General features: G+C 49.7%; 2 protein-coding genes and 1 long non-coding RNA gene across 4 annotated transcripts; 1 reads left to right on the top strand and 2 right to left on the bottom strand.

Moving 5' to 3' along the window:
• Positions 1-9,232: 9,232 nt before the first annotated feature.
• On the top strand, positions 9,233-10,735 carry CCL8 (chemokine (C-C motif) ligand 8). The gene is given in 3 exon segments (NM_001164515.1): positions 9,233-9,330; positions 10,120-10,237; positions 10,605-10,735. Coding segments are annotated over 3 exon segments (300 nt in total). The 5' UTR covers positions 9,233-9,254; the 3' UTR covers positions 10,711-10,735.
• Positions 10,736-19,662: 8,927 nt separating this feature from the next.
• On the bottom strand, positions 19,663-67,768 carry CCL1 (C-C motif chemokine ligand 1). 2 transcript variants are annotated; one of them, XM_084982583.1, is made up of 12 exons: positions 67,735-67,768; positions 67,125-67,322; positions 37,318-37,437; positions 35,688-35,905; positions 34,269-34,801; positions 33,994-34,037; positions 32,514-32,650; positions 32,097-32,286; positions 25,660-25,799; positions 23,034-24,431; positions 21,235-21,349; positions 19,663-20,070 (listed from the first exon to the last, which is right to left on the bottom strand). In XM_084982583.1, the coding sequence occupies exons 10-12, from the start codon at positions 23,107-23,109 to the stop codon at positions 19,977-19,979; spliced, it is 285 nt and encodes a 94-aa protein (XP_084838709.1). In that variant the 5' UTR covers positions 23,110-24,431; positions 25,660-25,799; positions 32,097-32,286; positions 32,514-32,650; positions 33,994-34,037; positions 34,269-34,801; positions 35,688-35,905; positions 37,318-37,437; positions 67,125-67,322; positions 67,735-67,768; the 3' UTR covers positions 19,663-19,976.
• Positions 49,345-52,783, bottom strand: LOC106505468 (uncharacterized). Its single transcript, XR_001299919.3, has 3 exons — positions 52,677-52,783; positions 52,388-52,525; positions 49,345-52,116 (listed from the first exon to the last, which is right to left on the bottom strand). It is a non-coding gene; the product is annotated as an uncharacterized LOC106505468 (long non-coding RNA).
• Positions 67,769-70,702: the final 2,934 nt, after the last annotated feature.

Here is a 70,702-nt window from a genome sequence, read left to right as displayed (position 1 = left end):
CTGCTGCTGCTGCTGATAAAGGTGAGAGGATGCCAGGTGCACTGCGCAGAGGAGACACCTACACCTCGGTGCCCTGGTTGCTAAGCACCTCTGTTCGCAGATGCTTCCGTGCCTTGAGAGAGGTGTTCTGCATTTTTTAATTCGTTCCTGTGACAGAATGCATTACTATTGATGACACCCACTCAAAGTGTCTACAATTGGCTTAATGTTATGCACGCTTATCTTTAAAAATGTGGAATAAAAACCAGCTGTTTTTTTGACATAAAAATAATAAAACATGTTTGGTTCAGAATGTTATGGACTATAACACAAACGGTGGAATCGGCTAGACGACTTTGCCTCAATTTTTTAAAAACGCGGAGGGAAACAAAACAGTGACTCGCTGGTATGTGACCTGGCAAATCTCACAGCACAATGACTCCTTCCTGCTACTTACCAGGTCCTACCTAGAGGCTCTTGGCCCCCATAAACCTAATCGTGATCTTCATAAGTAATGAAATCCAAGTATCACTCCAAGGACCAATTGACACTTGCGTCCAGTGAGGGCTTTATAATGACTCCCCACTTTCCTGAGTTGAGGTGGCTCCCTGGATGTGGCAGTCATTTAGTGCAGTTCCCTGACATTTAGATAAAAGTCAATTGGGGGACGGGGAGCAAAAACAATACCCCGTCTTTGATCTAGAAGGCTGAATATGAAACCATTTAGAGTCACCACTCTGCCTCAAGTAAAATTTTTTTTTTTTTGTCTTTTTGCCTTTTTTAGGGCTGCACCTGTGGCATATGGAGGTTCCCAGGCTAGGGGTCGAATCGGAGCTGTAGGCACCAGCAATGTGGGATCCGAGCCGTGTCTGCAACCTACACCACAGCTCACGGCAACGCCAGATCCTTAACCCACAGAGCAAGGCCAGAGATCGAACCGCAACCTCATGGTTTCTAGTTGGATTCGTTAACCACGGCACCACGATGGGAACTCCCTCAAGTTCAATTTTTTAAAAAATTGTTTAAAGAGTGGACTGTTTGTGAAATATTAGAAATGGTTTAACCTAGGAATGTCACGTAGCAGGGTCACTTCTGTACAATGTTTAAGTTACTAAGCTATTAATGCGGGTAACAGAGAATGTGTGATGGTGACTAGGAGTCTTTACTGGTATTTTCAGTGCTTGTTTTTCTGTCACATGGTCGGATTACCATGCCCTCTTGAAGACAGGCAAGTGGTACGGCCCACCTTGTGTCACTCCAGGCAGGGGCCTTTACGAGCTAATATAAGAATCACCATGTAGGGAGTTCCCCATAATGAACCCAGCTAGTATCCACGAAAATGCAGGTTCAATCCCTGGCCTTGCTCACTGGGTTAAGGATCTGGTGTTGCTGGGGCTGTGGCATAGGCCAGCAGCTGCAGCTTCAGTTCTACTCCTAGCCTGGGCACTTCCATGTGCTGCAACTGCAGCCCTAAAAAGACAAAAAAAAAAAAAAAAAAAAAAAGTCAAAAAAAAAAAAAAAAGACAGAAAAAGAAAAAAGGAAAGAATCTCCATGTCTTTTCAACTTGCCGCAGTGACCAGAGATAGTCCTGATTGATAAAGACCACACAATCCAAGTGAAGAAAGAATACAGCAGAACCAGAACCTCCGCACTCGGTTATCCATAAGGAAACTATTGGAAGCAGTATGAGAGGCAACCCACGTCATGCGGTTCCATGCTATAACACACGGTTCCATGCATGACACTTGACACTTGAAACCAGGGGCCCTGGGAAGAGCCTGGTCTGGATAGCCAGAGACCTGGGTCTCTGTTTCGTGACACACAGGACATATCTATACTTTGCCCTGTTCCCTGTTCTCTCAATAAAGTTGAGAGAACGTGTGCATTTAGGAAGTGCGACAGATGAAGTGCATTTTGCCTCTTGTTCATGAAGCCCTGTCTCTCAGATCAAATTGCCTTGGCCACCAGCACAGACAGGGTAGCATGAGGCAGTGCCTGTGTTCATAGAGACAGCAATGAGTGATGGCTGGACGTGAAATCTCACTTCTCAGCCCAGGCATTGAACCTGGGCCACCTGCTTCAAAACCAGGAATCCAAGCCTCTAAACCAGCTAGAGGCTAGAAGCAGAATTGCCCTGATTCATGCCCCCTGCTGCAAACAAGAATGAATGTTTCAGGGCAGCAAAGCCTGTAAAAGCGGGTACAACGTTTATTGTTAGAAACACAGCCCAAGCTGTGGGAGAGCACACGGAGAGGTCATCTCTTTATCTAAGGTGGCAGCAAAGCAGTAATACACACCCAGAGGAGGAGTGTGGGCACGGGCAACCTCCTGAATGAGAAGGGTGCCAGGGAGGATTTAAATCCCTTATATGCAGCAGTTGTACTGGCTTTTTTTTTTTTTTTTTTTTTTTCCTTTGGCCAATTATCTTGCTCTGTTTTTGACATCCGACTGGACCCAGGGCCATCTGACGCACCAGGGCCCTCCCTGACATGTGTGGAGCAAAGGGTTATGGGATGATTATTAGAACTTATCACGGCCTGGCACCCCCTCCCTTTTTGAACCCCAGGAGTCTTTCTGTACAGAAGTCTTTCAATGGAGTTGGGGGTCTCCGTGACCCCAAAGATAGGGAGTATGTGACCTCTTGATCTTTGGCCCAAGCCAGGCCTAGCCCCCCGCCGCCCCTGCCTTTGTCATTATTGAACATGTCCACAGAAAACAAATTCCATAGTTATTTGCCTCATGCCTGTTGTTATTTTTTAATCTTAAAGCATAGGTCGGTGGCTGGTTGTAAATATCTATCCTGGAGCTCATCTGTCTCCTGCCTCACCTGGAATCCGCGCTTCCACACCAGCCAGGAGCTTGGGGTCAGGGCGACTCCTATCCAGAGCCGATAGCCCCAGGAGCAACGGGATGCCCCACCATCGAAATTCCAATTGACCCCATAGATTTATTATACAGGACAAAATGGACATTCTAGATAGTTTATTGAGTCTCAAAACGTCCTCTGTGCTGAGCAGGAGTGGTGATGCGAGGGCTGCTGGGATAAAATACCGAGTCCCACATCCACGTAGAATCTATTCATGCTCCGCTTGAGAAGACCTATCAAGTAATCCTCCTTGAAGTCACCTACCTTCCAACCCAGCCCACAACTCTTGATCCCTGTGACGTGAGCCTACAGACACCAGACATTGGCAATTCTGGGGCCTTTGGTTAGAATGAACACCCTGCCTGTGCCAGGGACCAAAGAAGCAGGTCCAGTGTGTCACTGGATGTGGTGACCACATCTCTAAGTTCTGGTCTGGGGTCTTTGCTAAATTGTCAGAGTGGCTCTAAGCAAATCACCTTACCACTCTGTGCCCCAGTTTACACATCCTGAAACAAAGACTTTGAACCAGGGGAATGGCTCCCAAATCGGCTATGGTTAAAAATCACCAGGAACACTTTACACAACAGAGGATTTTGAGTCATTGTCTACAAAGGTTATGAGTCAGTATGTTGAGTAGGTTAAAGCATCCCTTCCATAGTCTAAATCATTGCCCAGGGCATTCTGATACTACAGGCAGGTCTGGGACCAAGGCATTGGATAGTCTTTGGGGCTTCTGGGCACCCCATTGGATTGTTCTGCCTGGTTCTTATCTTCTAACTAGGAAATCGAACGGTGGCTTTTGTGCAGACCTGCCCACGCACAAGCCCTGGCTTGTCACAGAGGGGTTGAGCAGCCTGTGGCAAATCATTCCACCTCTGTCCTTCCCCCTCTCCATTGTACAGGGAAAGGGCTGAATGAAGTAAACGCAAATGTCACTTCTAAGGCATTCAATCCTTTTGTGAGCATTGAGGACGGCGGGCACAGAGCTGAGAAAGGAAAGCAGAAATCCTGATTCTCAGGGATGTTCCCCATTCTAACCCCTTTCCCCGAGACCCATATGAGAATCGAGACTATTTCCACAGCAGGGTACCTATTTCCAGCCCTCTCTTCGCAGGGGTTTTTTCCTAGCCTCAGGCGCCCTTTCACAGCCCCTGAGCCATAGATCAGGGAGTAGTCAGAACGGATCCCATTGTGGCTCAGCCGGTTAAGAATCCAGTGCTGTCTTTGTGAGGCTGCGGATTCAATCCCTGGCCTCGCACAGTGGGTTAGGGATCTGGCATGGCCCTGAGCAGTGGTGTCGGTCGCAGACACAGCTCAGATCTGGTGTGGCTGTGGCCGGGGGGCGGGCCGGCGGCTGCAGCTCTGACGCCACCTCTAGCCCAGGAATTTCCATATGCTGCAGGTATGGCCATAAACCAGAAAACAAACAGAACACCAACCAAACAAAAAAGCTGCTTTAGGAAATCACGTGTTGGGAAGATGCGGAGGAGGAAAAAAGGCGAGAAGGCCGAGGGACCAGTTCCGTGACCATCACAGCCAAGCTGCTGGAAAAAAAAAAACAAAAACAAAAAAAACAGCTGTTTCACTTGCATGACCTAAAGTTTCGTTTTAAGTTTTTATGTTGGATTTCTCGAATTTAGTTGGAGAACAAAACAAGTGAGGGAAATTGCATAATCAAAATGACTTACCCCTTGAGCTCTCTGAGCTCCCTGTAGAATGGAGACCCCGCTGCCCCTTGGCGGGGCAGCCCTGGGGTCTGACCCCAACCCCTCTGAGCATTCCACTCCTCTGGGTCACAGCATGATCTCAGCACCCAACTTCTCATCTGCTGCTGGGAGACTCTTTCTCTTTCTCCATTTATCAGAGACATTACCAGAAATCTATTTCCATCACATATATTGGTTGGGAAGCAATTTTTTGATTTTTTGATTTTTTGTCTTTTTTTTTAGGGCCACACCCATGACATATGGAGGGTCCCAGGCTAGGGGTCTAATTGGATCTGTAGCCACCGCCCTATGCCACAGCCACAGCAATGCGTGATCCGAGCCACGTCTGCGACCTACACCACAGCTCACGGCAACGCCTGATCCTTAACCCACTGAGCAAGGCCAGGGATCGAATCTGCAACCTCAAGGTTCCTAGTTGGATTCGTTTCCGCTGCGCCACAACAGGAACTCCAGGGCAGCAATTTTAGAGAGAACTTGTGCAAGAGGCCAGGAAAGACACTCTGGGTCGCTTCCTCGCTGTCCTAGAAACTATACCCTTCTTATCTGACTACCGATAACCTCTAGCATATTGAGTACATATCATAGGCTACTCATCCTGCAAAGTAAGTTTTGGGTACCAGGTAATTTAATATTCACAATAAACCCCATTTCCACATCAGGAAAGTAAAGACTAGGTAAGGGATTTGAAGTATAAAGTTATGTAACTGGTGCCTTCTCTAACACAGATGTTAACTTGAGTTCCTAATATCCAAATCCAAATTTTTTTTAGGGCTGCAGCATATAGAGGTTCCCAGGCTACAGGTTGACTAGGAGCTGCAGCTGTTGGCCTATGCCACAGCCACTGCAACGCCAGATCTGAGCTGAGTCTGCCAACTACACCAGAGTTCACAGCAACGCCGGATCCTTAACTCACTGAGCAGGGCCAGGGATTGAACTCATGTCCTTATGGATGCTAGTTGGTTCTTATCCTGCTGAGCCACAACAGGAACTCCTCCAAATCCAGATTTTTAACCACCATGCTCTTTTGCCTGTCCTAGGGCTGACCCCAAGAATGCTTTTCTGACAGCTCCTGGGCATGCAGCCTCTCTGGTGTCTGACCAGATCCTTTGCAGACAATCATAAAAGAATTAAGTTACGGAAGAGCCTAAATATGATTTAATCCAGGAATAGCAACTGTAGGAAAGAGATGGTGCCACTTTCTATTACTGTACCCATGGCAGACATCACTAATCAATCACAGCCTTGCATTCAATAACCCAAGGTAAGACCTCCCTGGAGTTTTTGTTTTAACAATCATTTCTGGTTATCTGCCGTAATCTATTAAGTTAATAAATGACTGAAAACTGTTTGTTATCCATGAACTTGTCAAAACACCCTATTTTATAGATGATGACAATGAATCTCAGAGTTAGGAATGACCATGGTGGAGTTCCCACTGTGGCTCAGCAGGTTAAGAACCTGATATAGTGTCCATGAGCATGTGGGTTTGATCCCTGGCCTCGCTCAGTGGGTTATGGGTCCAGCATGGCCACAAACTGTCGTATAAGTCCCAGACACGGCTCAGATCTGGCATTGCTGTGGCTGTAGCATAGGCCTTAGCTACAGCTCTAATTTGACCCCTAGCCTGGGAACCTCCATATGCCACAGGCATGGCCCTAAAAAGAAAAAAAAAAAATTTTCCCCATGCTCACATTGGGAAAGTTACTGGCTACCTACTGGCTAGTTATGGCCACCTCAGGACTAGAATCCAGGGTCTTGACACTTAATTTCTTTCATTTGACTCGTGCTTGTGGCTTCTCGATAATATCATTTTTGCTACTATTTCTGTCAACTGCTTGTAGATGCACTTTCCACATGAAGGCGGCTCAGAGGAGGAAGTTACAAAGTTGCGAGGGTGTTCTGTCGGAGGGAGACTTTATTTCTGAGCGAAAAATATATGAAATGAGCCCTTAGACAACACATGCTCACGGATTGGTGCTGCCTGCTGCATCTGGCCGGGGGATTGCCTGGAAAAGCTCAAGTTCCCTTCTGGTCAGAAGAAATCCTGATGGTAGCAATTAGTCCCACGTTCCGCAAAGTCTTTCCTCTTCCAAGTGCACACAGTATTTGCAATAAAGGGAAAAATGCATGAGGTACATGTTCAAAACCCCCTTCTGAATCAATAAGAACCAATAAAAGGCCATCTGATATAAAAGCATGTGTGTATTACTCACGAGAAAAAATAATGAACATGCACAATTAAAAAAACCAAATAAATTAACATATAAGCACAACGGTGCTGTGCTTTTTGCTTTTTGTTTCCTTTATGTAGAAGTACAATTTACACACAATAAAGTGCTGAAATTTCTTAAGCCTGCAATTTCATGAATTTTATTTTTATTTATTTATTTATTTTTGCTTTTGAGAGCCGCACCCGTGGCATATGGAGGTTCCCAGGCTAGGGGTCCCACCAGAACTGTAGCTACCAGCCAACACCAGAGCCACAGCAACACAGGATCCGAGCCGCATCTTCGACCTACACCACAGCTCACGGCAACGCCAGATCCTTAACGCACTGAGTGAGGCCAGGGATCAAACCTGCATCCTCGTGGATGCTGGTTGGGTTTGCTAACCACTGAGCCATGATGGGAACTCCCAATTTCATGAATTTAAAATATGTAGACAACTGTTTTAAGCTCCACTCTGATGAGGACATAGAATATTTCTGCTTCTGGAAAAAGCCACAAAGGAAACAACTATTTCACAACCTAGTTTTACTTTCCAACAAGATAAATATCTTCTGGAGTTCCCGTCATGGCTCAATGGTTAACAAATCTGACTAGGAACCATGAAGTTGCAGGTTCAATCCCTGGCCTTGCTCAGCGGGTTAAAGATCCGGCGTTGCCGTGAGCTGTGGTGTAGGTTGCAGACGCGGCTCGGATCCCGCGTTGCTGTGGCTCTGGTGTAGGCCGGTGGCTACAGCTCCGATTCAACCCCTAGCCTGGGAACCTCCATATGCTGAGGGAGCGACCCAAGAAATGGCCAAAAGACAAAAAAAAAAAAAAAAAAAAAAAGATAAATATCTTCTTAGAAACTGTCAAATATTTTTAAGAATAATAAACTCACCTTCAATGAAGAGGCCTATCTTCCAGCAACATAATAATGCTGTAATTTGATGCAGAGCCTTAATAATAACCACACACTTTGATTTATTAATCCCTTAGCTATGGAATTGAGTGGGGACATTGATGATAATGTTACATCAGCTTTCTCTTCATCATTGTTTGTGACTGTGAAAAATAGAAATTATGTAATTCCCAACTCTAGAGAAAGGCTTCAGTTAATTATGGTGACTTGACATATGGATTCCTGTGGAGTCCTGAACATTCAAGATGATTGGAAAATATTGAATGACGTGTCGAAAGTCCGAAAATGTTCATTGAAACGGCAACATGCAAAGTTGAGTTTGATGATGAGATTTTAGATTTAATACCAAAAGCAACATGTATGAAAGGAAAAAATTGATAAATTGGATTTTATTAAAACTCTGTGAAAGACATTGTTAAGAAAATAAGCTACTGTCTATGGGCAAAAAGTTTGCAATACACATATCCGGTAAAGGATTTGAATGAAAAATACACAGTGAGAGAGTTGCCGTTGTGGCTCAGCAGGTTACAAACCTGACTAGTATCCATGAGGATGCGGATTTGATCCCTGGCCTTTGTCAGTGGGTTAGGGATCTGGCTTTGCTGTGAGCTGTGGCGTGAGCTATGGGTCAAGAATGTGGCTCAGATCTTGTGTTGCTGCGGCTGTGGTGCAGGCCAGCAGCTGTAGCTCTAGTTCAACTCCAAGTCTGGGAACTTCCATAGGCCACAGGTATGGCCCTAAAGAATTTACACACACACACACACACACATTTATATATATACAAAGAATTTTTTTAAAGTCAATTGCAAGGAAGCAAACAACCCATTTTTCTAAACGGGCAAAAGATCTGATGCCAAAAACAAAAGGCTTTTTTCAAACAGCCTTTCTGAATCTACCTGACTCTCTACCGGAATCTACCTGAAATATTGGGCTTCGGCATGAAATGCTTCACTTGGAAAGAAAGTTCAGATAAAATATTTGGAAATCCAGCCCCCTGTAAGCTCAGCATGTACTGTCCAGTTCTTAGGTTCCATGACCGAACATTCTAGGGCATCAGGCCTTGAAGATAAAACTGTTCTGCCAAGGTTCCATTAAGCAACCTGTATGAGGTTCTAAAGGAGCAGGACGAGATGAGGGGGCGAGGACCTCCCGCCCTTGATTCTTTTCATTCCAAGGAACCTCAGCTTCCACCGTCCCTTTCCTACAGATCACGCTCCATTTCAAAGAAATCATAGCCCTTCATTGTCCAATGAGGTCACTTTCTACATTTTGCTGCACAAACCACATGCCCTTCCACCGCGGGCTCCACAGTCTAACAACTGATGGAAAATCTACAACTTCCTCTTCTCAAGGGTTGGGAAACCACCGCCAGGATTGGGTGTCTACTCAGCACTTGGGGGGCTTGTTCTTCCTTCCTTAAAAACGACTCTGCCAATGCCCCCTGCTCTCTATAAAAGGCAGGCAGATCGGCCAGGGGAACCAGAGCTGCAGAGAGGCTGAGACCCACTTAGAAATCACCAACGCTCAGCTGAAGCTTCCAGGCTCCCGCTCCAGCATGCAGGTCTCCGCAGCCCTTCTGTGTCTGCTGCTCACCGCCGCTGCCTTCAGCACCCAGGTGCTTGCTCAGCCAGGTAAGGCGCCTCGCTTCCAAAGCCTTAACATTTGAACTACCCCAGATCCTAACACCCAGCGTGGGGAGGCATTCCAGGCTTGCTGCATAGCCCTCGTTACCGAGCCGGAGAAAGTGAAAGCCAGAGGGGAATTAAGAACGGTTGGCCTGTCACAACTTGTCAGAGGTAGAACCAGAACTAGAAGCCCAGGCCCCTGGGGCTCGATCCATGTTCTTTCCTGACACCAGTGTGGGGACACTAAATGCAGCCACCGCCTTAACAGCCCTCACCTTGTTTGGAAACGTTGATGCAGAAGGAAGGACCATTTTCAGGCATCAGAGGAGAGGAAGAAATTCCTGCTAGAGGTTTCACATTTTGGATTATGGTCCCATGTAGCTTCCAGAACAGTGGCTATGCCAGGAGAATAAGGACCCAGAGACACCTCAGCATGTGACGTAGGTTGGCTCTAAGCCCATGGGGACAAACAGCTGGGAATCGAGGTCTTAGAACTCATTTCCCCAGGGTTAGAGGTTTTAGAGTCAAATGACCCTGGAAGGATTCATCTTGTGACTCAAAATGTATCCATTTGCCCTCCACAATGAGGGACCCCACCGCTGGAAAGAGGAGATGGATTCACAGCTACTTTGTATCTGTGGGATCAGGATGAAGGCCCTGAACTTGACAGTGGTGTGGTCCAAGTCAGACCTGGTGTGTTTGCTTTGCCTTCTCCTACCTGCTGCTCCTTTGCCTGCAAATGCTTGCTTCCAATACATCGTCTCGCTCTCATGCTTCGCAACATGTGTTTTTCAGATTCAGTCTCCATCCCGATCACCTGCTGCTTCGGTCTGGTCAATGGAAAGATCCCCTTCAAGAAACTGGAGAGCTACACAAGAATCACCAACAGCCAGTGTCCCCAGGAGGCTGTGATGTGAGTGAGCCATGCCCGGGCACCCTCAGCCCAAAGACCTGAGTTCTACACGTTGACCTGAGTCAGATGAAGATACGCCCTAATCCCAAGGACTCGTTACCCCGTAGATAAGCTAAGCCCACTCACCCCAGGCTCCTCATCTAGGAGCTTGGTCAGATCATCCCAGACCCTTCAGCCAGGAGCCTGGAGGGCTCCCTGGGAGCAGTAACAGCTGTATTTCCCTTCCTCCCGTGTCCCTTTCCTCCTGTCCCCATCCAAGCCCCTCCCCCAGGGAGCAAGGGCTAATCAGGTTTAGGGGCTCACGGACCACACACCGGGGCAAAATCTCCACCACCCTCCATCTAACTGAGCCCTCTTTTCCCTACAGCTTCAAGACCAAAGCCGACAAGGAGGTCTGCGCGGACCCCCAGCAGAAGTGGGTCCAGAATTCCATGAAGCTCCTGGACCAGAAGTCCCAAACCCCAAAGCCTTGAACCTACCTACCTGGACTGCGAGACCACCACAGTCTTAGGAAAATCTTATTTATTTCCTCCCCTCACCTTCCCCGGGTGCAGAGTGATATTATTTTAACGTCCTCCAAGAGGTGCTTTGTTTAATAATTTAAAACACAATGTTTTGTAAACAATATTTAATGGTATTTAAGTTATTGATGTCTTAACTTCATCTGCCACCTAATGAGTGTAAAAAAAAAAAAAAAAAACCACAGCACCTGTTGACCAGGTTTTCTCTTCTGTGACCTCAGTTAAGTTCACGGCGAGATGGCATTTTTCTCTCTCTTCTCTGCCTCTGGTACTGTGAAGCCTTCTGCCGATCATCGGCGTGAAACACTTCTGCTTTCTTAGGAAACGAGTCCTCTTGTAAGCCGAAGTGTGCTGGGCAGTATTATTGTTGAAAGTGATGTTGTCACACAGCTGTGGACATTTCAAAATAAACAGTACATACATTTTTAAACTCCTTGGTCTGCTTTTTCACGGGGTGACCTTTGGTGGGGAGAAAGAAAATGACAGCAATGGGGGACAATTTGGGGTGTGAGGGTCCGCCTCTAAGACGTCTGCTGAAATCAAATAGGATTAGGGAGCACTGTTCCAGCCTGTGGCTCTAGGCCCTAACCTCGCCTGCCCCTATTTTGTAGGCTCCAGGTTCCCATGCCTTTTCTCATCACACTTATCCTTGCCCTGTCTCTCTCTCTCTCTCTCTCGTGATCTCTTGCAACAATCTTCAAACTTTTTTTCATAACCCCAGGTTTTCTCCATCTAATTAATTCTCAAATCCAGAGTCAGCTCCCAGAAACAAAACTAGATGTCTATAACCCAGAGGTCCACTTAAGGCTCTTCGCTGGAGGTGAATTTTCAATGGTCTTGAGAGATTAGACTATGATGGGGAATAAAAGGCATTCCTCAGAGCTGATACAGGAGGGAGAGGAGAGGAGGGGGCCAGAGAAAGGAATCCCATCTGGCTGGGCTCTGGGAAGGCAGAGGAGGTGGGGTTTTAGAAATACAGGTCGGAGGAGTTCCCCGGTGGCCTAGTGGGTTGAGGATCTGGTGTTGTCACTGCTGTGGCTCAGATCCCTCCTATGGTGCAGGTTTGATCCCTGGCCTGGGAAATTCTATGAGCTGTGGGGTGGGGGAAAGAAGAAATACATTTGGAGCCAGATTGTAGGGGGTCTTGAATGTCAGATTGGGAAGTCACCAGGTAGTAGTTAGAGATGCATGAAAAGTTTTGAAATAGGAGAGAAGGGAAGTGTCATATTCAGAGGCAGCATCAGAGAGTTCCTGTCGTGGCACAGCAGAAACGAATCCAGACTAGGAACCATGAGGTTGTAGGTTCGATCCCTGGCCTCACTCAGTGGTTAAAGATCTGGTGTTGCCGTGAGCTGTGGTATAGATTGCAGACTCAGCTCAGATCCTGCGTTGCTGTGGCTGTGGTGTAGACTGGCAGCTGTAGCTCCGATTAGACCCCTAGCCTGGGAACCTCCACATTCCAAACGTGAGTTCATTAAAAAAAAAAAAAAAGCAGAATCAGCATCAAGAAGAATAGCCTGGTATCTGATCTGAGCACAGGATGGAGTGTGAGAGGGCAGGCCTGAGAGCAGGCTGCTGCCGTGGTGCAGGACAAATGATGGGGAAGAAATGAAGCAGGGTGGTAGTGGGGACGAAGTTAGGAAGAACGGGCCAGACAGAGTGAGGCATTAAACGTCTCAGTAGGAGGAAAATAATTGACCAGAACATAGACCCTTCTTTGCCAACCAACTGTTTAGAGGGATGGCACCCTTGAGGCATAGAATGAATTTATCTCCATCACTGTACCCTCAACCTCAATCTCAAGAACTTGCAAAATTTGAAGGCATGGGATTTCTTTCTTTCTCTTTCTTTCTTTCTTTCTTTCTTTCTTTCTTTCTTTCTTTCTTTCTTTCTTTTCCTTTCTTCCTTTCTTCCTTTCTTCCTTGCCTTCTTTTTTTGGAGGGGGCTGAACCGCAGCATATGGAAATTCCCCAGATAGGGGTGGAATTGGAGCTGTAGCTGCCAGCCCACTCCACAGCCACAGTCACGGCCACGTGGGATCCCAGCCACATCTGTGACCTACACCACAGCTTGCAGCAATGCTGGATCCTTAACCCACTGAGCATGTCCAGGGATCCAACCCACGTCCTCATGGATACTAGTCTGGGGTCCATTATCACTGAGCCACAGTGGGAGCTCCTCTTGTCTTTAATAGCCTTTTGAGATCGAGCTCTCCTTGCACTTTGTGAGCATAGCTGGCTCCTTTTTCAGACACAAGGTCCTCAGTCCTGAGGCACAAAGACAAGAGCCTTCACTAAGGGAAAGAAGACTAGTGTCCTGCTGACCCAGGTCCGCGAGGCCTGTCCTTGGTTGGAGAGATGCCCTGATTCCAGTACAAACCTGGAAACATGGCCAGGCAGGAGACTTGGGTGCTGATCCCAGAACTGATGCCGACTCTCTGAGTCACATACAGCAAGTCAGTCTTTCTCTCTAGCAGGAGGATGTCCCTCGTGAATGTGGAAGCAGTACTGTGTCACAGGCAGAGAGTGAGGGGATCTGGCAGACGACCCCATGAGTGCCCGCCTGCTCTAGGCGCCATCTCCCTTGGAAACCGGCCGTGTCTGTCGGCCAGGGGAGGGCCAGGAAGAAAGAGCCTAGAATTAAAAACCATCAAGCCAGCCACGAACCAGCCTATTGGCGAGCATCTGCAGGTCAGGCGTTTCACGTGTCTGGAAACAAGCTTTCGGTGAAAGACCAAGGGCAGCGCACCTAATCCCAGCACCAACGAGGCATCGGCGTGTTGGCTGAGTTAAGGAGCACTTGTCAATCACAGAAGCCTCCGCTTAATTCGAACCTCTCTCTCCCCCTCCCTCAAGGTCAAGCCAGCGCCAGACAGCTGGGCTCAGAACTCCCTGGACACAAATCCCAAATTCCAAAGGCATGAGACTCACTGCACACAGGCCCCAGGCCACCACACAAGACTCACCCATTTGTTTCCCCCAAGCATCACCCAGAGGCCCTCCAGGATTATGTGCTTGTGTTTTGAATTACAAAGAACTATGTTGGATGACATTCAACAAAAATGTGTTGAGCCAGATGTTATCTTCTTTAAGTCACTGCTGTCTACACCCCTTAACTTGAATATTAATGTTCCGCAAACCCACATCCTTCCACTAATGGATTCATATCTACGAGCACAATTCATGCCCTTATCAACTGGGGGCACAGAACGGGCAAGGTCATTTGAAGCTGACAAGCATCCTCTTGGATGCATCTCTGCCTTCACCTGGGGGCAGGCAGTTTGCTGCAGGCTTGAACTCACTTTACTCTCTGACATCTGCTCTGTCTCTTCCCTTGGTGCTTTCTGCCCACAGGCTCCTTCTCGGGTACCATCTTGGGTCAGGAGTTGGCTCAACCTGCACACGTGCCTGAGGCTCAAAAGTGTGGGGGAGGGAACCCTCTGGGTGACGACTTCCCACTAAGGAAGGACGGAGCAGGTGTTGAAATGCTTCTGCCACCCTTCCTTCCAGCGGTTGATTCTGGAAGCCATTCTGCAGGCTCCACAATGCGTTTCGGGAGAAGCCGTGCCCATTGCCCCCTCTGCTGGCTTTGGTTCTGCACACTTGTGTTGCTTTCTCCTTCTATCCCACTCAGCTGCTTCCTTGGGGCTGATCCCCGGGGTCCTTTCCCACATGAGCCATCTGCACAGAGGTTCTTGTCTCAGGCTCTATCTTATTGACTCAATGTTTGATACAGTCCATATTTGTTCTCCGGCCCCCCAGTCAATGCCGGGATCTCAGCAGGCAAGTTCACTGGCTCAGGGCCAGAGATTCAGCTGGGAGTCTGGTTGGTATGTTTACCAAGGCTGGGGCTGGGGCTGGGACCGGGATCAGACACTGGCCCAGTGTATTCTTTGGGATCAGCACCAAGGCTGTGGACTTAACCCGCATGTTTGGTAGGACTGGGTTCAAGAGGGCAGCCCACAAGTCAGGGTCAACAGGTTAGGACTGAATGAGCCAGGTAGGCAAAAGTATGAGAACCGAGAGAAGGATTTAGCAAATAAGTAAATACACTGAAGATAAAGGAAGCCAACCCATTTACTCTTGGAGAAGCCTCCATGGAAACGTATGGAATGTCAGGGGCTAGAAAAACCCTGTGGTTTTTCTGCAGTTGGAGGTATCAATGTGAACTTGAGGTTTACAGGTAGATGATAGGTAGATAGGTAGCTAGATGATTGATGATAATGATGATAGATAGATAGATAGATAGATAGATAATAAATGATAGATAGATGGATGATAGATTGATTGTAAGAAAGGAACACACACATGGAAGATGGGACTTGCATATATTAAGCACATGCTCCATCACCAAACACTTTTCTAGATATGGCCAAATAGTTTCCGGAGTTATTTCACCAATTTACACTCACTCCCACCAATAAAGTATGAGAGTTTGAGTTATCCCATATGCGGTATGGCAACACTTGGTACTGTCATTCTTTTTAAGTTAGCCACTCTGCTTATGTGTATAATTCCACATAACTGTGGTTTAAATGTGTGCTTGTCATGACAAATGAGGCTGAACTTCGATTTAAATGTTGTATATCTTCTTCTATGAAGGTCACATCCATGTCCTTTGCCCATTTTTAGATCACTTATATTTGAATCTTGTCTGTTTTTAGATTGCTTGTCTTTTTATTATAAATTTGGAGAAGTATTTTCTATATTCTTCATAGGAATATGTTCACAGACATGTGAGTTGAAATATCTTTTCATAATCTGATTTTTCTTTTCACCCCCAGAAAGAGGGCTTTTGATGACACAGCTTCCTCATTTTAAAATAGTCCTAATTTTAAAATATGTTCCTTTATGGTTAATGCTTTTGTTTTCTATTTAAGAAAGCTTTCTTTTTCAGCCAGACATCATAAAGATATTCTCTATGTTGTCCTCAAAAAGCATTATTTTTTGTTGTTCATATTTAGAGCTACAATCCACCTGAGTTTGATTTTCGTGTATGCTGAAAGCTAGGGATCAAGATTTTATTTCTTCGTATAAAAGTCTAATTGATTCAGCATCAGTTATTCAAAAGGGTTATTTTTTCTTAACTACGCCAGAGTGCAAACTTTGATATAGATTCCATATCAATGTATACACAGTTCTATTTCTGTACCTTTTAATCTATCCCCTTGGCACACCTGTCTATTACTGGAGCAATGGCACTTTGTCACAACAATTATTGCTTTTCTAAAAACTGTTATTATCTGGGAGTGCAAGTCCTACAAATTTGCCCTTCCTTATAGTTGCCTTGGTGTCTCAGTGGGTTCAGGATCTGGTGCTGTCACTGCTGCAGCCTGAGTAGCTGCTGTGGTATGGGTTTGATTCCATATGCCACAGGCATGGCCAAAAAATAAATGCATAAATAAATAAAAGTTGTCTTGACTCTTTTTTTTTCTCCTTTAAAATTTTAGAATCAGCTTATTGATAGCCACACAACGCTTGCTTGGATTTTCATTGGGATTATATTGGAGTAGAAAGAGATATTACTGAACCAAATTTGGGTCAACCTGCCTGTGTGCAGTAAAGCCAATCTACTGACCTCGGGTTGTGGTGAAGGAAAATGCAGTGTTTGTTTATTTCTTTATTTAGTAAGTGTTCAAACTTATTTTTTAATTATATTGATTTACAATGTTCTGTCAATTTCTGCTATACAGCAAAGTGACCCAGTTATACATACACACACACACATACACACACACATATATATATATTCTTTTTCTCACATTCTCCTCCATCACGTTCCATCATAAGCGACTAGATACAGTTCCCTGTGCTACGCAGCAGGGCCACATTGCTTATCCACTCCAAATGCAATAGTTTGCATCTATTAACCCCAAACTCCCCGTCCATCCCACTCCTTCCCCCCCACCCCCGCCCCGGCCCAAGCAACCACAAGTCTGTTCCCAAGGTCCATGAGTTTGTCTCTTCTCTGTAGGTAGGTTCATTTGTTCCAGATATATATTAGACTCCAGATATAAGCAATATCATATGGTATTTGTCTTTCTCTTTCTGACTTACCTCACTTAGTATGAGTCTCTAGTTCCATCCATGTTGCTGCAAATGACATTATTTTGTTCTTTTTATGGCTGAGTAGTATCCCATTGTGTATGTGTGTATATGTATATCTCACATCTTCTTAATCCATTCATCTGTTGAAGGACATTTAAGTTGTTTCCACGCCTTGGCTATTGTGCATAGTGCTGCAATGAACATAAGGGTGCATATATCTTTTTCAATGAAAGTTTTGTTCAGATATATGCCCAGGAGTGGGATGAAAATGCAGTGTTTATTGTAGGGCTATATAACTGTATAATTATATATAGTTGAATGTTTTATATCTCTATGGTTATAGATGCATTATATATTATACATATAAAATATATGTTTATTCATCACTTGATTATTTGATTTTTGAGAAAGCTGTAATAAAGGTGCAATAAGGAAAAAGAAGATCTTGGAGTTCCTATCATGGCCCAGTGGTTAATGGATCTGACTAGCATCCATGAGGATGTGGGTGCGATCCCTGGCCTCGCTCAGTGGGCTAAGGATCCGGCGTTGCCATGAGCTGTGGTGTAGGTTGCAGACACAGCTCGGATCCCGCATTGCTGTGGCTCTGGCGTAGGCCGCCGGCTACAGCTCTGACTCGATCCCTAGCCTGGGAACCTCCATATGCCGCAAGAGCGGCCCTAGAAATGGTAAAAAGGCCAAAAAAAAAAAAAAGACCTGCAATCTCATTGATGTGATCCACACAGGTGGGCTTCCCGGGCCAGAGATGAAGGTGGCCAAGGATGGACTGTGTGTCTGCAGCCACAAGCCTGTAATCTCTTCTCAGGTGGCTCCTGACAAGTGCGTATGTCAAAGACTCATGCGATGTTGAAGAATGAGTACTTTTGATATTCTCTGGAAGAGATTGTGTAAGATTGGAATTATTAATTCTTGGACTGCTTGGAGGAAGCAGTTGTTAAAACTTTTGGAGAGCAGAGGATGTTTGGTGGGAAGATTTTCAGGGCCTGACTTCATTTTAAAAATAGTTCCGGAATTCCTTTTTTTTTTTTTTTTTCCTGGCAGTCTGGTAAGTTATGTTTTAAGAAATCCATCCATTTCTCCTAAATTCAAGTTATTGGCATAAGATTCTTCTTTTCTTCCTGAGGTCTGCAGGCTCTGTAGAGATGTCCCCTAAGGGTGCCTTTTTTTTTTTTTCTTTTCCTTTTTTCGTAGTCGATCTCAGGAGAGTTTCAGTTTCATCATAGGCTTGTCAAAGCCCCAACTTGGAGCTTCACCAGGGCTTTCTCTATGTATTCTTTTCTGTCCCACTCAGCTCTTCATTTCTTTTGCTCTCACCGGGCATGTTTGGCTAGAGTAGAGACACGCGGGAATGGGAACTGGACAGGAGACCATTTCAAGCATAGGCGAAAAGGTCAGCAAAGCCTGGGAGCCAGGACTGAGCGTGGGGATAAGAACATCCTGGCAAAGGGCCTTGCCTGGTTTTCTGTCGGAGCCCGATCTGTTGCCTCCTTGTCACCCGGCCTGCTGGCACATCCCCCCCAGGTCCTAGCTCAGACCCCTTGCAAGAGGAAGCCTGCCAAGAAAGAACCCATATCTTTGCTCCGTCCCCAAGCCCTGCCATCAATGATCCTTCCTGCAAACGAGGGGCCTGAACACATCAGTAGTTTGCAAACCACATCCCTCTGGGCCTGAGTTGCAGAAGGGAGCACCAGTAAGGTGGCGAAAAGAGCCGGGTCCCCAGAAGCTGGCTTTGATTTGTCTCCAGTATGGGACTTCCACCTAAAACTTGCCTTGGAAAAAAGACCTCAGCTCCATGGAACCATCTGGCTGATTCTATGTAAATAGACCAGGTTTTTCTCTCAGTGTCATTCCTCACTCCCCAGGAGACTTCAGGCAAGTCCTTTAATCTCTTTGCAACTCAGTCTCCCCATCTGTAAACGGGCATGAGATAATGGCACCGACTTTGTCAAGACTACATGCATTAACCGGGGAAGCCCTTAGCACACAGGTTCTTTTCTACAGTTTCTTTTTTTATGCTGAGGAAAGCAGCTCTTTGGATCACCCCCGAGGGTAAATGCCTGCACGTCTGGCTTCCCTCTTTTCTCTGTGGCCTGGGCAGCTGTGGAGGAATCATGCCTACTCCACTCCCGGACACAGCTTTCACCTTGCATTTCGTGGAAAAGCCTTCGACAGCTTCCAGCTCAGCAGATTCACGACACCCCTCACCTTCACCTTGACTTGACCGTGACCCAGGCAAAGATCCCTCTGGGCGCCCCTACCCTCTCTGCTCCCTACAGAGACAGGCAGGGCAGCCGGAGCTGCAGAGAGGTTGAGATAAACCTGTGTTGGCATTTCCATCAGACCTGGACCCTCCCCAGGGGAAGGTCCTGCTAACCAACTCTTCAGGCTCTGTCTGGTGGAGACAGGGTCCCTGTGCCATGTGGTACCAGGCAGCCCCTTGGCCCCTGGGGACACAGGGAAGAGTTCTGTCCTGGGAGGCAGGAGCCCTGAGCTCTAACAGCCAGATCTGACCCCCGACTTGCTATGTGTCCTCAGGCCTGTTGGCATCCTGCTCCAGCCCTCTGTCGCCTCATCTGTAAAATGGGGCTAGCAATGTCCTGTAGGCAGAGGACCCCCCACCCCCACTCCATGATCCCCGCCAGCCAGGGCAGCTGTGACCTAGGGGTAACATCAGCCTCTGAACCCTCTGGACAGGGTGGGGAGAGGGTACCACACCCCAATGTGGACCCAGCCCTGCTTGCTGCTTCGTTGCCCCTTCCCCCACTGCCCAACCAGGAAGCAGAGGATCCACGGCATGACCCCAGGTCAACGCTCATCCCCCAGGACAAAGGCAGTCAGCTGAGAGGTGTGTGTCATTTATTGGCTCCTACAGACAAGAAGTCAGTTCCCCTGGCACCAGGTCCAACACGTCTCCCTCCCCGCCCCAATGCCAATCAACTTTGCACCCTGAAATCCCTGTGGGGTCCAAGAGGCACAGGGAGGCAGAGGTGGAAGATTCTAGAATTTAAATAAATAAAGTGCAGCAACATAGCTTATTAGGACCTAGAAAACCCTCCAAGTGTGACCCAGCAAAGTTGGGGCAGAAAGACTGGTATAGGGTTGGGTGTTGAAGGGACAGGTGAAGCCACGTGGTGTCCAGAGTCCAGGATGGAATCAACTCGGGCAGGGCTTTATTCTTTTGAAATAAGCCCGAACCCATGGCTTTGTCTGCAAGACACAGGTCTGGCGGCCTCCGATCAGCTTCAATCTGTGGGCAGAGAACAAAGGAGGGGCTGAGTCACCTCCTGGGGACCATACACAAGTCGCCTCTCTCCCAAACTCGGTGGGGTGGGGGGAGCTTTTTTCAAGTTTTATTAAAGTAGAGCTAATTTACGGGACTGTGATCATTTCTGCTGTACAACAAAGTGACCCAGTCCCACACACACACACATCCATTCTCTCCCATGCTTTTCCCACCTAGACTGTCACAGAATGCTGGGTGGGGTTCTCCGTGTTATACTTTTAAAATTATGTCTCCTGGACCCCTTTTGTAAAGAGTACAGTTCAGTGTATCAAGGTGGAGCGTAGGCTGCCGGCATTCTGCGGACTTGCTGGTGTGGAAACTTCCCCTCTGGGACTCACTCTGAGGGCCCATCGGCTTCACCTTTTCCTATGTCTGGGTCCGCCTGGGACTCTTAGCCATTGCTTTGGCAGGGAGGGGTATTTTCTGACCTGCTTACCTCCTAAACTATTGGCTATTGTCCAAAACCCTAGATCACGTTTGTCTTTAATTTTCTGTAAGACCTTGGGCACATGTCTCTGATTCCAGGAACCTCAGTTTTCATGATAAGGAAAAGGTGCGCCCCAAGAAAGTGAGCTGGGCTCATACCCAAGACTGTGGTATAGACACTGAGTAGTGAGTCTAAGGTACCTCACTGGAGCTTGGTAGCAACCACGGGATGCAGCTATCCTGTTTGCACCACTTCACAGGAATGGGAGGAGTCAGGAGGGCAGAGGAGTGCCCAGATAATGCGGTGCAGAAGAGTTAACCTGCTCAGAGTCACCCAAGACTCTATAGGTTCGCAAATCCAGAGGCAGGAACTGAGCCCCTCACTCTTACCATCGCACAATAGTGCCTAGAACGTTTCGGCTCTGCACATGCAATATGAAGATATGATACTCAGGCATAAAATATCAAGCTACAGTACTTGGCCCCTTAGAGCGCCAAGAACGCGGCACTGCAGGAATACAGGTGCTCCCCCTAGCGTCGTCTCTGGGTTCTGCACCCACATTTGGGCGGCCTCGCTGTCTGGCTCAAAACCCTTAATCTGGTGGAAGATCGCCACCTAGTGTCTGCCATTCGATTTCCAAGTGGGCCGTTTTTGTTCTCTCTTAGAAGGAAGTTGGGGTTTAACAGAGAGAGACCACTCACATCAGGCTTTTTTGGTAGGGGCAGGTGGAGCTGGTGTTCCGGTAACACTGGATCTTCTGCAGGGAAATCCTCTTCTCCACAAATGTGTAACAACAATTGGAGGACGACACATGCACTAGAAGAGAAACACAAAAATGGTTTGCCTTCATTTCTCAACCTGAACATAAATCCATTCATCCAGGAATTGGGGGGGGGGAGCAACATTTGGAAACAGGCCCAGGCTTTGGGACTGTATCCAGAGGGCCCTGGTGCTGCTGTCTCATCGGCCACCTAGTTCTGTTTTTGGTACAGTTGGGACCCTGGGATCAGATCCCAGCTCCCCGCAAATGAGCTGTGTGGCTTTGATTAAAAGGAGCCTTCCCCTGGATCCCAGACCTCCCTGCTGTAAAACAAGACTTTTTTTTTTTGTTATTTTTATGCCCATACCCATGGCATATGGAAGTTCTCAGGCCAGGGACTGAATCCCAGCCGCAGATGCAACCTATGCTGCAGCTGCAGCAGCACCAGATCCTTTAACCCACTACTCCAGGCCAGGGAGCAAACCCACATCTCCACAGCCACCTGATCCTTAACCCCCTGCACCATGGCAGAAGCTCCAAAATGAGATTTTAAAACTGATTTCTGAAGGCTCTTCCAGTTCTGGCCTCCCACTGCTAGTGTATGGTTCCGCCCTCATATTCAGGTCCAGGAGTTTTGGATCTGACCAGACTCACCAGGCTCTCAGAACAGAACAGGGTCTGGGGGCCTGATGAGTCCAGTTCACCCAGGACAACTCTGGTCCACCACCTGGGACAGAATTAGGCAGTGAACACAGAGTTCAAATGGATGAAAAGACCAGGGAAGGAGTTCCCGTTGTGGCACAGTGGTTAACGAATCCGACTAAGAACCATGAGGTTTCAGGTTCAGTCCCTGGCCTTGCTCAGTGGGTTAAGGATCCGGTGTTGCTGTGAGCTGTGGTGTAGGTCGCAGACGCAGCTTGGATCCTGCGTTGCTGTGGCTCTGGCGTAGGCTGGCAGCTACAGCTCCGATTAGACCCCTAGCCTGGGAACTTCCATATGCCACAGGAGTGGCCCAAAAAATGGCAAAAAGACAAAAAAAAAAAAAAAAAAAAAAAAAAAGACCAGGGAAGAACTTCCAGGAACTAATCAGCTCCCCCACCCCCACCTTTCCAGAACCCCCTCCACCCCAGTCCCCAATTCCCCGTCTGCCAGTTTGCAACCCTGTCCCACACCCCCCCCCCCAAATTTACATTCCAATCCTGGCTCCTTCCTCCTACTTTGACTTATTACAAAGCCCCTTTCATGTGTCTGTGATTAGGCCAGTATCCTCTTTAGAGCCGTGGGGAGTGGACATTATGAAACCCATCTTACTGATGGAGAAGCCAGAGTTTGGGAGGGGGGAAAGTGACTTTTCCAAGTTTAGCCAATTGTTAGAGCACCAGGTATCGGCATCAGACTCTGCCTGTTATCAGTTACACCACAGTCAGTCCCTCCTCTGGACCTCAGGCCTCCAGCTTGGTCTAAATGACCTCACCACTCCCTTCTATCAGCCCTCAGGATCTGCACCAGACGGGGCCCCTTTGGCTGAAGCTCATGGCTCAGTGGTCTGTGCTGGCCCCAGCCTCCTACAGGGGCCCCCCCGATCCAAGTCCTTCCTGTCCCCTCTTCGAGGCTAATCCTTCCTAGAGGAATGGAGATGGAGTCAGTGAGCTCAGAAAGAGCCTGGTCCCCAGCCCCAGAGCACCTGCTTGCACCTCTGCCCTCCCCGAGAACAAACAAAATGACCGCAGTCACACTCACTGCTCTTGCTGTCCACCTCCTGTAGCCACAGGCCACCGAGCAGCAGGCACACCAGAACCACGGTGATGGGCTTCATCTCAGGATGTCCAGCTCAGGCCTCCCTGGAGGGGTGTTGGTGAGTCTGGTGAAGCGAAGTGCTCTCCCCTGGCCCATCCTGCAGCGCCCAGGCCTTTTATTAGAAGACCCGGCAGGGGTTTCCCAGGCCCCAGTGCAGAGGTGGGGAAGTCACAGGAAGAAGAGATGGTTACTCACGGCCAGTGACCACATGGAAAACTCTTGCCCCACCTCTCCTGGTTGGTGTGAGAAGCGTAGGAAAACTTCCCCAGTCGCAGGAGATAAGGATCTCGAGAGGCTGCATAGAAACTGTCCCAGCTGAGTGGGACGCCGAGAGAGGTGAGAGAGAGGAAGTCGCCTGTCTGTGGCTCCTCTGACCCCACGTCGTTTCCATCCAGGGATGGAGCTACGGTCCCCGGAACATGGCCGGACAGAAGCGCTCTGGACCAGCCAGCCCTGAGATGCATCTGGGTTTGCATCCCAGCTCCGCAAATCAGCAGAGGCACAAACTCTTCCGAGTCACATCTGCCATGCAAAATGGAAAGAGCAGCTCACGTCTCCCGGGTGTGCAATGCACACGCCATAAGATCTGCTGTGTCAAGGGCCTGGTCCAGAGGGATGCTGTTTCCATGCTTTCAGTCACTCCCACCCTTTTCATCAGTTCGCCCGGGTCTCTGTCCTTGGTTAGCCTCAGGGAAGACAGCTACCGGTAGATGCAAGCCATTGCTCTTCGACTCACAAATAAGGAAGAAGTCACCGTTCTGTGTAAGGACAGCAGTAAATGTGCCATGTGGGGGCCCCGGGGGAGACCTGGGAGCTTCCCACAGGGGCAAGGCCCCCCGGAGGGAGGTTCTTCAAGCAGAGTCTTCTGCAGAAAGGGCCAAAGAGGGAAGGGACAGGCCAGTAGAGAAAGCAGCTCGTGTAAGGGCAGCGAGGCGTGAGGGAGAATGCCCGGAGCGAGGAAATGGCTGGAGAGCTGGGGGATTGCCCAGCGATCCGGTGGCCAGGTCACGGAGGTGTTGTGTGCAGGGAGTGCGTAGAATAAGCAGCACACAGTAGGTGCTCGGGAAACCAAGAGCTGGGCCGTATCTGTCTATGACAATCCCAAGGCCAATGTCATGGCCTTCCTTGGTCCACGGGGTGGAGTCCAAGCTGCCCACCTGGCCATTCGTGGCTCCTCGCAGGATGCCTCCATGGATTTGGGCCTGTTGCAATAGCTGCCCTTCTCTGAACATGTCACATGCTTTCCTATCGCGACGGTTTGCTTCCACCGTGACCTCCACCTGCAGAGCCCATCTCACTGTCTCCCTCTGTGAATTTTCTACCCATTTCTAACGCTGTTGTCTGCAGAAAGACCTTTTGTTAGCCCCCGCAGTCAGGCATTCAGCCTTCTTTCAAGCCCCCCTGTGCCTGGGTCTCATATCCTGGCAACCCCTCCATTCTTTTTTTTTCTTTTTTTTTTTTTTTTGTCTTTTTGGGGCCACACCCAAAGCATATGGAGGTTCCCAGGCTAGGGGTCCAATCAGAGCTGTAGCCATTGGCCTACCCCATAGCCACAGCAACCAGGGATCTGAGCCACGTCTGTGACTTGCACCACAGCTCACAGCAATGCCGGATTCTTAACCCACTGGGCGAAGCCAGGGATCGAACCTGCATCCTCATGGATGCTGGTCAGATTGGTTTCCACTGAGCCACCACGGGAACTCCCAAGCCCTCCATTCTAACACCTGCGTGATCCTGGCCTGTTGGAGTTGAAAGGCCCCTTGAAGACTGCCAGCAACAGTGGCCCTGGAAGTGTTCTGGAGAGCTCTGCGGGGGGAACGGCAAATATCGTTGCCCCTGTTTCAGATGCAGCATCGAAACATACGTGCCTGGACATGTTGGGGGGGAAACTCCAGGTAATTCAGGCAGCAGCAGATACGCGCCTGGTATTCCCTCTTCCTATCACAGCTGGGGAAGGAGCCTCAGGAAGCAGAAACTAACTTTGCCAAGGTCAGACTGAGACTTCCTGGCACAGATGGAACGGTGGACACCGAGGCCTCTGGTCCCCTGACGGCCACCTGCAGTTAGTTGCCCCTGAGAGCACCTTTGGGGAAGGACCACAGCCCACGGCTGCCTTGCTCCATCACGTTCCCAGCATCTGGCAGCTGCTTCCAGAAACGAACCTGGAGCAGGAGAAATCACCCAGCCACCGTGGCCGTTTTCCCATTCTCTTGGTCCTCAGAGTCTGCTGCTTATTTTTCCCTTGGCTGTGGTTTGAACGGAGTCCCAAAGGGAAGGAGCTAAAAGGATGTGGTCGATTGGCCAAATGTAATTGGTCCTTTAGAGGCACTTGGGACAGAGAGAGGGGCAAGGCGGCCCCCCGGGAAATTCTTTGCCCTCCCCTCCTCCCAGGGAGGCTGTCCAGCCCACTCGACAGGAGGATGGGGCTGCCCCTCCAGCAGCTCCCTTGCCCCCCTCCCCTCACGGTGGCCACCACCAGGCCGGGACAGGAAAAGAGGAGCCAGAAAGACTTAGTCATGCCGCCCCCCTCCCAGCTCCCACGGCCCCAGAAGGAACAGGCTGGCAGTACCTGTTGGGCAGAAACCCGGGGCTGCACACAGGGACCTCACCCACCGCAACTCCATCTGCTCCTCTCCAGGTGCGGCACAAAGCCCGGGCCAAGTACTAACTCAGTGAAAGAGTCGTGCCCTTGAACGAGATGGGTCAGACCTGTATAGACAGATGGAGAGATAAAAATTGCTCCCAGCGGCAACGCTGAACCAAGGGCTCTGTGAACAACCAACCCTTGTCTTAGTTAGAAGTTTGGAAACCAGTTAAGTTTTGGTAGAAAGGTTTTCTTATGAGTCATCTTTTGTGCAGTGGGGACCCATTTACTGAGGAGGGTAGAGGCCAGGAGGAGCAAAAGCGGTGTGGGTTCATCTTTTGTTTTGTTTTTTGTTGTTTTTTTTTGTTTTGTTTGTTTGTTTTGTCTTTTTGTCTTTTCTAGGGCCGCACTCAGGGCATGTGGAGGTTCCCAGGCTAGGGGTCTACTTGGAGCTGTAGCCGCCGGCCTATGCCAGAGCCACAGCCACGCGGGATCCGAGCCTCTTCTGCAACCTATACCACAGCTCACGGCAACGCTGGATCCTTAACCCACTGAGCAAGGCCAGGGATCGAACCCACAACCTCATGATTCCTAGTCGGATTCATTAACCACTGAGCCACCACGGGAACTCTGAAAACTCTTAATTTTAATACAAAAAAATGTACCTCTCTTTTCTTTTAGAGTCAACATTTTGTGTTATCTTGTTTAAAAAACTTTTCCCTTCTCCAAAGTTCAAACGCTATTTATATTAAGCTTTATTAGTCAAAGTTTTAAGGACTTATTTTTAACATTTAACGGTCTGAGGTTGACATTAAATTGGATGCAGGGATCCGATTTAATCTTTTCTTCTGTATGGACTGCCATTTTTCCAAGTCTATTTTTTGAATGAGGTGACATTCAAACCACACCACGTACCATCGTGTCACACACACGTGGTTCTCCCTCTGGGCTTTCTTTTCATTGGCCGTCATGTTTATCACAGCCTTGACATTGCGAGTTATGGTGTCTGGCTAAGTTCCTCTCTCTCTCTCTCTCTTTTGTTTTTTGTTTTGTTTGTTTTTGGTTTTTGTTTTCCGACCAGCAATGTTCTGGCTATTTTCACCCTTTTAGTTTTTTCATCGAATTTGGAGCCATATTGTCAAATTCCAGGGAAATCTCTGTTGGGCACCAGGCTATGCTCTTTCCATGTGCCGGCTCATCAAACCCTCACCACTGCTTGATGGAGGTCAGTGTTATTTTCCCCATGCTACCCCTGAGATGCACGGAGATGGGCTGCTGGCTGACAGCTACAAAGCACTCGCTCTTCTGCCTGCTCCCAGCACCCAGCTCACCCAGGCAGCACCGTGGACGCAGTGATAAGCCCAAGACCACAAAGCCTGGTTTGTCTGCAGAGTCACTTGCAGTGCCTGCTGTCACTTTGCTGACAAGTCTGGTGACAGCAGAAACCATGCAGGTTTCCAAGTCTAAGCGGACCACCTAAGTCAGCTCATTCTCAATGATTAAACAAAACAAAACAAACAGAAGCCTGACACCTGGAGATGCTTCATATTTGAAGAAGAAGGCAGGCAGGCGGGCAGGGGGGCTCCATGATAAGGGAGAGGAGAGGAGTGTGTGTGTGTGTGTGTGTGTGTGTGTGTGTGTGTGTGTGTGTGTGTTGGTATACCCATCAGAGCAAACGCCTTGTGTCTGGATTATCACATCCATTCTATGTTTCAGTTCTTGAAGAGAAGGAGGTTATTAACCAAGAAGTTTAAATGATTTTACAGGTCATTCAATTCTCTCTTCTCTTAGTTCATGGGGGGTAATATTGAAAGTAATTCCTTTGCAAGGAAGGTTCTTTTGAGCAAAATATAGAAAGAGTGCAGGCTCTTCATACTGACCCAATAGCTTTAGCATCCCTAGGGAACTTGTTAGAAAAGCACATTTTGCCCCCCAACCCCAGTCCTACTGAGTTTTATCACAGGGGGTGAGGTCAGTAATGTCTGTATCAACAAGCACCCCCCTCCAAGTGATCCTGGGGCTCCTGAGGGTTGAGGACCACTGATGCCAACCATTTCTCACAGCACCCAACATAGTTGATTCTCGATGAGCCCTAGCAATATTGGCCAAAGGTCCCAGAGCAAGTTCACAGAAAGACTTGGCCTTGGTCGGTCTCTGGTCCAACTGATTCTAGACAACTTTTCTCCCCACATGGAGTCTTATCTCCTAGGAGCACGATCTGCACAACTGGAAAGAGTAGGTGCAAGGTCAGACATTGAGGTTAAGCAGCGAATAGCTGGAAATATTTGGCCATATTCAAGTTTAGGGCTGAGAAGGAGAGCAGGGCTGAGCCTTGGGCTGGTGAGGCACCATGAACTTTTCTTAGTTTGTCATCTGAGACTGAGGCTGGGAGGCTGGCCAAGTTCCACCTACACTGGCATTCTTTTTGCTTTTTCTCTTTTGGCTGAACTGAGGGCATGCCGAAGTTCCCAGGCCAGGGATGGAACCCGAGCCACAGCAGCCACACCAGTGACGATGCCACATCCTTAACTGCTAGGCCACCAGGGAACTCCCCCACTGGTATTCTTATAGGTGCCCTGTCTGTGTACACAGCCCCTTGTACCTAGGAGTTGCTAAGGGTCCATCATCCACGAGTGGGTTAAACCTCTATGGTGGTTGTCAGGCTGGCTCAGATTGGGTTTATCTTTTATACTACAGATAGCCTTGGGACCTGCAATTTTTATTATAGCATCATTAAAGTCGGCACAAAAAACAAATCGCTGATAGTCAGATCTCTCCCAAAGAACCCTTCGCTTCTCATTTTCCATTATTTAACTCTCTGTCAGCAAATCTTCATCTCATCCCATTCACAGGGAACCCTTAGTTGTGTGCGTTTCTTTTCCACTGACTTTATCATAAATATTGTCTGTGATGCTTCCTTGTCTTCATAATTGCCATTGTGATGGCTGCAAAACATTCCCTCCGATTGAGATGACATAATTTAATTGCAGATATTTATCTGGATTTCCGCTGTTTCCTAAATAATAATATTGTGACAACTTTTCTGTAAGTCACATTTTCTTCTTGTTGGTGGGCTTTCTTTCATTTCCCAAAGTGGAAAAAGAGTCTGAACACATCTGACTACTGGAGCAACAGAAAAAATATCCCCCCCAAATTTAACAGTTTCTTTATTAGTGACAATCTAAATACACCTGCTTTATAAGAAGCAGTCCACTGGAGTTCCCTGGTGGCACAGGGAGTTAAGGATGTGGCATTGTCACTGAAGTGGCTTGGATTGGTGCTGAGGCACAGGTTTGATTCCTGGCCCAGGGAATTTCCATATGCCAAAAAATAAAACGAAATTAAATTAAATTAAATTAATAAGTGGTCCTCAGCACTTATTCCTCTCCTCTCTTCAATTTTTTTTTTCCGATTAAGTGAGAATGCCAGTTTACCGTATTATTGGTGCAATTTTCCTTTTTGTAAATCCTAGATCCTTTCCTCTTTCCAAAGACAGCTGGTCAAACTGGCTTCAGAGAGAATTCATGTCAGTTAGGGTGGGCATGTATGTGGCGCCTACTGGGTATCTATGGTTGTGTGTGTCTGCATACATGTATGAGTCTGAGTATCCGACCTCCTTTGGGTGGGCATCTGCTTCCATGTTTATACCTCAGAGAACCCACGTGTTGTATATGTCTGTGGTTCTGCTATAGACACCGTGTTTCTGAGCATGTATTTCCTTGGAATGCGGTCATGTGTATATGTGAAAAAACTAGCGTGGGTTCGTGGATGTCATGTAGGAACAAAATCAAACACAGACCCCTTGCGTTTTCACACAATTCTTTCATCTGCGCCTTCCTGCGTAGCTCTGCTGACATAGGGAATGAATCACTGAATTCCAAATAACAATGAAATGTTTCAAAGGGTTGGGGCTGTTGGGAAAAAAGCTGACAGATCCTACAAGGCTCTACTTTTCATGTAGAAAATAGATAAAGCCTCAGTGGGCTGGGACTTTGAAAACCATTTATCAAGCGAGGGATGCTGCCCGGGCCACATACCACCACCCCCTCACCCCACCTGTCCACACCTCTGTCCTCTGAGTCTAAGATGGAGATCAGAAGAAAGGATGCTGGGGAAAGGGGAAGAAGATGATGCTCACAGGAAGGGCTCAGAAGATGTGGTCCCCTGTCGGAAAAGGAGTGGAGGAGACCTCGGTCCTGGGCCCAGAGCCCCAGTCTCTTCCCAGACCCTGAAATAGATAATGAAGCCTCCTAATCATAAGTTATTTTGCCCCCATGACACAGGTCTTTCCAAAACTCTGCCTTGACTAGAGGTAAAACCTTACAGGTCATGGCTGACTATATTCAGTTTGGGACTAGACCGCTCTTAAAACCATGGGGTCAGGGGTGAAAAGAGAGTCGAAGGTCTTCATGGAGCAGAGGGAGCTGGAAATCACTGGGACAAATCTGTAGATTTCAAACACACACACACACACACACACGTTATCCAAACAACTCTTACCCCAAGCTATGAAATAGATGGGGGGTGGGCAGACTGCCCACACCCCCTCTCTGGACCCTGCCGAGGGGCTCCTGGAGTATGTCCACACACCTTGGAGCCCCCCCCTCCAGGTGAAAACCATGCTTCTAGATGACCTCAGAGTCCCCACCAGCACTGCCACTCTCTAAGGTTAAGCCACAGCTTCCAAGCAGCAACAGAGCAGCTAACAGTTATTGGAAGTTTCCTGTACTCCAGGTTCTGTGCTTAGTTCTTGATACACCATCTCATTCTGGCCTCAGCTGTTCTCCGGAGAAGTCCCTAGCAGCGCTGTTAGGATCCCCGCCGCACAGTTGAGGAATATAAGGCCTGATGCAAGGATATCGGGCACTATAAGAAACCCTCCCCTCATTCATTCAGCCTGGACCTGATGGAACTGAGCAGAAAACCTACATTGTCTGGGTCTAGAATCAGGGGCTTTACACCCTGAAAAGCCTCCCAGTTTTGAGAGTTAAGTGGCATCTTTGGAATTTTTTTTGTTTTTTGCCTTTTTTTTTTTTTTTTTAAGAGCCGCACCTGTGGCATATGGAATTTCCCAGGCTAGGGGTAGAATCGGAGCTATAGCTGCTGGCCTATGCCACAGCCACAGCAATGTGGGATCCGAGCTGCGTCTGCAACCTACACCACAGCCCACGGCAACGCCAGATCCCCAGCCCACTGATTGAGGCCAGGGATCGAACTCGCATCTTCATGGGTCCTAGTCAGGTTCATTAATCACTGAGCCACGAAGGGACCTCTGCATCTTTGGAATTTTAAGTTCCCAGTTCCCCAACCATAGACCCTGTGACAGCTTTTTTAAATTTTTTGTTTTTCTTGGTTTTGTTTTGCTTTATTTTTAAGTAGAGGTATGGGAGTGGCCCCCCAATTCTCCTTAATCTCTTATCTAAATTCCTCTGTGATTGGGACAAACAAACAGATCCCAGAGATAACTGTCTATGCTGAGTATCGAGCCACTGACGTTGATGGCAACCAGGGCTGCTGGGGAAGGTTGCTCCTGCAGGCATTTGTTTCATGATGGGACGACGTGGGCATGGAACCAGGAAGTAGCATCTGATACCTCTCTCTCTGATACCTGCCTTGTTTAACAGGCACAGCACCCCAGCGAAGGGGGCATAATCATTCCCATGGCATGACCACACAACGAAGGCTCAGAGAAAATTTGCTGGAGAGGCCCCCCGGTCAGAAAAGGCAGAACCAGGATTTGAACCCAGCATCTCTGACCTTCCATCCCACCACACGAGGCCTTGGGAAGAGTGGGTCCTTGCTCTTCTTCAGAGCCTTCGGCAAACTCCCCGAATTCCTTCCTTGCCTGCTTCCATCATGGCCCTGTAACCAGCTCCTCCGATGCCTGTCGCCCTGTCTGTTTCCTCTGCTACCTGGAGAGCCTGGATGGCAGCGTGTGAATACACAAGGTACCCTTGGGAATGAGCAGCCTGGTCCAAATTACCCAGACCTCTGAGGCGCGGAGAACCCCCGCAACCTGCCCGTTGAAACTGGACTCCAGGCGTCGAGAACCCCCTCGAGCCCCTGGAGAGTCACACTTCCTCCCTCCCACACATGGCAGCCTTCTTCAGTCTCTGGGGAATCCCAGGGCAACTTTTGGCCTCTCAGTGGGTGCCCAGGAGCCAAATTTCCCCCCAAAGTTGACTGAGCCAGAGGACATTCGACTTCTCCCAGTTGGACCAAATGACACACCGGACAGTGTGTTTGAAAGCCTGGGATCTGGAGTCAGCCAGACACGGGTTTGAGTCCTGGCTCTGCCTGCTGATGTGATTGGGAGCAAATTCCTCAACCTCCCTGAGCCCCCCAAGAGGAAACAGTTACTAACTAATCGTGACCACATAGTTATGTTTTGAGAGTCAAGTCAGATAATGCATGGAAAATACTTAGCACAAGGCCTGGCTCAGAGCAGGTGCTCAGAAGGAGTCGGGGCTTGAAGGTGGAGCCTGCCCTCTCTCCGAGGCTCAGGAGCAGCCGGCAAAGGAGGAGTCCGCGGTCAGAGTGGAGCAGAGAGCTTCTCCTCTTGGTGGTGGAGGAGGGGGCAGGAAGGGACGCCCAATGCTGAGTCAGTGGGAGCTGGGGAGGGGACAGTGACTCAGACAGACGTTCCTACTCAAAGACGCGGCCCCAATATTAACCACAGGAAGCAGATAGGAGTTTAGGCAGAAGGGTCTTTCCACAGTGGAAACCCATGGCCAGGGTGCTAGGGAGGCGGAAAGAGGATGCCAGGGTGGGCAGGGGGAGGAAAAGATGAAAATTCAGCCTAGAGAATAGAGAGCCGAGGGGCATCTCTCCCACCGCACCACAGAGCCAGGTCCAGGAAGATGAAAAGAGCAAGCTGCCCGGGACCAGGAAGCTCCAGTTCCCCTAGAATGTCCTTTCTGCTTTAATCCTAGATCTTGTCTTCATGGTCCGAGGCCGGAGAACCTTTGCGGAAAGCCTTGAAAAAAGAAAGGAACTTGGAGTGACTGAGCCCCTGCGCTGCCCGCCCCCCGCCCCCAGGGCTGGAGCTTTATAATGAGTTTACCTCCAGATGCCTCTCATCTAGGGGTGTGGATGCGTGTGTGTGCGCGTGCGCATGCGCACTTCTTAGGGTCGAATCAGAGCTGTAGCTGCGGGCCTACACCACAGCCACAGCAGGACCAGATCAGCACCGTGTCTGCAGTGTGGATTCTTAACCCACCGGGCGAGGCCAGGGATCGAACTGGCAACCTCATGGATATTAGTCTGAGCCACAACAGGAACTCCTCTAGATGCCTCTCTTCCATGAGCACACCCTAACAATGCGGGTCAGAACCCCCGTTGCATATCTGGGAGCCCAGGTGAAAGAGACCACACCAGCTGGATAGCGGCAGAGGCAGATTCGAACCCAGACCTGTCTGGGCTTTTCCTTCCAGGCAGGTAGCACCACCCTTAAGCCCTGGGTTCAAGTTCACACATCTGCCAGCTGCTCCTCTGTCTGGGTCTCAGTTCCCCCGGCTGTAGACCAAAGAGAGAAGTGGCCCCTATCCACAGGGCGTGGTGAGGACTAGAGGCACTTTCGCTGAGCCTGGCACAGAATTGACGCTCCAGTTCTATCCGCTGTGGAGCTTGTATTCTTCTTAAGAAAAGCCACTCCTCAGGAGCGTGGCAAAAAGCACAGCTGTCCCCACCCCACACAGGCTGCAGAGGAGAAAGCACCGGGCGAGGGGTCCAACACCTGAGCTCAGAACCCAGCTCCACACTTGGCCGGGGGTGTAAAGTGCAGAGCTGGGCTTTGAACACTTTCCTTGACCTTGGACACATCACTAAGACGTCTCTGAACCTCAGTGTCCCGTCTCTAGGATGCGGATAGCGATGCCACCGACAGGGCCATGCTATGGTGGCACATCGTGTGGAGGACAGCCCCTAGCATATGGTTCAGAGGGGAGCAGAGACCAGGAGGCTGGGACTGGAATTTCCCTGCGGTGGGAGAGACTGGTGAGAAGCTGTGGGCTGCGCAAAGGGGAGGGGAAGGGGCGCGGAGGAAGGTTCCGATGCCCAGAAAGATCCAAACCCAACTACCAAACCAAGGTGGGCCTTTCCCCAGCCACAGAGAGAGATTCTGATATGCACGGAGCAAAGATGGCTGGGAATGTTACAGGGCTGGGGTTTTTACCCTGGGCTGTCACTTTCTGCTGAAGGCGGCCACCAAGGAGCTGACTGCCCACAGAGACCTTCCGGCTGTGTGCCCCGGGGGAAGTTGCCCACCCTCTCTGTTCCTTCTCTTTTTGGATGTCGGCCCTAGGAGAAAGTGATGCTCACCAAACTCCCGGGCGGGAGGGACGACAAGGAGGAGGAATCGACTGCTGGAAAAAAAAGAGAGAGAAGACCTCAGCGAAGAACCATTCCCCTCCACCCCACCCCACCCCCGCCACCCCAGGGCATTCACTGGTTTCTCCCTGCCTTGGCCTCTGGCTGGGGGCGGGGGCTGGAGGACTTCACAGGAAGGTGTGGCGGAGGAAGACCAAGCCACAGAGACCAAAATTAGCAAGAAGGTGTGGCAGGGAAACCCTGTGTGGGTGCAGCTGTGCCCTCACCTAACGGCACAGTGAGAGCAGCGCTATAGCAGGGAAAGGTGAGTGGGCCCCGTGCTCCTCTCTTGCCAGGCTTTCCGAGGGGTCCAGGTGGAACCAGCATGGGCTGGGGAGGGGAGCGGTGTGAAAGAGCTGGGATAATAAATAGTCCAGCTGTGTGGCCGTAGGTGAGGCTTGAACTTCCTGAGTGTTGATTTGCTCATCTCTGAAATGGGATGATTAAAAACGACTACACTGAGCAGGAGGGCTGCCAAAACTCTGCCTCTGTCCACCGATGCTGCATAGAAACATTCCGGGCCAAGGAGCAAAACAAACAAACCAAAAAATAGCTTTATTGCTTTGCCAGGCAAAGGAGGCCCCAGCAGGCTAATGCCCTAAAGACTGTGCCCTCCTTTGGGAGAGAATAGGAGGTGGTTTTATAGTTTGGGAGCGGAAAAAAGTGCTGCCACTAAGGATCAAGGTAGAGGCAAGCTTGTATTCTTCTTCAAAGCTGGTGTTTGGTGCCCTTGGACTGGTTCTGGCGGTCCTCCTTTTTTCTGGAAGGAAGAATGTTTCAAGTTGTTGCCGTCTTTCATTTGTTGGGGTTTTAGTTCTGCAGAAGAGCTCAAACGCATGGTTCTGTCTATCCTTTGAGGAGGGACCACCCCCCTGTCCCCAGCCTGCTGCACTATTGGTTCTTTTCTTTTCTTTTTTTTTCTTTTGGCTGCACCCATAGGCCCGTGGACGTTCCCAAGCCAGGGATCTAACCCACGCTGCAGCAGCATCCCGAGCCACAGTAGTGACAATGCCATGTCTTTAACCCGCTAAGCTACAGGGGAGCTCCTGCACTATCATCTCTTGACGGCTCCTCCCTGGTCTCTGCCTCCTCTCCCTTCCCTGATGAGCAACTCTTTGAACCCGCTCTTTGGAACTCAGGGAAGGTCATGGAGGCTGAAGCTTTTCCCCTAAACACAGAAAAGCTTGTGTGCCCAGGAGCCCCACAGGGCGCTGCTCAGTTTCACTTGAGAGGAGAATATACAGCTATAAGGATAGTACCTACTGGTCCATGCCAGAGGGCATGGTATTTCATTATGCACTTCAACCTGCCACGCCAATGACTTCACCCCCATCTAGAGAGAAGGGAACAGCTCAGAGTGGTTGAGGGATTTATCCAAGTCACAGAGCTGGCAAACAGCAAGCCAGGTGTCAGACCCTGGGTCTCTGGGGCTCTGTGCATGCTTTAGAGGCTGGCCTACAGGACCTGAGGAATTGTGATGTAGTCTCCCCTCCAAAGTTCCTCCCACGGGCCATACTCCAACCTCAGTGGTGGCTGGGCTCCCTCCTTGGCCCAGATCAGGGACCCGGGCTTCTCAGGGCAGACCCCTGCCCCAGAGGCTGCCAGTGGAGAAGCCAGGCCTGTGATCTATTTGCTCTTGAGCCCACCTGCTCCTGGCCAGGGCACCTCAATCTGACTCCACACACCCACTCTGGTGACAGATACTCAGGCAGGTCATCTAACAGGAAGTAGACAACTGAGAATGAACTTCCTATCTGTCGTCTTGCACCCAGGTCACTTGAAATGCCGCTTCTTCTGTCCGCTGGTGTGTTGAAGCAGGAGATCATGGCAGGGCAGTGAACGCAGAAAGAATCCAGTTGAGGTGCTGAAGCCAAAAGCATATGGGGAAGTTTCACTCTAGAGACTACTCGTACCCTAACCCTCCCCAGAGAAAGCAGGCAGCCCTGGTCTTTTCTGCTGGGTCTTGTTCCCTCCCTAAGATGTTGCAAGGATGCTTTGAGATGTAGCAAGAAAGGGAATAGACTTTCCCCTACACCCCCACCATGTGCCAGGTGCTGCAAGAAAAGCTGGACGTGAGCCCTTTCATCTAAGCAGCAACCTGGAGAGCAGGCATGAAATTTCCCCAGGAGAAAGGAAGCAGTGAGATGCAAAGATCGCCAGTGTGCCAAAGGCCACCAGTTGGCAACAGACAGCGTGTTCTGTCTGAATTCAATGCACCTTTCCTTTTTAAAAAAATTTTTCTAGGAGTTCCCGTCATGGCTCAGTAGTTAACGAATCCGACTAGGAACCATGAGGTTGTGGGTTCGATCCCTGGCCTTGCTCATTGTGTTAAGGGTCCCACGTTGCTGTGAGCTGTGGTGCAGCTCGCAGATACAGCTTGGATCCCAAGTTGCTGTGGCTCTGGTGTAGGCCAGTGGCTACAGCTCCAATTCGACCCCTAGTCTGGGAATGTCCATATGTTGCGGGTGCGGCCCTAAAAGGATGAAAAAAAAATGGATTCAAGAGAGGATGGAAGAAAGGAATTGAAGACAGTGAATATAGACAACTACCTGCAGAGCTTACCTTTCTCTTAATACCTGAAAGGGCTGCCACATTGGCGGGTGGGCAAAATAGAAAATTTATAGTCATACTGTACAGAGCAAGCTAATGCTGAACTTCCAATCTTCCTCACGGGCAGGTAGAGAACTCCTTCGCTAAGAAAAGAATTTTCTATGTGTAGAGCCCACCCAGACCCCTCTTCTCAGTCACCCAGGACCTGCTGAACTTGACCCAAATGAGTCTGATTCCATAGCAGTCGGAGCTGGAAAGATCGCTTCCATAGATCAACAAGTTTCATATCATTACAGAGAGTTTTTATCAGCCTCTCAGTGTGCAGTTGTTCAAAGTTCTGAATTTAAGCAGGGTTCTTACTGCGTCTTTTCTCAAGAGGGTTGCCATCTCCAGTAGGCTTTGCAGAACATCTGCAATTACCCAGAAAGGATTCTCCTTATGGCCACACTGCAGCTCCCACTGAGAGCTCTTAATGACGCCAAGATGTGAGCCCAAGCCTTCGCATTTCAAGTATCTTTTCTACTACGAAACACTGCCTTTTGAGGTTTTTTTTTTTTTTTGAGGTCTTTGGGGAGGTAACCCGTAATTGACACGTTTTCCTATAGCTTACTCTGAACTCCAGCCCTGTGTCCCCCTCTAGAGTCTCCAGATAAATCATGGCAGCTAGAAGGGCAGAATGGAATTTTTACAACCACGGGAAAGGACAATTTTTTTAAACCATCTCACCTTGAAAGAACCGGGAACTCAATCATTCCAGACAGATCTGGTCCCCAAGAATCTGTTAGATCCCAAGATCTGATCATTTGGGCTGATAAAAGTCGTCCTGTCCACAGTGGAATGTCCAGGCTGATAAAGAACACACGTCACCAGTATCAGGGCTGTTTGTTTGCTTGGGTTCTTTTTCTTTTTTTTTAAAGGTCATTGTTTAAAGGTAGCCCCCTATGGGAAAGAAGGCCTGAGAAGTCTGTTGAATGCTTTAAGCCTGTGACATTTAGGCATTAAATGCTATTTGAAAGCGCTCTCTCTACTTTGGTCTCTATATTAGCCCCTGTCTCTCTCTCCTTCTCTTTCTTTCTCTCTGTCTCTCTCTCTCTGCCGTCCCCAGTTGCTTTATAGGGAAAAAAGGGTGGCATTTAAATAATATATGATTTCTTTATTATACATGATTGAACTTTTAAAAGTATAATAATAACTTTAAGTTGTTTGGGGGGTGCTTTCTGATGCCTGGGGCTCCCACCCTAAGGCTCCCCTCTCCCTACTCACTGAACTCACTGAAACTAGAACAGATGGGGGGCTGACCTCCCATCACAAGCATTGACCAAAGGAGTTGCCAATATTCCCAGGGTGGGGGGGGGGGCAGGAGGGATGAGCTCGCAAGCCAAAATAACAAGACGATTGAGAAGCACAAACATGTCAGTAGGAAACAGAGTTGTCTTTCAAGGACCGGAGGCCAAGGTTGGAAAGAGGACTAGGATGCCAGCATTGTGGGAAGGGGAGGTTGGGGGCTAGCATCGTTACCAAGCAAAAACCACATATCAGGTACTGGATACACTGCTACAGGAGTCATCTTGCTTACTGCGAACCATCATCCTTCGACATAAGACTTTGCCGCTACCAACTTGGCAGTGAGAAGCCAAGGCTCAGAATGGCCAAATTGTGTCCTTGTTGAAGAACAATGCAATTTAAAAATACCACCGCTGAGTTTTTAAGCTAGACCACAAGTCTGGGACATCCAGGTTCAAGTTACCACCTGGTTGTGTGAACTTGACCATTCACTTAACTTCTCTGACTTCAACTTGATCTTTTGCAGGACGGATAACTCGGAGTTCCTGCTGTGGCACCGTGGGTCAAGAATCTGACTTCAGTGGCTCAGGTCACTGCAGAGGCACGGGTTCGATTCCTGGCCTGGCCCAGTGGGTTAAAGGATCTGGCACAGATTCAGCCACTGGCCTGGAAACTTCCTATACTGCAGGTGCAGCCATAAAGAAGAAAAGAAGAAGACGACGGGTACCTAATTCATCAGGTTGTGGTGAGAGCACAGTGCGTTTAGAACAGCTCCTGACACTTTAACCTCATGCTCTATAAAGACTGGTTATTTCCATTATCCACCCCCATATATTCCCTTTAACAGTCTATCCTTTGTTAAAGATAATAATTGCCTCTCTTCTCATTCAAATAACAACCAATTGGAGCTGTTACTTTTGCTTCTTCAACAGGAGGTCTACCCTTATGTACAGAAGGGAAGAAATAGACTGAGTTCTGAAATCAAACCCCAGCCCTTTAGCAGAGGGCTCCAACTGAGAGCATCCGCCCTCACTTCGGAAAAGAGCTCCCTCCGTGTGTTCAGAACACAGACATTGTCACAGAGAGGATCCCATGCCCACCTCTTATCTTATCCAGAAAAAGTCTCGGGCGAAGATTGAAATATAAAACCTTGATAAGTACTTTCTTAACTCATTGGCTATCGACACAATGGAATATTGTAAAAGCCTCAGAACTTATCAATTCAAATAAGGCATTAAAACACACACACACACATACACACACACACACGCGCGCGTGTACATACATATGTACACACACACACACACACACAGAGGCATTTTTGAAAAGGTTAATTGCAAAAAGTACAAAACAGCGGGCAGCCCACAATGCAGCTGTGGGAAATACGACTGTCCGTGAGTATGTACAAAGGTGAGAAGATACAGGAACATGTGTGACTATCCAGAGGTTATGGTTGTAGTCCTTTCAATGGGAACGTAAAACACTGAAGAATAGAACTATGTTATACATGTATATCAAAAAATCGTACCAATGCAAATCTAACTCATTTTTCTTTTGCAGGAAAAGTGCAAAACATCGAAGAGTAGAGCTGTGTTGTGTATTTATATTTAAAAAAAATCTGGAGTTCCCTTCGTGTCTTGCTGGATAACAAATCTAACTAGGAACCATGAGGTTGTGGGTTCGATCCCTGGCCTCGCTCAGTGAGTTGAGGATCCAGCGTTGCCGTGAGCTGTGGTGTAGGTCGCAGATGTGGCTTGGATCTGGCGTTGCTGTGGCTGTGGTGTAAGCCGGCGTCTACAGCTCCAATTTGACCCCTAGCCTGGGAACCTACATGTGCTGCTGATGCGGCCCTAGAAAAGACAAAAAAAAAAAAAAATCACCTCAAGCAAATCTAACTCATTTTTCTCTTGCAGGAGATTAAGACCTAGGTAGATTTAGATGTAAAAATATAAAACATCACCTACCTACACAGCTGTAGAAACTTATAGAAAGACCATGGGATCCATAAGCATCACTGAATAGGAAGCTGTGGCTCATCACGAAGCCCTCTGTGATTGACCTGCTCTGTGCCAAGGACTTTACAGAGTTTCCTATGGAAGCCCTATGTTATCCCCACAATGTAAGTATCTTATCCCCATACAGATGGGGACGTGAAGCTCAGAGAAACAAAGTGACCTGCCCAGCATCACACAGCTTGTGGGCGTGGCTTCCACCTCCCCACACCGTGATAAGCATCAGTGATAGGCATGGTTGGACGCAAGATCTGTGGGTTTGCAGGTTTCTCTCAATTGGCCTCAAGCCTCCACAACAGTCTCTTTGCAGGACAGCCCATCCCCTCCCCTTATTAGAAATGTGACTCCCTCCCGCTTCCCTGCCTGAGCGCCAATGGGCAGGCATCACGCCTTTCTCATCACGGATGCTGGGCCAGGCAGGAGGAAACCCTCCAGGAACAAGAGAGACAAGAATTCCCAAGTCTTCGCCGCCCGCTCTTCCGTGACACCGTGACCCTGAGTTAGCACGAAGGTGCCTGCCACACACCGGCAGTCCCACCTCTGCAGCCGTGAGTGGTGGAAATGCCATTCTAGCCACAGACTCTGTCGTCTGTGATTGACAACTGATGACTGATGCGAGTGGAATTTCTGAAGGAGGGAACAAGATAATACCGGAGAGAGTATCAGAAATAAACACGGAAAAATGAGATCTCTTCCTCCGAAGCAGGCTTTGGCCTGGAAATTACGCTGGGCCAACCTGGTCAGTGCCTGACCAGGGTCGAATATGAAACATGTTCAAATTAAGCATTGAAGAAGTATTTGTTAAAGGGATGGATGAATTATGATTATTTCCTGTATGCACACACGTTTGGCTTGCTAATTGCACAGGCATACTGAAATTAGCATGCCCCAGACTTAATTCATCACCTCCCCTTTTGTGCCCAAACCATCTTCCCATCCTATATTCTCTCGCATCAGTGTAGGAAGCTTGGTCCATTGGTTGTCCCACCAGAACCTAACCTGCCACCCTTGATTCCTTCCTCGCCCTCATCAGCCCCATCTCACCAGTCACTGAGTCCTGGTCATTCTCTCTCTTAAGTAACGCTGCATCTCACCGTCTCTTCTCCATCCTGGAGGCTGTGATCTTGGTTAATAGGAAACATAGGAACTGAGATCTTAAGCTCAGGAGCCAGACTGCCTGGACAGCCATTCGCTAGCTTGTGCCCATTGGCAGATCCCTCATCCTCTGGGAGCCCTCAGTTTTCTCACCTGTAAAATGGGGACGGCATAGTACCCACCTAAGAGGATTATAATGAGAATTAAACGGGGCAGGCGGGTCACCCTCCCCCTGACCTTAATACAAGATCCTATTGGCCAGTCCCCCTGATGCAAATCATGACTTTTTCTTCCCAAAAGAGCCAGAGGATCCATCTGAGGGGCAATTCTGCTCTGCACTCATGGTCTCCAGTGGAACGACCCTGCTTTGAGGAGTCAGAAAATCCCATAATACCCGTAAAAACCAGTTACGTAGCTTCCCTCACAGCTTCAGTATCCTCATCCCCAAATATCACTAGACCTGGTTGTGCATTGGGGATTAAATGTGTGGAGCCCTTAGCCCGGGACCTGGCTTCTCTTCCTCTCCCTCCCCGCTTCTCAGAGGCAAGGGGAAGGGGCAGGGGATGGGGGATGAAGCCGGCTCAGTCTCTGGGAGGAAGGATCCTGAGCAGTGGAGAAAATGAAGGCGGCCCCTGATGAGTCAGCAGCCCATCTTGGGAACACACCTTGTTTCATCGAGACACCCCAAAGGAGCCACCCACGCCGCAGAGCAGGGGTTCCTGATGCCAGCCATTCATCGGAAGCCAAGGCAGAACTGGTCAAATGCCAGCTTCCATTGCCCACCACACGTTATTCTGGAAATCCCTGTGTGGCAGCCCTGGGCATCGGCATTTAAATGTGTGTCCTGGCTGATCCCAGGGAAGCTTGCCCAGAGATTTTGGCTTGGGTTAGTAAGAGTCCCAGAAGGCTCCTTTCTGAACCTACCCCCCTGGCTGTTTTCTGGGTCAAGAAAAAGTGGCAGAAATGGGCAATATTTACATTTATTTCAAGACAAAAAGTAAAGCCTAGAAGTTTTGAAAAACCCAGGGGAGAAGATGCCCAAGAATCCCAGCTTTGTGCCTCTGGCCTCTCGGCTCCCAGTAGTACATGGTTAAGAGGCCCGGACACACACGGGCAGGGCTGGCATGCGGCTGGGATGGCTCTAGGGTAATTTGGAGCAGCAGGGAAGCTTTTCTCGGGCCTGGAACAGCATAGTTTCTCAGCTGCCTGATGTGCCTCTTCCATCTTGGTCCCGGGTGAAATGGTATTTGAGAAGTCAGTCCGGAGCCTGAGCTCATGATGGGGCTTAGGTGTCGTGAAAGGATTTGGGGCGGGGGGGGGTGAGGGGTTCTAGAGACCCCACCGTTCCTATTCTTCAGATCACATGGAACCTTAGATGATGCCACAGGTCAAGATGAGGAAGGTCTGACAGTTACGGAAAAGGTACTGGTTCTTTCCAATTTTGATTGGGTATCAAGTACTGGGCTAAGCCGTGTGTGTGCGTGCGTGTGTGTGTGTGTGTGTGTACACACGTGTGTATGTATATATGAAAAATATGTATTTTCTATAAATGTATGTATATGCATATGCATATGTATGTGTATATAACGTGTATTTATATGTGTGTGCATATGTGTGTAATAGGTGTAATGCATGTAATATATGTGGATGCATGTAAATGTGTGTTTTGTGTGTATGTATATAGACAGTCATATCCCCTACGTGTCCATGTACACACACTTCTGTGTGTTTGTGTGCATATGTATGCAGTGGAGAGGGACAGAGAATATGTGTGTAGCATGTGCACCCTTACAGTAACCCTCATCGTCAGCCCATTTTAAAATTAGGGAAACTGAGGCGCAGAGAGCTCAGTTAACTTGCCAAGGTCACAAAGCCAGATTTGTCTCCAAGTGCTGACGGCCGTGAAACCCATGCTCTTTCTACACTGTCTCCTCTCCGAAAAACAAAGCATAAATATACACGTGGCAGCTCGGGCTCCCTGAAATGTTTCTTCTGAATTTTGCCTGCCTTGATTCTAGGCGTCCCCAACCTGCGTCTGGTCAAACCCAAGGGGTGGGGGAAGGAGGAGGCAGCTTCCACTGGGCACAGCCAGGCGGCCCAGGTGTGCCAGCACAAGGGGCCAGGGAACCAATCCCCAGTGAGCTGCCCAAGGACCTCAGTCCCCCCTTCCAACCCTTCTCCGTCTGCCCACATTAGAGAGCCGCCTAGTCTGTAACAGAATGTTTAGACTCCCATGTGTGGGTTCAAGAGACAGTGTTTACTCTCAGAAATATGGAGCAATGACTCCCTTTTAGTTTCCACTGTAACTTTGCATGTTACAAATTGCCTCTTTGCAGACTTTAAATAAGGCCTGACTCACCAATGATTATCAAACAGAGGTGTTTGTTTGTTTGTTTTTTCCTACAATATCCTGTGGTCACTTACTGCTCTCTGGCATTTTCATAATCTTAGTCATCATCCGTTTTGCCTCTCTGGCCTGAGGTGCACACAGCAAAGTGTCTTACTCAGTAACCCAGCTGCTGGCAACATCCGCAGGAGGGTGGTTTCCGGCTGTACAGGTGGGGACACCACTTCGTGCCTGGGTGCCCACTGGACCAGAAGTTCCATGGAGGCAGAGTCAGGGTTTGAAGGTCTTAAAGGCTCAGGGGCTCCAGGACCTAGCATGGTGCTTGGTACACATTTGGCACTTAATATTTGTTGGATGAATAATGGATGGATGGATGAGGGTTGGGAGATCATGTTGTAAATATCCAAAGCAGGATCTGACCCCAGGTCTGCGACTCTGAAATCCATATTCTCTCTGCTGTATTTTGCAATCTTATCGTTCTATTTTGTTTTCTCTCATCCTTTTTCTTCCGTCACACTTTTCAAAATGTGTGTGTGCCATTTATGTAGCTGGGAGGAGATTTGCATTTTCAAAGTTCATGTGTTAGTTTCCAAGTCAAGGGTTTCTCACGCGTGCCATTTCTCTGGGCTTTCACTTTTCACTTTTGATTATCATATTCAGAGTTTTGCGCTTCTCTAGGGAGTGACAGGGGGTGGGGATGGGGGTGAGGGGACAGTCAGGACAGTCAGACATGGGCAATGGCCCATCCCTGGGCTGTTGCTCTGAGGGCGCCTAGGCGTCCATGTGCTTCATTGGCATGGACAGCAGGCTCAGCAGAGACCTTCTCTGCCAGCATCCCACCATACCTCCCACTTGTGGGATGGATGACACGTTGGCTGTATTAATCAGGACAGGCTGAGATATGCCATGGTACCCAGGAGCCCCAAATCTCATTGGCGTATAACGAACAATAGTCAATTGCTTGTTCATGGTGCAAGTCCAGCAGGGGAACTTCCAAGGGTTCTGCTCCACTCTCACCCCCAGGCAGGTGGAGCAGCCGCCATCTGGAACACCCACAGGTATCATGATGGAGGGAGGAAGAACTTTACGGGGTCTTACACCAGCAACTAGATACACTTGACCCAGAAATAACGTATGTCACTTCCACTCATGTCCTGATGGCCAGAGCCATTCATGGGATCTCCCCCACCCACAAGGAAGCCGGGAAATGCAGTGCCACCAAGAGCCCAGGAAGGAGAGCCAGAAATAATTAATCGATGAATACTAACAACGATACATCTGCCAAGACCACATTTCATGTTAAAACCCTTCCCAGCTTTCCTTCACCACCAATCAAGTGTGAGCCCCAGAACAGAGCATGGGAGGTCTTCCCAGTGTGGCCTCCACCTGCTCCATCAGGTTTGTCCTCTCTGCTCCCCCACAGGACCTCCAGTCTCCAAAGACCCAGGCAATTGTCCATGCTTGTGCCTTGAACTCATTTATGAAGACTCGGGAGACATGGCTCCTCTTCCAGGGCAGCCTCTTCTGACATCTCCAGTGAGAGTTAAGTCCTCCTCCTCCAGCCTCCCTAGAGCCGTGTTCATCGTCATCTCATTGCCACCTTGCCCCTTCTGGGTATTGCTGTGTGTGTCTTCCACCACTCAGATCCCTTGGGACAGTGACTAGATGCTACTCATCTCAGAAGACCCAGACCCAATTCCATCCTCAGTCTGAATGAGATAAGTAGCATCTATTTCTTGAATATTTGATGATGATTAATCCATTGCCCCTACTATTCGGTGTACTTTCTCAACCCTTAAAAATATTATGCGTATAGGTTCTCTGGTTTATGACTTATCCCATAATTGTCCAAAGGATGGGCCACTTCAGTCATGCTGCTGCATCTTGAGCCCACCTCTGTGGCTATTTGGCCGCACAATGAGATTTGACCTTGAGGATAGAAAGGGCTGTCGCAGAGCAGAAAATAGACTCTGACTTAGGAGAGACCTCTATCCTACCCGGATTTGGAAAGCTTCATCGTCATCAAGATCCAGATGGTACGACTCCCATAACTACGACCTTACTACACTCCTAGAAGGGTGAGTGTGGGAGGTGATACAGGGAGTCCATGCCTGGAGAGACAGGAACTGCATAAACTTGTGAGTGAGCCATGCCTCCTTTGATGTAAGGGAAAGGAGCCCTGCTCCAGCCAGCTGACACAGGAAGGGAAAAGCATTTAGGTGCACTGGAGTATCTCTTGGAAACTAACTGGGTCTTAAGGACAAAGGAAGCAGGACTTGAATGATGCTGGATTTCACCTTCTCTCTGGCCTCTCTCCTCTTCTCTATATGTTGCCTCGAACCTTCTTTCTCTCTACAGACCAACTTCTTCTTTCCATTCACATGGTGGGGAATCAGGTGTCAGTGAGTTTACTGTTTTATCCGCAACCATTCCGGTCATGAGGGAGCCTGCACAGCTCTCTTGGCTCCAGATCTAAAAGTCCCAGGAAAAGGACACATTGGCCTAAGGGTCCACTCTTAGACCAATCAACTCTCTGCGGAGACTGGTGTCCCATTGTGACCTAATTGCTCCCACCACGTGGAGGAAGGAAAGGATCAAGGTTACCGAAGGTCATGTTAGCCCAGGCCCCCTTAAGTCTCATTTGAAACAATCGGCGTTATCTATTGGCTCCTAAAACCAGAGGATAGTAAGGTCATTGTTCTGGAGGCACAGCAATCATGAGGGGTCTTTGTCAGAAATACATTTTCCAAGGAGTTCCCGTGGTGGCACAGTGGTTAACGAATCCGACTAAGAACCATGAGGTTGCAGGTCCGATCCCTGGCCTTGCTCAGCGGGTTAAGGATCTGGTGTTGCCATGAGCTGTTGTGTAGGTCGCAGACGCAGCTCTGATCCCACCTTACTGTGGCTGTGGTGAAGGCCGGTGGCTACAGCTCTGATTAGACCCCTAGCCTGGGAACCTCCGTGTGCCGCTGGAGTGGCCCAAGAAATGGTAAAAAGACAAAAAAAAAAAAAAAAAAGAAAGAAATACATTTTCCAAACCCTTGTCCCTAGTAAGTCTGGTTCAGCAGGTCCAGGCTTGAGCCAGAGCATCTATGATTCAAACAAGCATACCCGGTAATTCTGATGCATTGCTGAATTTTGGAGGCCCTGGCTTAGCCTGTGCTTCAAATTCAATTTTATGCCTCTGTTTTATTCATTTCTGTGTTTGGGTTTATTACTCTTCCCACTTTCCTTTCACTCGATAATTTGCACCCCTTCTGGGTTATTTAGGTAGAGACCTGATTCCCAGTTTTTCTTCTTTCTTACTAATAGAGGCCATCTCGCAGCATACTTTCTCCTCTAAGTACCAGCATGGCAGCATCCCATAAATTTATATGATATGTTGTGTTTATATCTCTGTTCTTTAAATACTCTGTTCTGAATTGCTTCTCTTTCTGCAGTTTTATTTAGGAGTGCCAGCTTCTATGTGACTGGGTAGCCCCTTCTCGTTTGTGAGATTTATTTCTAATTTCATTGAACTGCAGTCTTAGGATGCGGAAGGTAAAGGGTTTCCGTCTTTTCTTATTGAATAAATGTCTTGGTTTCTTAGTAAGTGACACGTTCCATGAAGAATCTATCCAAGAAGGCTAACTGGTCAAGTTCAAGGTTTGGGTGTTGCTACTCTACACCCCACCCCCATCAAACAACCATCCTTAACATCCCTCTTTGGAGCACCTGTGTTTAAAAATGTAGCAGGCAGATGAAAAGAGCAGGTCCTTGGGGTTGACTCCTGGCTGTGCTTCTAATGAGCTCTGTGCAACTCTGGGCAAAGGATTCACCTCCTCCGAGTCTATTCCTTCATCTGGGGCAACCATGAGTGAAGACAGGTGTGCACAGGACGCTGGTAGCCTCATTTGTGCCGAGTTTGCCCTGAAGGATCAGCCAGGTTTCCATAGATGGGTGAAGTCATAGCAGAGGTTTTGAGAAGGGGGTGCAGTGCTCAATGTCCCAGGAGTGACTCACAGTCTTTCAGTGAAATGGAGCTGATGGGAGGTGTAAAAATTGTTGGCGGAAGTAGACATAGGATTGTGTCTGCTTAGCCCCTAATTGGCCCACAGAAGAATATTAGCACCATTCCTCTCTTTCATCCCTTGTCCAACTCTTCCTTTTTATTTCTTTATTTTTATTTTTTGGCCATGCCCATGGCACGTGGAAGTTCCCAGGGCAGGGATCGAACCCGTGCCACCGCAGAGATCCACGCCACTACAGTGACAATGCCAGATCTTCCATTTTTTAAAAAGCTCAGCTTAGAGCCAATACCTTCAGGAATTACTTGCCCCCCTCCACTGCCTCCATCCCACAACATTGATCCTTTTGGGGTTTTTTTTTTTGCACATAGCTAGCGGTCGAATCAGAGCCATAGCTGCCGGCCTACACCAGAGCCACAGCAACGCCGGATCTGAGTCGCATCTGCCACCTACACCACAGCTCACGGCAATGCCGGATCCTTAACCCACTGAGCGAGACCAGGGATCGAACCCACAACCTCATGGTTCCTAGTCGGATTCGTTAACCACTGAGCCACGACAGGAACTCTACAACATTGATTCTTATACACACACATCACCTTGATCATTCCCCTGGTCATTACCTGCTTTCTTGCATATCTCTAGCCCTGGACTCTGAGCTTCTTAATGGCAAGGACTGGGAATTATTTAGAGGAAAGTGAGCAAGAGGGAAAGATACCTGATACCCAGTACCCAGTGTCGAAGGGAGCAATGTATGGAAGAGCATGCATATTGTCACAAAGATAGGAGATGCAATATTTAGTCAGCAAATATTTATGGAGAACCTCCTATGTGCCAAACGCCAGACATATGAGTGAACGAGAGTGTCATGATTCCTCGGGCGGGGGAATGTGGCCGTCTAAACAGGCCTGTGCGAAGGGTTCCAAGGATGGCTGAAGTACAGGGTGTGGTGGGAGCCGAGAGGACCAGGCATCTCTTGCCACCCTGGGAGGTCCAAGAAGCTGCCTGGAGAACACAGCGTTTAATAGGTGACTTGAAAGATAAAGCATGATGCATAGAAAGGGAACAGGGAAAAGAGAGTTCCGGGCAGAGGGCACAGCAGGTGAAAATGCAAGGGAACCTAATGATTGCAGTGAAATGAGTCGCTTTGAGAGCGGCTGGATGTTAGAGGGAGCGAGAGAGAGGAGAGAGAACTGAGATGCACAGGACCAGATAGGAACCTGTGAGCCACGCTAAGGGGGGTGGACCTTAAGAGCAAGGGGGAACTCACTGGAAAGCTCATGCTCACTTAGACCAGAGGGTTCAATCCCTGGCCTCAATCGGTGGGTTCAGGACCTGGCGTTGCTGTGGGCTGTGGTCGCTAAGATGGCTGGGATCCTGCGTTGCCGTGGCTGTGGTGTAGGTTGGCAGCTGCAGCTCTGATTCATCCCTTAGCTTGGGACCTTCCATATGCCGAGGGTGAGGTCCTAAACCACTCCCCCAAAAAAAACCCAAACAAACAAAAACACCCCATCAACCTCAGGACTGTCTGAGCCCTTTGGGACTGTGCCCGGGCCAGGCCCGTTTAAAGGAAAGGTGAGTCTTTCCTTTGTCGAAGGCTCTGAAGTCTTTGGGGAGCTTTCCAAACTCCAGCCTAATTGTAATCCCTCAATACGTCTAGGCTACGTCCCAAAGTCAATAAATAGAGTGACAGCAGAAACGACGTAAAGCGGCCCAAGTCCTCTAATAAAATTTGACAGCTCCGAGCGTGGGCTGTTTATGCTTCCGGGTAAAGAACCGTCAAAGGATGTGGCTTTCAAAGGCAGCCCTAGCCGATCCCTCCCGAGAGATTCCGATGTGTGTCGTCTATCCCTGGAGGCAGCCTGTGCCGTGTTAAACACAGCAAAAGTCACCAGGAGAGAGATTCCCGAGACGAACGTGAAGCCTGGGCAAACCCAACGTTAAGCCAACACAGGAGAACACCGAGGGAAGAGGTCGTTATTTCATAAACATCGTGGGGACGGTTGGCTAACTGGCCGGGGAGAGTTTATTTAAATTCATACAGCATGCCTGTCAAGTGCAGCCGTATCGTTCTGTTAATCTGTGACAAACTCAGAGACAAGGGACAAGCATTGCCATTCCTGCCGCCGATAAGGAGATAAATTCCCAGCTATTGAAGACACAGATACCATCGGGGAGCTGATGGATGGGTTCAAATATATAAGAATGGAAATTTCTGCACCGCCATGTAATAAAAATAAATATCGAAAGGGAAACGGCGGCATCCATTTGCGCTGTCATATTCCCGTCCCCAAGCCTGCCTGCTGCCCCGCACAGATAATGGATGGGCCGCTCTGTGACACCCCCTGATAAGTGGTCAAAGGAGATGAACAGAATCACACCAGGAAATGGAGACAGTAAATCACCAGGTGGAAACACGCACCATCCCGCCAGCTAGGAAATAAAATTTAGATCCAGGCAACTTTCCGGCCCCATTACATGACTATTAAAGTGGCAAAAATAAATAGGATAAAACCTGAGATGGGCAGCCCATGAAAACACATCCTTCAGCATTGCTTTCTGGAAAGACTGGGCCAATTTGCATAAGCAATCAGGCAATAAGAGTGAGGGCTGTGCCGCTGTTTAGACGCTCTGACCCGGCAATCCTTTCTCTGATAACAGACTCCGTGGTATTAGCTCCCAAGGGAAGCAAAACACATCTACAGCGGCATCGCCTGCACTAACTAAACGTGCCAGCGACCCAAAGGCCAAAGAAGCCCGGGCTGACCAAGCAAAGTGAGACAGGTCAACACAGGAGAGCACCCCAATGCCAGGGCGACGACCAAGATGTGGGCTGAGGAGGTTCTGGAACCGTTTCCATGAAATATGCATGGCCGTCATTAGCCTGCACATCAAATGTCTTCCTGGATGTTGACAAAGAAGAGACTGCATGGGGTATAATCCACTTGGGGTTTCAGGTTTGCTAAGATTTGATGCTCAGATGGATGCTGATATTAGTCATTCATTCAGAATTCGGTGAGTATTGACCCCAGGCCAGACACTGAGGATATCAAGATGAGGAATAGATGCTCCTACCCCCCCAAAAGCCAATGGTCCAAAGGGAAGATGGACACACACGGACACACACACACACAACACACACACTACAACCAGCGGCAGATGGTACAAGAGGTGTCGCTACGGGTCATGCACAAGAGTGAAGAATGACACTCTAGATCAACCATGTGCAGAATGAGGATAATTCACAGGCTGGGGAGGAGAGGAGGAAAGCGGTGTTCCAGGCGGAAGGAACAGAATGGCACAGGCAGCAGCCATACAAGTCCCCTGTGTGTGTGTGTGTGTGTGTGTGTGTGTGTGTGTGTGTGTGTGTGGTGTGTGTGTGTGTGTGTGTGTGTGGTGTGTGTTCTATCCCAATAGATCTGATGAGCCTGGGGTGCTTCTCTCCTGGGACCCAGATTGAGGCCAGCTCAACCCTGCTGCATCTCATCACTACTGAGAGTAATGAGTGTCCCCTCCCCCACTCCTCCCGGCCACACACACCCCTCCCTGAAATTCTTCAGAGCTATTTGCCCTGGGGGAAGACGGATCTGCACATCAGATCCATACTGTATGAATTTAAATCTGGGTGTGTCCTAGGCTGGGGTGGATGGGATTATTCTGAAGGCCAGTTTAAACAAGAAAGGATCCCTACTTTATAAAGCCCGCATCTTATTCCCAGCAGAGGGTTCTTTCTTAAAAGGAAGCTTGGACAAGATCCAAGCATATTAAAAGCACGCAGGGAACCTCGGGTGAATTACTCTGCTACCAGTTTCCTGAAGGTGCTGGATGCGGAAACTGCTGTTAATAAATGGAGTAAAATGGCAAAAGTAAATCAAGAATGCAGCCCCCCCCCCCCCGCTCAGATAAATATTAACAGATGTGTAGCATGTCAGAAAGAGCCAACAGGAGAGCGAGGAGCCCAAGTCGGCCTTTGAGTGTTGATGTTTGGAAAGCTATGGGTGTGACTATAATTCAACTCTCAGTTTGGTTTGACGATATCAGCTTGGCATTTAAAAAGGTGTATGTGTGTGCCAGGAAAGACTGGGAGCTTTGAGAAGGGAACAGGGCGGGGGTAAAATCAAGAGGTTCATAGGTGAGAATAATAAAAGACACGGTATGGTCACCAACACATCGACAGCCACTCAAGATTAAAAAAAAAAAAAAAAAAAAATTCCTTCTCTGCAATGGAAATGCCTTGCCTGTAACTGGGAAGCATGCCAGTGACATCAACCAGGTCACAAGAGCAGGATGCAACCCCTCCTGTTATTCTTAGAAGAACGGGGGTTCCCTGAGGGAGGACCATTTCAAAGTTAGATTCAGGGAAGAAAGCAGAGTCGGGAGCATCTAGTGATTGGAGAGCGGAGAGGTTCTGGGGGCGGGGGGGCGGGGAGGTTGTCAAGCAGTAGCAGGTAGAACTTGAACTTGAGCGTTGAGACAAATAATTACAGCCACTGAGCGGGCTGAGAGTCTGTTAAAGACACTTGAGTCTCAGCTGATCCTTTGAAAAGGAACGTGGATGTGAAGTGAGCTGACAAGACGGAGGAGCGGCCGCTGAAGGGCTGTTCACACACGTCAGGAGATGCCGCACATCGATCACGCGGCGTTATCAGAAATCCATCCCGGAGCTTCCGTGCGGCTCCCGGTCGCAAATCACGGCTCCTCTTGCTCGACAAGCCTTCAAGACATCCCCAGCGGTTTCATCGAAGTTGCAAAATGTGTCCAGATGATTCCATCAGGATGTCTTTAAATCATGCCCAGTGTGTTTGAGACACAAAGAAGGGAGAGGGGGAGATCTGAGAATCTTCTGGAGGGTTTATGCAGGTGCCAGCACCCCCCCACCGCCCCTGCCCCTGCCCTGGGAATGGGTCACAGGAACCAGCAAGGACGCTGGGGCCCGGGCTTGAGGGAGGGAGGAAGCGGAGGGACGATCCACAGCGAGAACTGGTGACCGCCTGGCCGCCCGGCAGCCCAAGACCTTCCTCTCCTGTTCTGTACCTGTTTCCCCTGCTTACCCTGGAGTGGTCCGAGCTCATCCTCTGGATTGGGCTTGGGTCCAAAGATGGCTCTCTGCTCCCCCAAATTTGCATCCTCCTCTCGGCCCATAGCTAGACTGTCTTTCCCAGGGCCCCTCAAAGTCATGTGATGAAGGTCTGCTCCCGGGTGACAGGAAATGGGCAGAAATATGTGTCACTTTCAGGAACCCCCACCGCCGCCTCCATCTCTCTCTCTCTCTCTCTCTCTCTCTCACACACACACACACACACACACACACACACACTCACAACTTCTACAGGTGCTCACCTTGGCTGGTGCTGGTCTCTTGGATTGCTGACTGGAAGGTGACTGAGCTTCCAGCCGTCTGGGGTCCAGAGACACCATGAAAGATGACTTCCTGCTGACCAGGTCACACACCACGCTTGTGGCAGAAGGAGGAAATAGCTTCTGTTGCATCAGAGCTGCTGGACAGTTGGGGGTTTATGTGTCACAGCGGCCAGCGTTACCCCAACCCAATCGGATGGCGAACAGAGTTGAAACTAACATCCGGCTGTGACTCTGACTGAGTCTAGCCAGTGGTTAATGTCATGGACCCTCCCTTGCTTTTGGAGGTTGGACGGATGGTCGTGTCGTACAGTAATGGTTGGCCAGCAAGGGGGCGACCGTGGCTATCTCTTTTTTTTTTTTTGCCTTTAGTATTTTTAGGGCTGCACCTGCCGCATATGGAGGTTCCCAAGCTAGGGGTCCAATCGGAGCTGTGGCTGCCGGCCTACACCACAGCCATAGCAACGCCTGATCCTTAACCCACTGAATGAGGCCAGGAATCGAACCTGCAACCTCATGGTTCCTGGTCAGACTCATTTCCACTGTGCCACGACAGGAACTCTGACAGTGGCTATCTCGAATCACAGCTCCCGAGGGCCACAGAAAGGAAAACACAGTTGACAGAATGCTGCTAGGTCACCAAAAGTAAGGTGATCCACCACCGGTGCAAGTGGGCTGTGATCTGCTGGGCCCAGGAGGTGATGCAAGGGCAGGGGCCGCTCTGAGCATCAGGGCAGCGGTGGCAGGAAGGGGAGCCTGCCGGGAGGCCCAGTAGGCGCATTCGCCTGTGCCAGGCAGCCAGAGCTCTCATCCTCAAAAAGGAAGCCTTCCATTCAATCTAATAAGTCTCTTTGTCAGTAATCCAGGTTTGGGCTTGTTACCTAAATGCCCTGAGCACACTTTGCAGACACCACCTCCCCCTCTCCCCCGCCCAAATCTATGGGCTCTGGGACAATCGGAGCCAATCCCAGCCTCAGGCATATAGCATGTCATCCAAGTTGTTTAAGCTTAAGGTCAGGCCATATGACAGCGATTGGTTCAGCAGTAAGTGAGCAACAAAGTTAGTCCAATCACAGGGAATTCTAGGGTTTATACAGCAGCTACCAGAAAGAAAATCTTTCTCTCTCTCTTGCAGGCCTGGAAACAGGCTGAAAATAATCTCCTACAGTCTTCTTGCCACAGTGTAGGGTCTCAAGATGAAGCCACCAAGAGAACTGGGCTTAGAGCCAGTGAAAAATCAGGTTCTGATCCTATTGTTTCAGCACCTGGATCCAGATACACCTGAAGGCAGAACTTTTCAGTTGATCGAAACAGTATTATTCCATTTTTGATCCATAGAGTCTGGGAGGTGCTTTCCTTTTCTCTTCACTTTCAACAGACAGTGTATCCCGGCTAATGAGATGGGTTTTAATGAAGGGGTCTTGAGAAAGAATGCGTGGGACCAACAAAGTAACGAGAAAAAGAAATCAACATAGACTTCAGGAAAGGCTCTAGAAAGAGGAGAGAAGATGTTCAGCCTTCTGTCTGGGAGCCACAAGGCAGAGCCACCCACGGAAGCACCCATGTGTGTGTGTGTGCAGTATTCTCCCTAAAATTCTAGCCCAAGAAGATCGTCCTTAATATTTGAAGCCTCCCTCCACGCAGGTGCTCTTTGAGGCATTATGTGTAACAGTGAAAGGCTGGAAACCGTCTAAATCTCCAGCAATCAGGGGTTGGTCCAGTGAGCGTGCTGCCTTCAAAGTGACATTTACGAAAGTGTGTGAAATAACATGGAACATACTTCTCCGATTGTGTGAGCAAAATCGGGACATGAGCAAATATGAACTCAACTACGTGAAAAGGGAAAAAAAACGGGAGTAAGTGTACCCAAAAGTTAACGCTTGAAGAGTGGGACCATTTTTCTTCCTACTTTGCTTTATTGTCTAAATTCTCTTATGCTGTGCAATCTAAGACACATTTGTGTGATGCCAAATGATGATGTCCGTGGAGAGATGGACCCTCAGAGACAAGCAGTTTCTGAAGGGGGGGACAGATGGGCGGCATCCCTAGCCCTTTGCCCCGTTAGAAGCAGGAGACCCTGGCGAGGGGGTCAGATCTGGTCCCCGATGTGTCCCTCAGCAGCTTGATGACCTGCAGGTCTCTTTGATCTGTCTAGACCCCAGCATCCCCCTCTGTTAAAGATAGGGCATCAGAAGAGATGCTCTGGAAACAGCATCAAATAGGAGTCAGAGGGCCTGGGTTCTCCGCCCACGTGCTCAGCCACCCACTTGCTGAACAAGTTCCCCTCTGAACCTCAGCTCCGTGGATGGGAACGAGCCACCCACTCCCCCCTCGCTGTGGACTGTGAGTCACTGTGCACACAGGAGTCTGTCTTGTTAGAAAGCCCTCATCCACTCCGTCCTGCCTCGGCCCCATCTGCTGTCACCTCCGCCCACGCGAATTAAACCCTCTGTAAATAGCAAGGCGGCATTCTCTCTGATGGCTATCTGGGCTGTGCTCTTTCCAATTTTCCTGTGGCAAAGTCTGTCTACTTGATCTCCAGAAACATGGCTGGGCAGACGGGAGCCTGGAACGGCTCCAGCAGATACAGGACCCAGGAGTTCCTGCTGTGGCTCAGCGGGTTAAGAACATGACACGGTGTCCATGAAGATGTGGGTTGGATCCCTGGCCTCACTCAGTGGGTTAAGCATCCTCGTTGCCACAAGCGGCAGTGTAGATTGCAGATGCAGCTGAGATCCGGCGTTGCTGTGGCTGTGGCATTTGCCGGCAAGCTGCAGCTCTGATTGGACCCCTAGTTCAGGAACTTCCATATGCTGCAGGTGCAGCCCTAAAAATAAAATAAAATAAAATAAAATAGCCTGGGCCCAGAAGGGGAGTATCTTGGGAATTTACAACCACTGTGGATTCCACACATGTGACTCTCAGGCTGCCCCAGCTGAGCACTTGATGACACAGGTCCTCAAAGGCAGCCTTCTCCAAGTGGAAAGAATTGTCCCCATTTCATTCAAGATCCAAGTCCTGGCAAGGGGACGTGTTCCCACTCACCAGGTGATCATAAGCCGAAGTTCTGGAATCAGGGCTGTGTGCTGCAAAATCCAGCTCGCAGAGGGGCTCCAGAGCAGAAAGTACAAGAACATAGGAGGTGAGAACTGGAAAGGTCCCTAAGGATGACCTGTTCCACCTGCTCCCGGGACAGATGGAGAAACGAAAGCCAAAAAGAGCCGTAACCCGCCCCACAGCTCAAGGCTCGTCAGCACCAGAGTTGAGGCTACATGCCAACTTTCCTGAGCCTCTGCTTTTGCACACATCCCAGCATCACCCCTGCCAGGGTATTTGGTTTCTAACCATCACCCAACCATCACCCAAGACACGCATTCTCAGTGATGATCAGAAGGAAGGGTCTCTCACTGTCTGTGCTCAGACCCTCTTCCTCCTTTTCGGGACCCAAACCCAGCCCCTCGGCCCAGGTTCGCATAAACCACCCCTCCTCCCACTCCAGCCACACTGAGCCTGCTGAGTCCAGGGCGACCAGATACTCTATCATCCAAACTGGGGTTCATTGGAGACTAGAAGCGGGGGGCTCTATGAACAAGTATACTGGAACACTTTGCATGAACGAGCCTGTGTCATTCACACCTGGGCACCCTAGCTAAGCCAGGTTTTGGGGGGACATGATTTGAACGTATTCCCATCATCTGTTTTCTAATCTCTCCCCCAACTGTTTTTTTGGTTTTTTTTTTTTTTTGGTCTTTTTGCCTTTTCTAGGGCCACTCCCGTGGCACATGGAGATTCCCAGGCCAGGGGTCCAATCGGAGCCATAGCCACTGACCTACGCCAGAGCCACAGCAACACGGGATCCGAGCCACATCTGCAACCTACACCACAGCTCACGGCAGCGCCAGATCCTCAACTCACTGAGCAAGGCCAGAGACTGAACCCGAAACCCCATGGTTCCTAGTCGGATTCGTTAACCACTGCTCCACGAAGGGAATTCCTCCCCCAACTATTTTTGTCTGTTTTTAGGGCCGCACCCATGGCATATGGAGGTTCCCAGGCTAGGGGTCGAATCAGAGCTACAGCTGCTGGCCTATACCCCAGCCACAGCAACGCAGGATCTGAGCCACATCTGTGACCCACAGCACAGCTCACAGCAACACAGGGTCCTTAACCCATTGAGTGAGGCCAGAGATCGAACCTGCATCCTCATGGGTGCTAGTTGGGTTCGTCATTGCCTGAGCCACAATGGGAACTCTTAACCTCTCCCCTTTCTACTTGGCAAAGCCCTAGTCAACCATGAAGACAAGTTGCAAGCACACATCCTCTGTGAAGCAAAGCCTTCTTTGCCTCCCAAAGACAGGCTGGCCACTCTCCCCTCTGCATCCAAATGATCTGGTTACTCTATGACAGCATCTGATGTCGTCCTGGATCAAGTTTCTCCTCCTCAGCACTTACTGACCCTGGGCCAGGTAATTCTCTGTGGTAGCAGGATGTCCTGTGCGTTATAGAGCCTTTTGCAGCATCCCCTAGACGCCAGCAGCAACCCACTCAGCCCCTACCCACTTGTGACACCTGAAAAGTTATTTCCAGACATTACCAATGCCGCCCCCAGCTGAGAACCACAGTCTGACACTTGGGCTGTGTCTTTTCTCCCATTCTGCTTTTTCTTCCAAGAAAGCATTTCTTCTTTTCTGCACTGGCCAAGGCCCCGCACATAGTAGGTAGATACTTAGATCTACCTGGTGAAAGGGGGTGTGGGTCTCGAGCTCCGTTGGCTGCATTCCCAATCCTGACCACTAGAGGGCGGAAAAGGCCCGCCCAAAGCGCAGAGCTGGTGCTGGGAGAGGCGTTCCTTGAAGAACCTGGTGCCAGAGCTGGTCTCTGCCTGGATCCAGAGGCCGTGGTGACAGATCCCCTGTCTGTTGTGCTGCGTCCTCGTCCTCTCCCTGCTCTATATATATTCCTGCTCCCAGGGCTCTGTCCTCAGTCCTCTGCTCTTTCCTTTCTATTCTCATCCTTGGGTCTCTGGGCCATCTCACCCAGTGTCACTATTTAAAATCGAAATCTAGGAGTTCCCATTGTGGCTCAGCGGTAACAAACCTGACTAGTATCCATGAGGATGCAGGTTCGATCCCCAGCCCTGCTCAGGGAGTTAAGGATCTGGCGTTGCTGTGAGCTGTGGTGTAGGTCACAGACTGGGCTTGGATCTGGTGTTGCTATGGCTGCAGTGTGGGCTGGCAGCTACAGCTCCAATTGGACCCCTAGCCTGGGAACCTCCATATGCCTATGCCACAGGTGTGGCCCTAAAAATAAATAAATAAACACATAAATACATACATACATAAATATAATGGCATCTATATGCTGATAGCTCTCAAATTTATGTCTCTAGTCCCAGCAACTCCTCAGATTCAGCCATGCATTCCAGGGGCTCACCGGAACCTCCACTTGGAGATCTACCTCTGCACCAAACCCCACTCTTCCCGCACCTCAGTAAACGGCAGACCCCTCCCGCCCCTCCCCACTTGCTCTAGTTTCTGCAGCCACCGCCGCCAAGAGGGTGGCCTGCTGCTTAACAGCCTCTGCTTGTTTTTGTTTTTGTTTTTGTTTTTGTTTTGCTTTTTAGGGCCACACCCACAGCCTATGAAAGTTCCCAGGCTAGGGGTCTAATCGGAGCTACAGCTGCCGGCCTACACCACAGCCACAGCAACGCGGGATCTGAGCCCTGTCTGTGACTTACACTGCAGCTTGAGGCAACACCGGATCCTGAACCCACTGAGCAAGACCAGGGATGGGACCCACATCCCCATGGATACTAGTTGGGTTCTTAACCTACTGAGCCACAACGAGAACTCCTAACAGCCTCGGCTTTATAGCTCTGGTCCAAGAGGAAACACAAACTCTTACCAGCTCCCTTAGCTCTAAGTCAGGCTGGCATCTTAAAGAGTTTTGCTAAACATTAAAGCAGTCAGGGGATCCTTGTCGGGGGGCGGGGGGGGTCTGTTCCCAAGCCGACTCCCTACTAGCCCCTTCCCTATCCCTAGGGGAAGCGACCACCAGACACAGCGACAGCACAGTGGAGGTCCCACCCGGCCTAATCTAATCTACTTCCCAGGCCTTCCCTGGAGATTCTGATTCATGGGGCCCCTGTGGGCCTGGAATCTGCATTTTAATGCGCTCCCCCTTTCAAGGACACCAGGACTCCAGGGCTGAGAAGATGCTGGCCCCCCTCAGGTCTGTGTGAAGCTCCAGCAGAAAGCAAAGGGATGGAGTTCCCTTGTGGCCTAGTGGTTAAAGGACCTGATGTCATCATTGCTGTGGCTCGGGTCACTGCTGTGGTATGGGTTCTGTTCCTGGCCCAGGATCTTCCACATGCCATGGACAAGGCAGGGAAGGAAGGAAGGAAGGAAGGAAAGAGAGAGAGAGAGAGAAAGAAAGAAACGTCTACTATGTGGGAATTATACCCAATATCTTGTAATAACCTCTAATGGAATATAATCAGCAGAAATAAGAATCACTGTTATCAATCAACTGTACTTTAATTTTAAAAAGAAACAACTAAAAGAAAACACAGGACTGAACAAGCTTCCCAAGCAGCCGGCAGGAGGTACCCCTCTCCTCCGAGATGTCCTGCCCTCTGACCCTCCTGCGCCCCCTCCCCAGCCCTCCCCCCCAGCAGGAAGTGGAGGGGGAGGCAGCCAGGTGCCAGGCAGGCTGGGGAGGGAAGAGCCTGATGGCAGTAGAAGCAGAGGGACCTTGGAGGGTGAGAGGGAAGGAAGAACCTGGCCTTGATCCTGGGCAGAGAGGCCTGGCCTGACCCCTGGCCCCTCACTCCTGAAGCTGCTGATCGCCCCCTCCTCTCCCTTCTGCACCCCAGCTCTCGCTGCCTCAGCCTCCAGAAGGCCTGCCAAGCCCACTCACCGGGGGCCCCTCTCTCACTCGGTCCAGGCCCTCACTCTGCCCCATCCTCTGATGGCAGCGCTTCCACACAAACCCTCTGGAACCAGCAGGGCTGATTCCTGCTCGTCTCCCAGGATTCTGCCTCCAGTCTCTCTCCGCAGAGCCCGCCCTGGAGTTCCCGCTGTGGCACAAGGGGCTGTGTCTCTGCAGCACCAGAATGGAGGTTCGATCCCTGCCCCAGCACGGGGGGTTGAAGGAGCTGGTGTTGCTGGAGCTGCGCAGGGTAGGTCATTCCTGCGGCTTGGATCTGATCCCGCCTGGAACTCCATACGTCCCAAGGCGGCCAAAAAGAAAAAAAAAAAAAAAGCTTATTCTGACTTGGTGGCTCCTGGGACCCCTCAACTCCTATAGGAGACAGTTCTCCCCACCCAACATAACACTCTCTTTGGGCATTTTTTTTTTTTTCTTTTGAGGACCACACCCATGGCATATGGAGATTCCCAGACTAGGGAACAAGTCAGAGCTACAGCTGCCAGCCGATGCCACAGCCACAGCAATGCCAGATCCGATCTGCGTCTGCGACCGACACCACAGCTCACGGCAACACCGGATGCTTAACCCGCTGAGCAAGGCCAGGGATTGAACCCATGTCCTCCTGGATACTTGTCGGGATCATTAACCTCTGAGCCATGATGGGAAGGCCTCTTGGCGGATCTTAATGAGCTTTCGCAGGGCCTTTCTCAGGGAGTGGAGAGAAACTGTCTGGGGCTGCCTCTCCCCCAGCACCTTCCACAGGGCCCAGCGTTGGAGCTGCCAACAGAAGCCAAGCAAAGGAAGGAAGCTCCCAAGAGTTTCCAGCCGGGGACATACCGCCTGGCCTCTCAGCACCCTGGGGGAAGCTCCTCTTCCCCGCCCTCCCGGCGAGCTTCCCTGAGGGGCACGTGGCAAGCCCCCACGCCCAAAGCTGCCGGCACCACATCCCACCTAAGCGACCTAATCGACCTAATCGGGAGCCCCCTGGCTGGGCCGAGCATCCCTGTCAGGTGAGGGGGCCCATGGCAGCTGGAACACCTGGACAAGAGAGAGGCAGTCCGGAGCACAGAGTGCCCAGCCAAGACGGCCCATCAGCCAGCAGGGCCTGGAGACATCAAACCTGCCAGCTACAACGCCCCATGAATATTTAACAGCCGTCAATATTTAATTAGTGCAAACAGATTAACTCTGAAATCCCAGGCAAGCGGGCTAGGGGAAGGGGGAGGGTTGGAAGGAGAGGGGTGGGCTCAGGGGAGGGGCCACGCTTACCACCTACAGCCCAGAGGCTGCTCACCTACCCTCCTGTCCTCACCCCCAGCCACCTCCCCCAACGGAAAGCAGGTGACACTGAGAGAAGTCCCAGGGAGAAGGACTCGGAGAAGCCCAGGGGAAGGGTCAGCATCTCGGGCGACCCGGGTAGGGGGCTGAGGGCAGGGCTGGGGTGCTCCCTGTCTTTCTCTGCAGCATCCCCTGGGCCTCCTGGAGCCCAGCCCGACTTCCGGGAGCAGGTGTCGGTGTGTAATTACCTCTGCGCCTTTGGCACCCCTGGATCATGCGGTTTGTTTATTGCATCTGCAACAGTACCGAGAGTCTTTTATCCTGTTTGATCACATCTTGTGCCACTTTTTTTTATTTAATGGAGTTTCCCTGAACTTCATCATCTGGTAATAAATTGCCGTCGTTGATGTCTTTTTTGGGTACAAACATTTGGTCAGGGACCTGTAAGGTGTCAGAGCCAGACCTGGGCTCTGGATGCATCTCTTTGCTGAGGATAACATTCCAGCTCAAAGAGGCCTTGAGCTCCCCGAATGGACCAGCTTGCTTCATTCCCTCTTGCCTTTGGGGATGCTCTCCTTTCTGCCTGGAGCATCTTCTTCTCTTCTTCCTCCTCCAAGACTTGACTCAGCCATCTTTCTCAGGAAGACTTTCTTGACATCATATTTTGTAGCCATCTTTTTTTTAATGTATTTTTTTAACAGTATAGTTGATTTACGATGTTTCCTCAATTTCTGTGGTACAGCAAAGTGACCCAATCACACCCAGTTCCCTGTGCTGTATAGAAGCCCATTGCCCATCCATTCCAAGTGTTACAGTTGGCATCCGCCAACCCCAAGCTCCCCGTTGGTCCCACTCCCCCTCCCCTCCCCCGAGGCAGCCACAAGTCTCCTCTCCATGTCTGTGATCTGTTTCTGTTTTGTAGATAGGATCATTTCTGCCATGTTTTAGATTCCACATAGAAGTGCTATCAAATGGTATTTGTCCTTCTCTTTCCAAAAGAGTCAGAAAGAGAAAGACAAATACCATAGGTAACAATTTTTTACCTCTCTGTCCACCCTTCCAGGCTGAGCTCCTCACAGACAGTAACCCAACCTTCTAAACACACCATGCCTAACTTGGGAATGGGCCCATCATGGGTGCCTAATGTTTGTTTTTATGTTTAATAAATTGAGGAAGAAGAGATCTTAAATAGGAACCAGAGCCCTCTAAGTGCATTGTGTTGATGGCTTGTGTATCAGTCAGCTATGCTGTGTGACAAACAGCCACAAAAATCTCAGTGGTGTATATGATAATGAGCATCTCAAGGATATTCAGGTCAGCAGAAACTTGGTTTGTCTAAGTTCCACCAGGCAATGCTGCTTCAAGCCATGGCAGCTGGGGCAGGTCTGTTTCTCTGAAAGCCTGGGGTTGCCTAGGGGGGCTCTGTTCCAGCTGTGCTCAACCACACCGGACCAGTAGGTTGGCTAGGGCGTGTTGGGAGGTCCAAGAGGAGATGCCCAACCACACAAGCCCATTTCAAGTCCTTGCTTTCTCCATGCTGCTGACGTCTCTTTGACCAAAGCAAGACACAGGGTCAAGCCCAGTGTCAAGAGGCAGGAAAGTAAATTCCACGTGATATGAAGCCATGGCAAGGGGTAGATGAGGGGGGTAAAGATTGGGCCAGTATTTGAGTCAATCACGGGTGAGTTCCCAGCACACCACACACAGGACCCCTCAATGACTGCCCCTAGTTGGCACAGGTCCTGCTGCTTCTCCCTCCCATCCTTATCCTCATCCTCACCCTCTGCCCACCCACCCCACGCCCAGGGGCATCAAGGTTAACAAAACAGCAACAGAAATGGGATGAGACGTTAAAGAAGCCACTGATGTGAGCCACAGATTAGGACACCAAAGCAGAGAGAAGGGGACAGAGCCAAAGCTGAGCATCAAAGTCCAGTCCAGGCCTCAGATGCCAAAGGACAGAAATAAGCCATGAGGACAAATAATGGCCTTAGACCAAGAAGAGTGGGAAACAGAGCCTTGGCCCTCAAGTCAGCTCCAGCTCCCGGTGCCACCTTGGGCCAGCTCCTTCCATGCTCAGACCTCAGCTTCCCGTCTGCAATAAGGACTCTGGACTCGGCTCCCAGATTCTGGTGATGACACCGACGCCCTGTGTCCCCAGCCCCATCATTCCTCCACCTCTGCCCCATTCCTTTCTCTTCAACACACCCCATCTGAAATCCCCCCTAAATATCTCAAAGTTAGAACCAGATAGCCCTCCGTCTAGTCAGCAGAATCCCAAGACCTTGGACAAAGGACAGTCACTAGATGTCAGTCACTGGCAGATGGGTGTCTTTCTCTCTGATGTGTAGAATCCGATATTGAGAATTAGAATACGTAGCTCATTAGAACGAAAGGAATCCTCTTTGGAATCAGAAAAACATGGGTCCAAATCCTACCACCACCGTTGGTAGCTGAGTAATCTCAGAAGCACACACAAACGGAGCCTCAGTTTCCTCATCTGTAAAATGGGCTAGTCATAGGAGCACTCAGGGTGGTGGGGGATTAAATAACAGAACATTTGCCATGTACCCAGCGTGGTGCCAGGCCCCACAAAGGAACTCAACATATGGTAATGCGGTTTTTCCTGTCCCTCTTGAATCTCAGGCTCTGGAATCTTCATCAATTCTGTCTCTCCCCTTAAAAAAAATTTTTTAAATATATAATTAAAATACCTGCCAACAATTTAATCCTTTCATCAACTAATTCCCTTCAGACCCCAAGGCTCGCATCCGGACACGGTGATTTGAACTCCTAGACATTATCCGATTGTTCTAAGTATTCTCTTTCCCACCTTTCATCAGCTCTATTGACAGGGCTCCTGTCCCTTCCTAATTGCCCAGCTCTTGGATTTTTTTTTTTTCTTTTCCTTGTTAAAGAACAATTTTACAAAGCACTTCAGCAGCTCAGCCATTTTTATCATCATCATTAATTTTATTTCCCTTCTCATTTATTAATGGGCTGGGAGGCTCTCAAGGATTTCTTTTCCCCCTGATCTATCTATTTGTAAAACGTCCTTCTTATTCCCTTTGGTGGCCCCGAGACTCTCCACGGTTTTTTCTTTCTTTCCTTGGCTGCCCTTTGGTTTCTCTGAAGCCTTTGCTGACCAGATCTTCCTCTTTGCGCCCCCTCCCCATCTCCTCCCGCCACGTTCCTCCTCCACTACCCACTCTCCTTCCCTCCTCATATACCCTGGCCTCAGAGGCTTCTCCATCTTGAGGCTCCATTAGCAGCAAGGCTTTATCAGGCTCCTACTCATCCCTGTTCTGCTCCCACCCTCATGAGCAGAGAGTCCCTCTCATCCACTCTGGCCACCAGATGGAAGGAACCAGAAAGGCTTAGATCCTGCCTTGGCCCCCACCCTCAGCCCCCACCTCCCCAGGATTCCTGACTAAGGAAGGCTGTCCACTCATTTTTCAAAAGCATGATTGTGGTGTAAGTTACATGCCATACAATTGGCCCATTTTAAGTGTTTAATCACTGAATTCAAAGATTTTTTTTTTCTTTCTCTCTCTCTCTTTTTGGTTACCCTGTGGCACATGGAATTTCCATTTCGAGGATCAGATCCAAGCCAAAGCTGTAACCTACGCCGCAGCTGCAGAAATGTCAGATCCTTTGACCCACTGTGCCTGGCCGGGGATCGAACCTGCACCCTGATGCAGAAACGCTGCCATCCCATTGCATCACATCAGGAACTCATAAATTCAAAGATTTTTCAGTAACTCTACCAAGTTGGATAACCATCACAACAATCCAGGTTGAAACATTCTCATCATCCGATAAAATACTTCATTACCTCAATGATATCTTTCATTGCCCCAATAAGAGCCTTCACACCCAATTATAGTTAATGCCACTTCCCACCCCCATCCCTGGACAACCACTAGTTAGAGTCTATTTTGTCTAGCATAGCAGCCTTACTAATGCACAGGTCCTAACTTCCGCTCGGGCACACATGCAGCCTCTGCACCCAGGCTGCTTAGCTTGCACCATCCACCAAGGATGCATGCAACTCCAGCCCTAACTGCGGACCCCTCATGGTCAAGAACTGCCCACACTCGTCATCCTCCAGACCTTCTCTAGATGCTCTTAGCTTCTAACATTACTGACCTCCCCACCATGTTCCCCCCTTTGAACTTCGTTCTTGGCATTGACCTCCCCAGGCCAAGGAACTTGGCGGTCTCCTGCCTATGACTGGAGATTTTGCTCTATCTAAATTGTCTCCAGAATACTTTGGGGACGGCTCACTGGCCCCTCCAGCCTCCGTCTCTCGCCTCCACTCCCCACACCTCCGTCCAGCCTATGGGGTCATAGATGGAGACTTTTTATAGGACTGAATGCTCTTCAAACCAAGTCACAAGAATAGATACAGAAAAGCAAAAGACACGATCTTGTAAAAGAAATATTTCCTGTCCCCGAACTACAGTATATGTGGAGTGTAATACCTGTTAGCCTGTAGACCAAAAAATACATATATTAAAGTTCAAGGTTGAGGTATTTGAATTTCAAAGATGGTCTGTGCTAAGCAGAAAAAAAATTGCCCCACGATTGGGAAGAGAGTTGATACAAATGATAACTGACAGAGTACAACGCAGTGGTCCTCAGACTGCAGGATTTTGCAGTTCAGCAAAATTTTTAAAGAGAAAATTGGAGGCTTCAACATAAGGTTGCCAGCTTTACATCCTGCCAAGCATAGATGCTCAAGAAATCGAGTCTGGATTACTATCACCAGCATTTCATAGATGAAAGGATGTTTCAACACCAAGAAAGTAGCAAAGACAGAATCCCGGTGGGGGGGGGGGAAGACAAACTTACTGAAAATGAAAACATTTCAGAGTTTCCTTGTGGCGCAGCAGGTTAAGGATCCGGCGTTGTCACTGCAGTGGTTTGGGTCACTACCATGGCACAGTTTGATCCCTGGCCTTGGGGAATTTCACATGCCACAGGGAGGGCCCCCCCCCCCCGAAAAAAAATACATCTACATTTTGGTTTGTAAAAACTCACTCATGTTTTTCTCACTTCCCCACAAGTGGATGAAAACTTTGGCCTGGGCCCTGGGACGCCTAGATTAAATTCATAGTAATTCTCATAAAATATGCAGAGACCCACAAGGTTCACCCCCCACCCCCTCTGCCAGATGTTGCCTTTTACCCATCTGCATGCAAGTCGGAGGGACCCAGCGATGAGAGATGAAGGATGAGGGAGAATGGTCCTATCTTGCCTCCCCCCCTGGGGGAGGGGGGTCCTCCTTCCTTTGAGAACTGCTTCTCTTTGTTCTTTTTTAAGCAGCTGACTTCAAATGGAGCCTCCTCATTCCTGTCTTCCCAAGCGTCTCCACTCTATTTGCCCAACACCAATTTCCCCCACGGGTGTCTGAGAAAATCCAGCACCGCAGTCCAAGCCACGGGTTGCTTGGTTTCTAAGAGCAGCCACTTCTCGGGAAGTATCAGTTCAGTTTGGGATTAAGGTGAAGGCTGCTGTGATGGGCTCCCTAGCATCTCTTGGTCAGACACACACAGAGCCACACCCCTAACACTCCAGCCCCGCCCCCTGTCCCGTTGGTCTGATGTAGTTTGCCGGTTATCTAGGTTACATGGTCAGTAAACCTTCCACGGGAATGGAACCTAGCGGGAGTAAACGGTACGGGGAAGGAAGTTGCAAAAGTCCGAACGTCATTACACTATGCGATTTCTGAGTCAGAGGAGACGGGAGAGTCTATAGCTCTCTCAGAGGGAGTGAAAGCGCATCAATTGAGAGATAGAGGAGCCCGCAGGACTTAGAGGCAGGCAGGCAACTGTGGGTGGCAACCCAGCTTCCACCAGCCACGTAACACTGGGCAAGTCACTGAACTTTACCGACCCTCAGTGTTTGCACCCCCAACAAACAAAATACTACCAGCCTTAAAGGGCTACGGTGAGGCTTAGAGGAAACAAGGTCTATAGAGCTGCTAATACCGTGCTGGCCCAAAGCAGGGGCTCCTCTCTTTCCACCCCTGTTATCTTGCCAGTAGGGGAGGATGTCCGGGCAGATCAGACTTGGAGAAGAAAGACAGGTTCAAGGTCAAAGGAAGAATCTAGGTGAACCGAGAATGTGGGACAGATTCACTCATACTCCAATCACTGGCTCCTGGGTCCCGCTGGCCTAGGTAACCAGACTCTGTACCACCGACCTGGTTTCACATACCTGCCTCAGACACCGAGATGCTTCCTCGATGCAGTGAGCTCTCTACACCAATGGCCTGATCCTGTGTCAGGCTAGAGGGCGTGCAGCTGTCACTCATGCAACCCCTGCAGCTTGGGGCTGGGTGCTGTGCTGGGCATCTTGCAAACAGGAACTCCTGCGAGGCAGATGGTATCAGCTAGGACCATCCGGCACGCTGCACTGCAAGAGGAACAGAGAGGTTTGCAATTTGCCCCACGTCTCTAGCGGGTACCCGAGAGAATTCTCAAACAAACCAGATGTGCCTTTGTTCTGGGCACCCCGTGTGGCCCCTGCCTGGAAAGGGGGAAGCTACCAGAGAGGCATAAGCAGGAGAGCCCTCTCCAAGGCTCCAGGTCACGGAGAAACACTCCTGGACCATTTGATGAGTGTTCCCTGAGTCAAACAGTGTGGTGGGGCGGGAGGGGCGTGGTTTAGGGAGGGTGTTATTTTGATGTAGCATCAAATAGAAGAGGAGAGGATGAGATGCACTGGAAATGGGGAGGGATGGAAAGGGGAGTCAGAATCTTTATCACCACCTCCTCCCTCCCCCCTCCCCCTTTCTCCTCCTCCCTCTCCTCCCCTCTTCCCCCACCTCTTTATGCTTCCTCCTCTCCCCTCTCTCCCACAGGAGCCCCAAGGAACCCAGCCCAGCCCATCGCCCCTCCTGCCTTCCTCCCACGGCCCTGGCTTCTCGTCCTCCTCCCCCCACCTCCTCCCCCCATCCCCTCCCACTGCACTTGGCCCAAGAGAACATTCTGCCACCTTCCATTCCCTCTTCTAATGATCGCACATTTCCCTGAGAGGAACTCAAAGGCTGAGAAGAGATAAGATGATTTCTCGGTCAATAACCCCTTCAGCAAGTCTCTCAAAAGGATGCTTTCCTGACAAACTTGCGGGCCTTGTTTCCTCCATGATTTCAAACAAAAGCAATGTCCCTTACCCTCACCTGGCAGAGGTTAATCAATCAGCCGTGGCTGAGTGCCGGTGATACGCTTGACACTAGCGGGGAGCTTTAATCCTCACCAGAATCCAGGGAGCTCTCTTCTCCACCCCACCCCCTTAGACAGAAGAAGAAACTGAGGCTCAGAGAGTTTGGGGTGGGGGAGGTCGCAGAACCAATAAGTAATGGAAGCAAACACAGAAAACATTCACTGAAAGAAAGTTCCTCCGTGCTGTCATTGAAACATGTATAAGACCTAGAGGCGAATCTGCCAGATGCTTGAAAGATAAGGTCACTGAAGCAAAAGGAACATTCCTGGAAATATATCGGAGGCTCACAGGATCGGCAGGGAGTCCGGGGAGTCAGGCTGGGACATGGATGCGACCCAGGACCCCTTGGAGGGCCAGGGGTGAAAGGGAGACCGCAGTGCTCCTTGCAATGGTGCCTGTCCTGAGGGTGCATGAGCCCCTTCTGTTTTCTGAGGCTTGGTGGCACTTTTCTACTCCAGAAGATGCTTCCAGATGAGCCGTGCTTGTTCATGTGCGGTCCTTTCGGTGACAGAATCACAGCCCCCACCCCCCCCCCAATTACAGTCCTGCCAGATCGCAGCTGGAGGGGAAGAAGCAAACCCCCAACCAATTTCTGCTGCGAGAGGACCATCAACAGTGGTAGGGGACACGGTTCATAGTGGGCCTCACAGAGCAGGAGATGCTTAGCTGAGGCTTGAAGAGAGCATGGCAGGAAACCAGTCACAGCTCACGGGGGCTGTGTTCTAGGAAAGCTGAGCTGGACCAGCAGGCGCATTTACTCCTTTGCTCCTCTCAGCATCCCCCCCCCCCCGCCCCGCCCCAGGCAGGGGTGCTGATCACCCACTGCCTCCGTGGGGAAACAGAGGCTCCAAATCTTGGCTTTCTTACCCAAGATCTCACAGTTATAAGGGCAGTCGGAATGCAGTCCAGGCCTCACTGACTCCAGAAACCAAGCTCTCAACTGCTCTGCTAGCAAATAGTGCCTCCCTATTACAGAGCATTATCTATGTCAAAGTGCTCCCAGATCCATTATCTTGGCTCACACTCACGGCAACCCTGCCAAGTCGACAGGGCAGGTGTTATTAAGCTCGTTTCCCTGCCAGGCTGATGGGGCCCAGAGACACCAAGTGACCTACCCAAGGTCACACAGCCAATTAACAGAAGGGTCAGGCCTGCTGCCCTGCTCGCTCCACACGCCTTGTGCTCCGAGGGTCCTGAGCACCCAGCCAGGGAGAGGGACTGGGATCCAATCAAGGGAGAACAAGGCAAAGCCCTTCATTTCCAGACACCGGCATTTAATTCCCAGGCAGGTACCTGACCCCTCAGCCCTCGTGTGCACCCGAGGGCTATCCAGTGCCCGGTCCCCTGCTGTCTCGGGGTCTGGGCACAGTTAAGCACAAATGAGGATTCGGCGCTTAGCAAATTAGCAACAGGTAAAAGCATCAGGCCATCTGTTGCCTCCCACCCACTGCCACCTCTTAATCCCCTTTCTCGGCGGTGTCCCCGGCTCCGTGCTCAAACACAAATTAATATACTGGCCTTTGCATATGTATTTATGGTTTCAGGTGGGGAGAGAGCCACAGGAGCAGGTGGTGAGAAGGCAGTCGCCAGAGATGCTCTGCTTATGCAAATGTCCTTCGTTAGGGAGGGAAGTAGGCTGAAGGACATGGGACGGGGGTGAGCTGGAAGGCAGACCAACGGCCTTGAATTACAGGGGTGGGAGGGGGTACAGCGACGGCTCTTAGTTCCTTGTGGGAAACATCTCCATACCTGGCTCATTCCCACTAAAGCCTGGCATCATGGGTCCCATCAGCCATACTGGAAACCACAAGGCCAGAAGATCAGACAGGGTCAGCGGGTGGCATGGATGAAGAAGGAAGGAGCCCCAGGCACCCAGGTGGCCAGCCTGCCTAGGAGCCAGTCTCAGGCAGCCTCTCCAAGTCTCCCTGTTGCAAGGTTCTGAGATGTGCGTGCACCAGCCATACCCAACCGGTTCAACCCAAGAATGGATATCGTATGAGTAGTGGCTACTCTTTTCTGGGTGCTTGTCTGGTGCCCAGACCTTCACCATGTCTTACTTTGTTTTGCCCTCGCCACAACCTTGCGAGGTCAATGCTACTATACCCATTTTGCAAATGAAGAAACCGAGGTTGCAGGGAGGTTAAACTGGAGGGTTTGTAAGTGGGTACTGAAAGTGGACCTGGGCTGGACCAGGCTCCAGGTGGGTCCTGGGGATGCAAAGGTCACAAACCAAATCTTTGTCCTCATGGCAGGGTCAAGATCAGCCACAAGTGCTGCTGAGAAAGGCAGAGGGACGATGGCTGGTGGGTGAGTCAGGGAAAGGCAGGCCTCCCTGCAGCCCAAGACATGAAGAGGAACCATCCAGAACTGAAGGAAGAGAGTTTAATATATGCAAAGGCCCTGCGGAGGGAAGGGCTGATGTCCAGGGCTGGTGTGGCTGGGACCTGTGGGCCCAGACCAAGTAGGACATCATCAGCTCTGCAGAAAGTTCTGGATTTTCTGCTAAGCGTGACAGGACGCTGCTCCCAAAGGTCACCCAGCTCGTTAAACTCCAAAGCCCGTCTCCCTCT

The sequence above is a fragment of the Sus scrofa genome, chromosome 12, assembly GCF_054392235.1.
Source record: "Sus scrofa isolate SSC_HxYL_T2T_F1_AM1 chromosome 12, Sscrofa_HxYL_maternal_Yorkshire_Landrace_v2.0, whole genome shotgun sequence".
In the NCBI taxonomy this organism is placed as follows: Eukaryota; Metazoa; Chordata; class Mammalia; order Artiodactyla; family Suidae; genus Sus; species Sus scrofa.
This window is presented reverse-complemented; position numbering and strand designations above follow the sequence as displayed.

Bases quoted from the DNA above. Each gene is read 5' to 3' on its own strand.
- CCL1 (XM_084982583.1), bottom strand. From the start codon at position 23,109: ATGAAGCCCATCACCGTGGTTCTGGTGTGCCTGCTGCTCGGTGGCCTG. The intron at 21,350-23,033 runs GTGAGTGTGACT...TTTCTCTTCTAG, and splicing joins GGAGGTGGACAGCAAGAGCA to TGCATGTGTCGTCCTCCAAT. The intron at 20,071-21,234 runs GTGAGTGGTCTC...CTCTGCCCACAG, and splicing joins CCCTACCAAAAAAGCCTGAT to ATTGAAGCTGATCGGAGGCC.